The sequence below is a fragment of the Cydia pomonella genome, chromosome 8 (genome assembly GCF_033807575.1).
Source record: "Cydia pomonella isolate Wapato2018A chromosome 8, ilCydPomo1, whole genome shotgun sequence".
Taxonomy (NCBI): Eukaryota; Metazoa; Arthropoda; class Insecta; order Lepidoptera; family Tortricidae; genus Cydia; species Cydia pomonella.
The window spans coordinates 23,129,436-23,201,524 of record NC_084710.1 but is presented as its reverse complement, the minus strand read 5'-3'; the positions used below and the strand labels follow the sequence as shown (position 1 = coordinate 23,201,524).

The 72,089-nt window shown below is 37.5% G+C and overlaps 6 protein-coding genes across 6 annotated transcripts; 1 reads left to right on the top strand and 5 right to left on the bottom strand.

The window, feature by feature from the left end:
• Positions 1 to 17,879: 17,879 nt before the first annotated feature.
• LOC133520285 (cuticle protein CP14.6-like) lies at positions 17,880 to 22,754 on the bottom strand. Its single transcript, XM_061854655.1, has 3 exons — positions 22,145 to 22,754; positions 18,943 to 19,073; positions 17,880 to 18,118 (listed from the first exon to the last, which is right to left on the bottom strand). Exons 1-3 carry the CDS (start codon positions 22,151 to 22,153, stop codon positions 17,932 to 17,934), a joined length of 327 nt encoding a protein of 108 aa, XP_061710639.1. The 5' UTR covers positions 22,154 to 22,754; the 3' UTR covers positions 17,880 to 17,931.
• A 4,068-nt stretch (positions 22,755 to 26,822) lies between these two features.
• On the top strand, positions 26,823 to 30,345 carry LOC133520874 (flexible cuticle protein 12-like). The gene is made up of 3 exons (XM_061855568.1): positions 26,823 to 26,901; positions 27,891 to 28,012; positions 30,093 to 30,345. The coding sequence occupies exons 1-3, from the start codon at positions 26,893 to 26,895 to the stop codon at positions 30,283 to 30,285; spliced, it is 324 nt and encodes a 107-aa protein (XP_061711552.1). The 5' UTR covers positions 26,823 to 26,892; the 3' UTR covers positions 30,286 to 30,345.
• A 3,349-nt stretch (positions 30,346 to 33,694) lies between these two features.
• LOC133520873 (flexible cuticle protein 12-like) lies at positions 33,695 to 35,762 on the bottom strand. The gene is made up of 3 exons (XM_061855567.1): positions 35,688 to 35,762; positions 34,419 to 34,540; positions 33,695 to 33,948 (listed from the first exon to the last, which is right to left on the bottom strand). Exons 1-3 carry the CDS (start codon positions 35,694 to 35,696, stop codon positions 33,756 to 33,758), a joined length of 324 nt encoding a protein of 107 aa, XP_061711551.1. The 5' UTR covers positions 35,697 to 35,762; the 3' UTR covers positions 33,695 to 33,755.
• Positions 35,763 to 39,583: 3,821 nt separating this feature from the next.
• Positions 39,584 to 41,817, bottom strand: LOC133520872 (cuticle protein CP14.6-like). The gene is made up of 3 exons (XM_061855566.1): positions 41,737 to 41,817; positions 40,854 to 40,975; positions 39,584 to 39,840 (listed from the first exon to the last, which is right to left on the bottom strand). The coding sequence occupies exons 1-3, from the start codon at positions 41,743 to 41,745 to the stop codon at positions 39,648 to 39,650; spliced, it is 324 nt and encodes a 107-aa protein (XP_061711550.1). The 5' UTR covers positions 41,746 to 41,817; the 3' UTR covers positions 39,584 to 39,647.
• Positions 41,818 to 44,506: 2,689 nt separating this feature from the next.
• Positions 44,507 to 46,756, bottom strand: LOC133520871 (flexible cuticle protein 12-like). Its single transcript, XM_061855565.1, has 3 exons — positions 46,576 to 46,756; positions 45,873 to 45,994; positions 44,507 to 44,763 (listed from the first exon to the last, which is right to left on the bottom strand). The coding sequence occupies exons 1-3, from the start codon at positions 46,582 to 46,584 to the stop codon at positions 44,571 to 44,573; spliced, it is 324 nt and encodes a 107-aa protein (XP_061711549.1). The 5' UTR covers positions 46,585 to 46,756; the 3' UTR covers positions 44,507 to 44,570.
• An 11,095-nt stretch (positions 46,757 to 57,851) lies between these two features.
• On the bottom strand, positions 57,852 to 60,326 carry LOC133520870 (flexible cuticle protein 12-like). The gene is made up of 3 exons (XM_061855564.1): positions 60,235 to 60,326; positions 59,180 to 59,301; positions 57,852 to 58,127 (listed from the first exon to the last, which is right to left on the bottom strand). Exons 1-3 carry the CDS (start codon positions 60,241 to 60,243, stop codon positions 57,935 to 57,937), a joined length of 324 nt encoding a protein of 107 aa, XP_061711548.1. The 5' UTR covers positions 60,244 to 60,326; the 3' UTR covers positions 57,852 to 57,934.
• Positions 60,327 to 72,089: the final 11,763 nt, after the last annotated feature.

The following is a 72,089-nucleotide window of genomic DNA, read 5'->3' as shown; positions in this document are numbered from 1 at the left end:
GTTTTCCTTTTTTAGGGTTCCGTAGTCAACTAGTAACCCTTATAGTTTCGCCATGTCCGTCTGTCTGTCTGTCTGTCTGTCTGTCCGAGGCTTTGCTCCGTGGTCGTTAGTGCTAGAAAGCTGAAATTTGGCATGGATATATAAATCAATAAAGCCGACAAAGTCGTACAATAAAATCTAAAAATTTAATTTTTTTTAGGGTACCTCCCCTACACGTAAAGTGGGGGTGAATTTTTTTTTTCGCTTCAACCCTAGAGTGTGGGGTCTTTAACAAACATTTTTTGATAAAGTGAATATATTCGGAGATAATCGCTCCGAAAGAAAAAAAAATGTGCCCCCCCCCCCCTCTAACTTTTGAACCATAGGTCTAAAAAATATGAAAAAAATCGTAGAAGCAGACCTTAAGAAAGACATTAAATGAAAACTATAGCGGACATGATCAGTTTAGCTGTTTTTTAGTTATCGCAAAAAGTTTTCCCTTCATAGTAAAAAGACTTACTTTAATTAGGTACTGATTATGCAAATTTGCCTATTTGTTTAACTCGGGTGAAAGGTACCGTTTCATCCCTTGGTTAACAATTTACTATACTTAAAGCTCCAGTTTAGCTTATTGTGGCGGAAGAGTAACTTTGGAACCCTACACTGAGCGTGGCCCGACATGCTCTTGGCCGGTTTTTTCTTATTGCTGTCATGTGAGTTTATCATGAGTATTTTGTGTTATTCTCTCTAGCTCGGATAGTTTGCATGCATTCTTATAGCAAACAAACTACCGTAAAACTACACAACTATAGTCCAATACTGCAACTATGGTCCACAAGTTCGAAAGGAAATTAAGTATCTATACCAATGTTCCTTGTGGTTTACTCCTAGTTTTACCTTCCATTTATAAACATACTTTGCCTTAGAACTACAAAAATATAGTGAAATACACACCTGAATGAGAAAAATTGAGTTTATTTGTGGACCATAGCTGGGAGCTTTGGACTATAGTTGGGGGGTTTTACGGTACCCGAAAAAATTATAAACGAAATGGAAGACAACGTGTTCAAAATGGAACTAAAAAATTTGCTCCTCAAAAAATGTTATTATTCCATAGACGAGTACCTGAATGATGAATCTTTGCCCAAATAAAATTATGTATAATAATAATAAATTATATTAAATATGTTTTTAATATTAAATAATGATAATTTGAATTTAATATAAATAATACTAATTTATTAATGTTTCTGTGGGAGAGTATTTACAAGATAAATAAATATAAATAAATTAATGGCAACTATTAAATTAAAATAATAATAAAATATCAAATTTTATCTTTTAATTTTATGCCTTGAACATAAGTATTTTATTTTATGTACTTATGTGCATGCACCTCCTAGTTTTAGTGTAGTTTAAGATATACTTGCTGTGCCCTAACAGGGTTCATGTGTGAACTTGCCCTAATGTAATACCTGTTATGTACCACATGATTAATATGCAATAAATAAATAAATAAATTAAATAAATAGTTGGCTGTATGTTGATACACCTGTACTAATATAGTGACCGAAACTGCATAAATTGCAGCAAACGCGCACGAGTGGTGGTCGACACCGCATTATCGTAAATCAGCAGGTTTCGAGCATTACTTACCTCACCTGGGTGATACATGGTCACTAACTTTTCAGTGCCAGTTCAAAAAATTATGTCAATGCATATAGTTGAAATTTGTAGCATATGTTTGTGTATGTGTATTTATTTATTTTAAACTTTATGGCGCATCAATAAAGATAAATGGCGGTCTTAATGCCTCATGACATTCTCTACCAGTTAACCATAGGACCAAGCAAAAAATGTCAAGGTGGGTGCAGTGAAAAGCATTTAAAAACAATCAAGTGAAACAGAATACTTTGTTTTATCTAGATATTACGTAATATATATTAGGAAGTTCCTGTAACTATTAACTTGAATTTTTAATTAGGAACGATTTCATTGGTTACGAGCATCGCTAGACCGGCGGATGATGATGATTTTACTGCATTCTTAAATGGGAAAAATAGCTTTGCAATCCTAGCGAAATAACGGTATTTTTATATTAAATCCCATTGCGGGAGAAAACGTTCTCCACTAACTAAATCTTAACAAATCACTTTGATTTTGATGTCAATCGCTTCATCATAATATATTCTAGATTTATATATTTTGCTTTACAAAAAAAATCTTCTTATACAAATTTTAAAATAAAAGAAAAACATATAAACCTACTTTTACATTATGTCAATATCATACTGGCAAGCGGCCTGATGGTCTAACTTTAGTCCCGTGGGAGAGAGGACGGTGCTTGGTCTGGGACGCTACGTGCGTCAGCACCTTCGCCGCCTCTCATATCAGTCGCACGGCACGCGCGGCCGGAGCGGCGCCCGAGTACCAGGCGGCGGTAAAGCGCCAAAAGTATGCTCCATTGGGCTCGGGGTATATTTTCGTCCCTTTTGCGGTGGGAACGGCTGGCTGTTAGGGTGCTGACGCGAAAAAAGTTGTGCGGGAGATATGCCGTCGACTTAGGCAAAAGGGAGAGGACTGCCGCTCCGAATCGTTTCTGGTGCAGAGGCTGTCCATAGCCATCCAGCGGGGTAATACCATTAGGCATTATTCATAGGTGAGCATTATGGGCACTTTTGCACCGGAAGCGACAAGGAGCGGGTATGACTTAGTTACTTAATGTAAGTAATTGTGTAATTATTTGTAAGACTTAATGGTAATAAGCCATACAATACAACTAATATCATACTAAAAAATCATGGAGAATGGAATATATTTCGAAGTGGAAAAACGTTTTATCATTTTAAACTTCCCTCTTAACGCGAACGAACTGTAGCAGCCCGCGTAGCCAACATGCCACTCGTTAACGCTTCGTAGCGTAGCGTAGTCATCTCTCTCCATCACTCTTCCATATTAGTGCGACAGTAGGGATTGCAAACCGGATTGATTTTCAATCCGGCCGGATCCGGCCGGATTTTGGCCATAATCCGGCCGGATCCGGCCGGACCGAATCCGGTTTGGTATAGGGATATTAAAGTTAATTAAATTACTTATTTTTCTAATTTTTTGCGTAATACGTATTCCTAAATCTATAATTTGAAGTTAATCAATAACTTCTTAACAATGAAATAGAACTTGGTAGTAAAAAGTGTCATAATATCAATATCACTTTAAAAACAAAATTTGAAATTGGTAATTTATCATATTTAACCATTCACAAGTGCTCAAATTTTCGTTTACAATTATATATTTGATTAGTTTCCAAAGCCTGATGATAGGATGTGGGTGGAGCTCCTTGAAAGGACAAGTTTTCGTAACTGTTCTTTGATTGAATTCTTTGTATTGACATCCATTCTAGCATAGAGAAATAAGAAGTACATAGAGTGCTCAGTCTATACATCAGTTTTGGTACCAAAACGCTTATTATATTCGTAGTCGACATCTACCTAATATTATAACCAGAGTAACCGGAACTATATTTTCAACTCCTACGCTTACTCTGGTTATAATATTAGATGAAAATCGTTGAGCATTAGACTTTTTGTTTGTCGTGATATTGTCGAGTAGCAGTACTGAGAGTTCCGCTACTTGACGCTAAATGTAGACTACGAAAATAATAGTATTTTTGGTAACAAAACCGTTGTATGGAGTGAGCACTCTTGGTCTTCTTAATTCTCTTTGATTCTAGTAACAAAAGAAGATATTTTACTTTTAACCAATTATGATATTAAATGCGCTCTAGTATAAATGCGCGAGTATTATCTTGTTCTAATTTTTTGTCCGAGAAAGTAGTAGACTGTATGACTTAAAAAAATTGTCCTTTTTTTTAATTTATAGAAAAGTATATTGGTCAAATTATAGGGAACAAAACACGATACGACGATCACATGCGAAAAATAATAGAATATAGGATTGAAAACCATCGCGGAAAGGGACTCCCTAAGAAAAGTTACATAGATCAAATAAAGCATTGGCTAGACGTAAAGTAGCATGTATCAGGAGATGAAGGAAATTGCATAAGATTGGATGAAATTATAAAGACAATAAATTCTCTCTTAAATTTGAATAGAAAAGAATCTATATTTTATCATATATATACATATATCGGAGAAAACTAAAAATTATCAATATTATCATATATTCATTCACACATATTGATGAGCCCAACTGTAGTCGATTGAGTACCGCAGACTTAATCCTGCTCATTTGTTTACTTTTAATCTCCTATCCCAACATTATGACACAACATTCACCTTTTCTTTAGCATAAATTACAATCAATCAATCAAAACTTTATTGATAAAATATAGTTATTTTACATGTCAATTCATTGCCTCAACAACTACAAATGCCTTCCATGGCATTTCCATTCTTAAATTTTTCCTTCTATTACAGTATTTATGTAATCGTCATATCGTGCCACCAACAAGAAATCCTCTTCTGTTCCCAGTCATCGTCATAATAAATATATTTTTATCTTACTAAATTTAAACTTTTTCATTAATTTTTTGTTGTGTTCAACTTCATACCTCGCATCCAGCGCCTTTTCCTCATCTGAAACGCACAGCGCGTGCTGTATTTAGGCGTTTCTTTATTTTACCGGATCCGGTCCGGATCCGGTGATTTTTACCGGATCCGGTAGCTCCTGAAAAGTGCCGGATCCGGCCGGATTACCGGATCCGCCGGACCGGATTGCAATCCCTATGCGACAGTGACAGTTTCGTTTCGTTCGCTACAGAGCTTTAACGATTGTCATGTTGGCTACACGGGCAGGTATTTTGTCGTTGTACAACTATCATACCATCCGTCACTTATAACAACTAATTGGGCGCGTAGCTGCACTGCAATTGTCAAGCGGGCCGTAAAACGTACATTACCGGCCGCTATACATTACCGGCTACATTGAAAGCCCTATTCTGGAAGTAGAATTGTTCTTACGAACTTTGGTACTGTGAAACTATTATATCTATCTTATTATCTATAGTCCCACAGTAACATATATATACATAGGAAACATCCGTAACGCGGGAACAATTCTTTTCTTATACCACGTTGGTAGCAAGCAAGCATATGGCTCGCCTGATGGTAAGCAGTCACCGTAGCTTCGACGCCTGCAACACCAGAGATAACACATGCGCGTTGCCGACCCCTTAAAAACCTGTACACTCCTTTTTCGAAGAACCCCATACTTTACTAGCCCCTCGGGAAAACCTCCAGGGAGCTCAATCCACAGTCGAAGCGTCCGCGGGAGGAAAATAGGAAATTCCTCTTAAACTGCACAGTGCGCGACCATTTAGGTTCTAGTTCAACGGCGAGCGGTTATAGAAAGCGGCCGTAGGCATCATGTTTTTTTTTTATACTACGTCGGTGACAAACAAGCATACGGCCCGCCTGATGGTAAGCAGTCTCCGCAGCCTATGTACGCCTGCGCCGTACTCCAGAGAAGTTACATGCGTGTTGCCGACCCTAACCCCGCCCCCCCTCGTTGATGTTAAATATCCATGATAAATACAAATAAATGCCCTTACCAGGATTTGAACCAGAGACCTCCTGCATCGTGACGGACTGACGGTTATCTCAGTTACAACGTGTGACGTGTGATCACGTTCAGAATAACGCTGCCTCCGGATGGAACATGCGTCACGCAGGTAGTTGACGCACGGGGGACGCATGGGCGATGCCTGCTGAAATACGGTAATGATCGTGGCCGATGACCGTGGACATTTTGCTAGAATATCCTGGCTTGCTGGTAAATAGTTTTCTATATAGAACTTGATCTAATACTTCTACAATTTCATCATCGTTATTTACGAAAATGGAAGTTCATCGCGTATAATTAAGTTTTAAAATTACTTCCAACGTTTCTAAGATACACGATTCAACGTCCCGTTTCGTGAATTATGTGTAAGAATCGTTAAAGTTAAGAATGTCATCATCAACATACGACCCACTGGGTCCATGCCGCATACACCAGAGTTAGGAATATTATACGAGTAACATAAACGACAGAACGATAGGCTAAGTTATAATGTTTAATTTATTTTAATGTTTTGTAATTCGTAGATAATATTTTTGTAAGATTAGGACGTCGTTTTGTGCGACTGGATACTGTACACTTTCACTACAAAACTACACCAATGTATTCTAGAATTAAGTATTCTCGCAAATAAAAAATCTATATCTTTACAAACGGCATTTACTGATTTATACATCCTGTGGCTCTGGGAGATGATTTATATATAATTTTTTCTATTTTATGAGTAAATATAGATTATGCAACTGTTTTAAAGTATTATGAATACATCTAATAAATACCATACTTAGTAAACTTTGAAAGGAACTGTAAAATCATGCCTCTTAAAGAGTAATCTTAAACAAATTCAAAGAATTCTTAAAAAAAAAATTCTTAAAAAAAAGTAATCTTAAAAAAAAAACATGCATGTAAAAAAAACTGTAACAAAAAAAATGTTTGTAACCACGGTAACCACGATACAGGCTTTACCTAGTGTGGAGACCATCGTTAATCTTAGGCTTTAACATTAAGATTTTAAACCTTTACTGTAAAAGGAATATCCTGTGGCTGCAGCGTTAAATGGAAATAATTTTTTTTTTTTTTTTAATTATTAAACAAAATGAACTAAAACTTCTTACATTTTCACGTAGCGTAAGAAATAAAGCTTAAATACGGCTTCGGCACTAGGGCAGTCCATTCGCAAAACATTATAACCAGATAATAAGATCTTTAGCTTTGTAGAAAGATTACGTCCTCAGAGATCAAAGTAAACTAGTCTTAGACGAAGTTGGTTGTGAATGAAGAGGCAGTAAACGCGAAGTAACGTCGGTGTGAAGCAAACGGCCAAGGTGGACAAACTCTGCGAGGAAGCGATAACGGCTAGGGATGGGGTGTGTCCGTATTGATACCAATAAAATGATGGTATTGGTATCAATGTTGTATAACTTACAATCACTAATTTCTTGCTTATTTCGCTTAAAGTTTATATATCATTCGCTTTGCTCTTTTGACGAAGTATAACATTTTGATCGCTTGTTATAAAAAAATAATTAGTTCAATCACATGGCATGGCAAACAGTGAGATTTAATCAATTACCTACTAATTAATGTATAGTAAACATTTAACATTTATTTCTACACGCTGATACGAAACTCGTATAGGTACTATAGGTTATCTTACCACTTTAAAACCCTAAAACCCCCTTTAATATTATGGTAAGTTATGTTAATGCGAATGAAAAACCCAAGCTTAAACATTTTGTGTTGACAGGGGCACTGACTAGCGCCGCTCAACAGTTCATTGAAAATGTCTTTATGTTCATTCAAAGTGTCTGAAACTACACAACCTTATTCCTCCGTCCCCATTTCACCATCGGACTACCAGACAATCGGCACTCCGGCATCGCTTCATGGTAGGTTTGTGGAATCACAAATACACACGAAGCGTTTTGCTTCAACATTCCTTATGAGTGGAATACCCATTCCCAAGGAGTGGAATACCCTGCCCGAGTCTGTGTTTCCGCATGAGTACAATCTGGGTCTCGTCAAAGCTAGGATAAATAGGTATCTCATAGTTAAGCGTGCTCTACCGTAGACCGCATCATCACTTACCATCAGGTGAGATCGTGGTCAAACGCCTGCCTATTATTATTATTATTTAAACTTTATTGCACATAAAAAGGAGTACAACAGGCGGATTTAATGCCAATAGGCATTATCTACCAGTCAACCATAAGGCAAAACAGAAAAACTTCAAGGTGGGTGCAGTGAGAATGAAATAAAAAAAAAACGTAACTTTTAAGCGAAATAAATTTTCTAAATAAATACTATCCACCATATAAAAAAAAAAAATAATAAAACATTTTTACGCGCAAATGGTGCTACTTTACCGCCCTAATGCGGTAACTAGCACTATACGTGCATATATCGAAAATTTGAAGGGTCATATGTACCGTAAAATTTTGTACAATACACGTGCGAAAATGACATTCGCAACTCGTGTCGATTTAAAATACTCCCTCTGATCGTGTTTTAATTTATCCCCACTGGTTGCGAAATTCCTAATTTTCGCACTTTTTTTTATATACTACGTCGGTGGCAAACAAGCATACGGCCCGCCTGATGGTAAACAGTATCCGTAGCCTATGTACGCCTGCAACTCAAGAGGAGTTACATGCTCGTTGCCGACCCTAACCCCCTCCCGCCCATCGTTGAGCTCTACTTAACAAGTAGTAATGTCCTATTAATATACAAGTAGTAATAGGACATTACTACTTGTACAGTAATGTCCTATTAGAACTCGTCATGTTGCATTTTGGAGGGAATCAGTTCAAGTTTCAGTGACTTTTAAGTCCTTATGCAATAAGAGCACACGATTAGGTAATCGCACTCAATTGTAATCTAGTCTATTCATTGATATCCCTGGGGCCTATTTCTCGAATGGTATTAGACTAATATTATTAGTCTACGAACTGTCAAGTCGTATGTATTACCATGGCAATACACTAATAATATTAGACTAATACCTACGGAAGGTGGAGATAAGGAACGAAATCTCCATGTACCAAAGTGTCATCAAAAAACTTTAAATAGGTGGCGCTACAATACCTAGAGTACTTGAACAAAAAAATCAAATCATAGACAGCGCATTCACTCCGTCAATAACGCCTAGGTTCTTAGCTACTCTAGCGCTACTCTGGAGAGATTTGGAACTATTATTTATAGCTGAGAGCTGGATACTTTTGCAACAGTTCTACCATAAGAGATGCCACTCCTCTTAATTCCACACTCCATACTAATACCGTTCGAGAAATGGGCTCCTGGTATCAATATTGGTATAAGCATCGCACTCGCCCGTCACTACCGATAAGAAAGGAAGCGAGCCAAGTGAATTTCTTTCACCTGATAGCTCAGTTATTAGCCAATTCCCGGCATTCGATGCCCGGCCCGTGCCTAATAGACCCCTAATAAAAGGGTCCTCTCTATTTTTTCTCCTTTATTTGTTCGAGGTAAAAATTTTCTTATTCAATTTCACTTTGTACCTGTTTTTATTCGACTTTTATTTTCGTCTTAACGTGTTTATCTATTGGAAGGAAGTTCGTCTATCGCTTTTCGATTACTTTGTTCTAATTCTAACTTTTTTGGGTATTAATAGGTTGTATTTGTTTGCAATGGATAGTTGTTGACTAGGTAAGATATATCAAAGATTAGACGTATAAACTCTAAGATAAAAGTACTTCGAATTGGATAGCTAATGCAGAAGGAATTTTAACCGTAACACCGTTACTAAATCAGATGGCACAAAACTAAACATATGACGCTGTATCTATCAAACTCGGGGGGTTTTTAATGTTTCCTATAAAGTTTGAAGTCATAATGTATTGTTAGTCCGCATTTTCTTTAGCCATAATTTGGTTTTTCACAGAAACGCGTAACTTTTCAGGATTGCCATAAAACAAACCTAACCTAATCTATCTATAGGATAACCTAAAAAAGTCCGAAAAGTTAACAGTTTCAGAGTTATGACTAATGATAATATGACTATCATTACATTATGACTTTCAATAATTATGCCAAACAAAGGGATCCGAACACGGGGGCACAAAGGAATATTTGATAATTTGAATATGGATAACCAAGCTGAGTACTTAGCTAATGGAACTAAATAAATGGAATCACGCATATACCTACAGCTAATAATAAACTTTGGATAAGATTGTTTTATTTATTACGAGTAAGTATATACCTACTCGAAATATGACTTCAATACGTGAGTTAGACTGTCTAGAAAGTGTACCTGCCTGAATCGGTCATTATTGGGGCTCCTCTACACGATGGCCCACCGTACGCCAGTCTAAGGGACACAGCTATGCAGTGGAAATGAGATAACAATATCACTTGCTCCCTCTAACGCATAAATGCGTCCCTTGGACTGGCCTACGCTGGAAAATTGGAAAATAAGTTTAATGAATAAATAGGTGGTGATACATTACTTCTATTAATAGCCGGAATATAGACTAGAAATAATATCTCAGCAAAATGCCACAAAGTATGGACATCACTAATCTTGAGATTATCTCATGCAGCAAATTTACACTCTTCACAAGACCACTTCAACACTCAAAAGCTACCTGCCCTAAAAACTTGAAACATTAAGCCCCACTCCAGTTTAAGGGTGGAATCACCCCTCAATCAAAGAAAACGTATTTTTGATTGTCCCCCACACTTTTTACGAGAACTCTAATGACAGGAGAATTGAAACTTAACGCGTTGCAAAAAACTTCGAGGGATCTAATGGAGGAAAAATATAGGTGTTAATGACAGTTTAGAAGGTAGGAGGTTGTCATTATCATCAGTGGTGTAGGTTTGTATCAAAAAAGCCTATGAAAAGTTCTTCTTATTTGTAATTTGTCACTCAATTACGTTACTGACTACTTGATTGCCGCAAATGGGAAAGTCGATGTTGGTGCCCAGATGTTAGACATTTGCAGTAGCAACACAGGCAGAAACTTCACGCTGCTCCTAAAGCAGTGTTTTACTCTGAGCTAGCCACAGGTAAACGCAAGGCTGGTGGGCAGTACCTGCGCTACAAGGATGTCTTAAAACGCCACCTTCGGCCACCGGCATATCATGCGAGTCGTGGGAGGAGCTTGCATCTCGGAGATCGGACTGGCGAACTGCTGTCAATACGGGTCTTGATTACTTCGAACACACCCGACTTGAAGATCTTGACGCCAAACGCCAGCTCCGAAAAACTCGGCCCAAGCCCTCCTACCATTACACATACAACGCATCTGGGCAGCTTTACTGTGTTTCGTGTTGCCGGACTTTCAAAACCAAATTTCGATTTGCAAGCCACGTTCGTTCGTCGTTTCGAGTCAAACCGGGGATCTGGCAGACCTCGTCGGCGATGGCGGGATAACTTAGACTCCTTTTTGAGGGACTGGCCGGTCGTAGCTCAAAACCGGGATGAGTGGAAGAAGAGGGGGGAGGCCTTTGCCCAGCAGTGGGACACAATAGGCTCTTTATAATATATAAGCCACGTTCGCGCCCATGCACGTAATAGTTAACTACCTTTTTTTATTTGTCAGGATGGCGCCGTCGACGGATACGTCTGGGAGGACATCATCATCAATCCAAACTTTACCTTAATTGTGTCAACATGATTCGTGACGTCACAGTGAAAACTCTTAGTTCATTCGTAAATGTAGACGTTCATTCCTTAGGGTACTTTTTCAAATCAACATACATATACATATATTTCCCCAAAATACTCAGGAGTCGTCCAAAAGATTCGATTCATTCCAAAAGTTTTGACTTTCCCCTAGACATGATGCCATAAGTAAAAAATACTAATGCTTACTGATGTTTATGGCACGAAAATTACGATATTATCTCAAAAATCTAAACCAAAATTCAACTACAAGGTGTAAACATTAGGCTCGACATGGTTATTTTGACAAATACTTTTTGTTCTGCGCCATCTGGCGGCGATGGGCGTTAATATTACAGGTGTCGGTGATCTATTGCCTAAACGTGCGTGCGTGCGAGTTACTGGCGAATAGCGGAGTCCAAAGCGGAGCGTAAAGCGGGAAAGTAAGCAAAGAGAGCGATAGCGGAGGGGTCGGAAAATCTGTGGATTCTATAATCTTAATTTCTTTCTCCTAATGTAACTTTCGGCCCCTATTCGAACAATGCTTATATGATGGCACACTGATATGATACCGATCGGTCAAAAGTGACCTTTTTGGTTGAAGAAATTGAAATGTGTTTGGTGTATGCTTTCTGTGAGTAAGTACAGGATGATGATTTGTATCGATTAAGTACCACAAAAGCTTATTCATCAATAATTTTACTATCCCCCTCAATTTATTCTATGAACGTTCGTAATAGATTCTGTAAACAATGTCAACTAAGCAAATTATATTCGTAGTGATAAAATCTACGTTACAAACTCCCAATAAGGCCTAGTTTCCCTTCTGCCAAGGTCAGATGGAGTCGTTTTCATAAAAACTAATGCATATACCTACGCCAATTCTTGGGATTAGTTGCTTTCCAGTTGTCCGTTTGGCAAGCGGACCCCACGCTCCCACGAGCAGTGGCCTAAAAACGCGAGGAAGAAGATTTGACAGATAACATTTCGGGAGCCCGATCCTGATTTTAATCTCTTGTTTTGAGTTATGATGGAGCTTTCAAAAATTATATTTCTAGACCAAAGATATTACTCTGTACAGCTGACAAAAGAAATTCACCGCCGCCGTCGGCTACGCCGAGCAATCATCAGAAATGCTGCAGTGTTTCATTGCGTTGTTTCATTGTAACGTAATTAGTTAAGTTAGGATATTAATTTCTCCACTACCTAAAGGTTGTTTGGAAGAGATCACTCCTTAGCGACAAAGCCGTCTGTCGTTTACCCCTCTCTTTTGTATTATGTGTGTTTCTTTGTAAAATTGTTATGAGGTTGTGCAATAAAGAGGATTTGTATTGTATTTTTTATACTACGTCGGTGGCAAACAAGCATACAGCCCGCCTGACGGTAAGCAACCTTCTTAGCCTATAGACGCCTGCAACTCCAAAGGTGTTACATACGCGTTGCCGATCCTAACACTCGCACCCTCGTTGAGCTCTGGCAACCTTACTCACCTGCAGGAACATAACACTATGAGTAGGGTCTAGTGTTATTTGGCTGCAGTTTCCTGTAAGGTGGAGGTACTTCCCTGGTTTGGCTCTGTTCTAGATCTGGAATGACATCCACTATGCAGTCCCTACCACACAAAGCAAGATGATATTTACAGTGCCCATACATCTTTTTCGTACGTAGTTTAAGGACATACCTAGGTCCGGTGGGGGTTTATGGTTGAAGCTCCTCGTTATAGAGCAAAATTAAGAGCATTATTCGAATTAAATATATTATGACCCATTTAAATAGATGCCTCACTGAAGTTCTTTTATTATAAAAACACGTAATGTGTCAGTCAATGCCTTGCACCACACACCACACACGTGTTAGAAAGAACAAGCGAAAGATTTGTAAAACAACTCGAACGCGTTATGTCCTGTTATTGCACGGCGAGTGATATATGACTTCCAATATCGTAGTGACGATGCAGGTACCTACATGTATTTTTAATGTGGACTGTAAAGGGGTATCGATATTAATGTTTCACGTGAGTGATTTCCTTGAGTTTAAAAAAAATTGCCAAAAGATAATTAGAGAATGGAAAAATAAAGTTTTGACAACGGTAGCCTTTACTTAGCTTGCTCTACATCTTAGCAATAGATATATAAATTAATGTATTATGCTACTGCTATTTCTATTGCTAACTATATATACAAATAATCAAAATTATACATTGTAAACTAGCAATCTAAATACTAGTCTATTATAATATGATTTTAATGTAATTAATATATCGAAGCGTGGAATGTAATCTATTGGAAATAAATGGCTTAATTATTATTATTATTATACGTCTTAGCATTTTAACAGTTTTGAACGCGGATCCCTTTATTTGGCATAATTATTGAAAGTAATAATGTAATGACAGTTATATTATCATTAGTCATAACTCTGAAACCGTTAACCGAATTTCCTTTGGTTATCCTATAGATAGGTTAGGTTAGGTTTGTTTTATGGCAATCTTGAAAAGTTACGCGTTTCTGAGAAAAACCAAATTATGGCTAACGAAAATGTGGACAAACAATACATTATGACTTAAAACTTTCTGGTAAACAATAGAGATTTGGACGATTTACGATTAGTTTCACCAGACTTAAATCGACCAGGATATGGACCGTGATTACTGCTTGAACGTGACCAGTGGTAACGTTGAAAGCGAACTCAGCCGACGTGCTTGAAAGAGGGTAGACCGAGCGCGGTCTACACATTTTTGACTCCCACCCCGCTATCTTCAGTTACCTGTGAACAATTGCATCGAAATATCGGAAGCTCGAAATCAATACAAAAGGTAATTACGATCCAAGTCCCGGTCGATTTACGACTAGTGATCTTAGCATTTCTTTTCTTTTAGATGTTTTCATCCTTTCAACAAGTAGCTTATACATAATATATCTACTACTAATATTTCCTGTTACACGCAGAAATCTAGCCATTTCCACGTGGATTATAAAGCAGTGCATTACCTTAGAGAGCGTCAAAGCGTCTTTGTCCGGAGATATAATCTCTACGTTGGTTGGTACCGGACTGATAGTGAGGATGCTCTACTTTCTTCTTCAACTAGCCATTTTTGGGTCATTCTACAAAAATCTCATTCCCCTGGCCATACCCATTCGCAAATTTCCAGGAGATGCCGCTTTATTAGCATCTCATTTTTGGTGATTGTATTAGTAAAAGCCGTGCCAGGTTCCATCTACAACCAAAACTGTTAAGCGGAATCTCCTGGGAATTTGCGAATAGTTATAGCCAGGGAAATGAGATTGCTGTAGAATGACCTTGCACCACGCAGTTGCATCTTAAAAGACGCAATTAAAGTTACAATCTCGTTTTAAAACGACATTTTAACATGACATAAAATTTGAAATGAACATTCAAGTAACATAATCTATGCTTGGTAATAAGTTATGTGTTTGTGACTATGTGTTATGTATTTAGTGGCTGTGTATTTAGTGATGTTTTAATTATTTGGAATGTTTAATTTGAATTCTGTACAACTGTACTTTTCATTCATAGATGTATTCGTGGTGGGTTCCCGAGGGCTGGAATCTCTCTCTCGCTCCCCGATTTTGACATGCCAGTTTTGTATCAGACATACCAAATTGCATACGGCGCAGCAAAACAAAAATTTTACTTCATTAAAAATGATTGCTAAAATATAATAAGCGATCGTGTCCTGGCACTTTATTTAAATCTGTTATTTTTTTGCAATTTAACCCACTTGAGATCTTATTACAGAGTTTAAAAGTCCGTCTTAGATAATTTCTCGCGCGAGGCCCCGTGCGGTTGCCCCGTTCGATACCCCCAAAGGCCGCCCCGGTGCATTATGTTAAGGCCTAAATTGAATAATAAAGAAATTGAATTGAATAGTTTTTGTTGGTAGAATACAAGTATACAAAAAGATTATAATAAATCAGTAGTTTTAACAACATGCAACATACAAAACTTCTATTCACTCTATTTTTTTTTCTAACGTCCCGTCGGATAATATCAAAAAGGCGAAATTTCCACATTGAAAATTTTGAAAACTCATATTTTCGTATGGGGCTCGAAACTTTCCATTTCCATTTCCATACTTTCAAGATCATTTTCAAGTTTTGTGACACTTTCCGCAACTTGCACATTCTTGCATCCCAATTCCCAAGTAGAGCCACTTCATTCCCCTACCACGTTGTTCCGAGTACTAGTTACCGCGATGGAACTCCTTTTCGGTCTCCCAGAGTTCCCTTTGATTAACTTTGATCTCGCCGACACCGCTAATGGATTGTGCACTACCTGTTTTTTATCTGCACTCTTTGTCACAGCCTTTGTGATAAGGTGCTTTGGGGCAATTTCAAGAAATATATAAGTGGTAGAGATAGGTTCTAGTGTAGTTTCGTTTTGCATGCAACGTGAATGACGTTTATTAAATTAGATGCTACTATGGTATTTTATGCAACCGTTGTATAAGAAGGGTGAAAAAGGTCAGTGGCGCGGGTTACAAAGTGAGCCGCAGGCGTAGGTGAACATTGTAAAAGAATACGCCACGAATCTACTATTCTACGATTACTGAGTTATAAATAAAATCCAAAGTTAATGTTATAAGCGGGGGATAGAAATCATCGAACACAACAGAAAGAAAATATACACTTGATGTGAGGTTTTTCCTTTACTGCGGACTAATTCTAGGCGATTTTAATCACTATTCTAAAGGTACCGTTCGGATGTCAACTGCAGCTGCATTACTGTAACAGATGCGGCGTCGTTGTTGCCGCCTTTATACTCGTATCTGTCAACTTCCTTGATATAATTGACGGAATGAATGTCGAAAACGCGGCAGTTATGCGGTGGCGAATGTTCCTCATTTTATCAAGGAATTTGACAGATAGCTACAGCGGCGGTAAGGACGAAGACGCAACAGCACCTAATGCAACTTCATCCAATCGTCCATTTAATACTTAGTATCTCAAATGTATCGGAAGTACTTGGTACCTACCTACAATAAAAGAAAAATAAGACCATTTTAAGAACGCAACGAAAAAAGCGCGGGAGAAAATCTTCTTCCTCCTGCCCTTATGTGGGGTCACGTTATGTGGGGTCGGCACAACATGTTCTTCTCTTCCATTCTCCTCTATCGTTCGTCACCTCAGCACTCACTCCTTTCTGACATCAACTCATTATAAGCTGACTTTTTGTCTCAAAATTGGAAAACTTTCCAGTACGTATATTTTTCTTGAAGTAATTTTAGGTACCTAATTTAAAACTTCATCATTTATCCATACAAAATAAGGTACCGTTAGGCTAATGGGAAGAATGTCCTATATTAAAAAAAAAAAAAAAATATTGCTTCTAAATAACCCCAACTCACCTTACTTACGTGTTTGCCCGTTCCCATTGTGTTGGTTTTTGATGTCGCTAATGCAAGGTTTCCTTTGACCCTATCACCTGGTAAAGTAATTGATTAGAGAGCCGAGCGAGAAATAGTACCTACGAATGTATTGTACAAACGGGTGTCCCCACCTTTTGTATCTGCCAGGTGATGTTGTATCTGATTAATATTATAAATAAATAAATAAATAAATAAATAAATTCATTAATAAATTAATAAATTAATATTATGTACTATATTTATTTAACAAAAATGTTCACGCGCTTACTTGACGTGAACTGTTTCTTGACTCTTGTAGATATATGCAAAATTGTCATCAGGATCCGAAAAGTAACTTAATATGAACGTGATATGTATGTAGATATATGCAAACTAATAAAATGTTTATTTGGGCACAAACGGTACAACAATTCTTACAAATAGTAATATTAATTAATACACTATAAAACTTAAAACCAAAATCTAAAAATAAATAATACTAAACTTAAAATAAAATAGTAAAAAATATCCCCCTGCGGCATGGTGCCGTAGATACTGGCAGCATTTCCTCGCTGTATTGCAAGACTAATTCTTTGAGCGAGGAAGCTGCCAGCTCTGCGGTCGCCGGTGACCTCAGAGGATTAGGGATTAATTATTTACGAAAGGCTTATGCCAGGAATATCAGAAATTAAGCAAAATTGAACTCTATCACTTTATATAGTTCATAATCAGGTGGGAAATATATTCCCTCTGCCTTATGAAGGCTTAAAATGGAAGGAGACGACCGCTTCTCCATACAATCGCTGTCCCCAGTTTGTTTACTTAAAGTGTTTTGGGAAGATTGTCGTGTGCTTTTTAGATTCTAATTTGAAAATAAGTATTTTTTTGCTGTTTACTCTTTTTATTAACCTAATGCTAATGGTATTGGTATTACTGGTTCCATGAAATATAACGAAACAGGGCTCCCAAGATTTTTAAAGTAATTTCTTTCGTAAGCCATACATTAGAAAAAGCTTTGTTTTATGAGTTTTTAATTTAGTATGCATTAACTCGCATCCTTGTAATACTTAATATTTAGAAGAAAAAATAACACCATCCTCCTCACTCCTCTGGAGTTGCAGGCGTACATAGGCTACGGAGACTGCTTACCATCAGGTGGGCCGTACGGCCCACAACACAACAATCTTGATCCCAGTTACTTTTCTACATTTTGAAGTTTTCCTAGTACTTATTCCAATCCGAAGAATCATAACTAGTCATTCTCACTATATGGATGGGACAAGTATACACTTGTTTGCCACCGACATAGTATGAAAAAAAAAAACATTTAAAAGAAAGTCGTTTATTCCATATCCAAACCGTTTAGCCATGCAGTATTTTATTGAGGAAGATGGGCGCCCTGCGGGTGGTAGCCGTTCTCGTCGGCGGTCCAGGTCACAGAGTAGGTGACGCCATCGGGCGCCGTGTAGGCGTACTGTCCGCTCCTCACGAAGGCTTCGTTGTCCTTGCCCTGGTTGTTGAGGATGCCGCTCTCTGCTTCCTTGATGCCGTTTGAGGTTTCAACGCTGGAAAGAAATTATTATTTTAATGATACGGTAGGTGGAGGCGCCTTCCTTAATATTAAATTCGGGGTGCGATTATGCTCTGTGTTCTGCGACCTGTCTTGTGTTCAATGCCTCATTTTATTAAGGATATTGACAGTCGCAGTGCCCTTTCAAAGCCACAGTAGTAATACCGAAACAGTAAGTAATGCAGCTGCAAGGAACCCACCATCAATTACAATGGCAATACTAGCAAGGTTTTGTGGATCAGACACTGGTAAAAAGGAGTTTTCGGATTTTAACATGATTATACCAAAAATAAAGAACTTAAAAATGGCGGTCATTTTTTTACGTACTTTGACTATGAATACATATTAAGTTACTTTTCGGATCCTCAGATGACAATTTTCGTCAAAATTAGAGCAAATTTTCCATCGGACGTGCCGTTTTCGAGCTACAAGCAATACATTGAAAATGAGCAGAAATTTATGCACATCCAAGGGATGAAGTGACGAGAATGAAGGTAATTAAACGATTTCTAGCTTGCTGGGAATTAGTTCTACGAAAAAAATCTAATTTGGCCTACTAACACATCGGTTTTGCACTGGATTTATCGGAGAATTACTTCTCGTATAGAGAAGTAGTATAGGTAAAATCTAAGAAAAAACCGTACTTCCGAGAAGCAGCCAGCAAACTCGAGATCGCTGTACGGCATGCATTATTATTCCCGTATCCCAACTTAAAAAGTTGACATTTAATCATTTTATCTGAAAATACGTCTCGTTCGGTTATCAAACTTGGTGCACGTTTTCATCTTAGACTTTTATTAATTTTAATTCTATACTCACTTCACATTGTACGCGTAAACATCGACATTATTGTCGTATCTGAGGGTCTCAGCCTGCTTCTCGTCGCCACTGTAAGCTTGGCGCTGGGGAGCGGCGAGGGCCACCGCGGCGCAGAGAGCGAAGACGAGGAACTGGAACAATCGTATACAACTCAGCGACTATAGTCAACAAACTGGGATAACTATTAGAAGTGTGGCTATAAAGACCCCACGGAAATTGTGCCATGAGCGACTCAAATGTACTGCGCGCAAGTTATTGTATTTACTTTTCTTTCGTACAAAATCACCCCCTTAAGAGTTGATTTTCTAAAAATATTTTTAAATATAAACTTGAATTGTATTTAAACGATGTTAAGAATTTCAGCTTTATCTTTCCAGTAGTTAGGATCTTTTGAGCGTCGGTTCAAGAGCCCACCCTCCCTGCATAGAAATTTATTTGCAGGGGGGGGAGGGAGGAGTCACTTAACTCTGCAGCTTACTGATTGTAAAATTGTCCGATCATATAATTTTATTTTTTGTGCATAAGGCAACTATTTGTATAAATTGGTAAAACAATTATTTAAATTATACAAAAATGATGTATAACATGCCCTAGTTGCTAAGATCTGGCAGAAATATAGCACATATTGGACCTGGGGAGCCGACTCTTTCCCCATCCATATTTTGGAGCTAGCCACGGAAGGATCTCGTGGCGACTGGGCTAGATCAGCTTACAGGAAAAAGTGCGTACTCACTGTACTTACCTAACTAAGTGTACTTACCCCACTACTACTACTTACCCAACTATTTACAATATACGCGCGGACGTAAACTTTAAGCACATTATTAACAAATTAAACTAATCTAATAATCATAATTACGTACTATGATCTTGTACAGAATACCAAGCTCACAATTTAATTTTCTTATACCTTACTACCCTTCCATTAAGATTGAATTTAGTATGAACTGTGTCCACATATCAGTCGACCTTTTGACCTATAGGAACGCATACCAGTCTAACCAGTGACCTTATGAATAATTTACTATCATGATCTATTTGGCATTTCGCTGCTAATTATAATGTGCAAAATTTGTGGATGATTAATGATAATTATATACTGGAATAAAATAGGTCTAGTCAGTAAAAAAATCTGAAGACAGTACATCATATGTTGTGTGCCTCTAAATTTAATCAATGGTTTATTTTTCTTGTATATTTTTACTGAGGTGTGCTAATAAAGAGTATTCTATCTATCTATCTATCATATTATAATTATAGGTACTGTTGTGCCAAAAGACAAGTCATGTCTAGGAGGGATTCAGATTAAAAAAAAAATAGTAAAAATGGATATGACATGAAGATCACGCATATTGTACCGACATTGTTTAGCGCGAACTCCTGCGGACATCGGGTTTCAAATTCAATAAGTTTTTTTATTGAATTTATAAACTGTACTTACTTATTTAAAAGAGGGAGTTATAGCGTTTTTTACCTATACACTGTGGGTCCATATATAACCCGACACATTTTAAAGGTGTATTCTTGACCGCATTTAGAGAATAAAATGTCATACAAAGTTTTCGGAAATCGGTCTTGTTTTAGAGATAATGTCAATTCTTGTGAACATGTGTTTCTCTAACTACTCAATGAAAAACACGTTTTAGGCTGCAACGCTGCCACTATGTGAGTTAGACATACCTACTGCCAAACATTAAAGTTTTAAAGAAAACTCGCAAAGTGTATCTGTAAATATAAAAAAAAAATACGAAAAAACCTTGCTGAATTTGACCAATAGTTATATAAAATTTGTTGCTCTTTTTTACCTCAGGAATGTGTGGTTAAAATTTGTCGGGTTATATGGGCCCACCACTATTCAAGCTAGCATCCTTACTTAAGGTGCGATTCGGATGGCAACTGGAGCAGTGACAGTGATCTGTTGCGATGTTACAACTGCAGCTGTGACGAAAACGTGTAGCGTTTGTTGGAACATTACTGCCGCAATTGAAAAGTCCAATGCATCAGTCATTTTCCCATCACTCATCATCATCATCCCAACCCACTCACTTCCGCTTTGAAATTTTTCCGTGCATTAGTTTCTAACTTGTGTTAAATATTAATACTTGCTAAATCACTGTCTGACACTGCCTTTACTGTTCAAAGCTATCTTCTTGCCCTGGGCTCCACGGAAGACCAGCGCTGTAGCATAAATATGTTAGAGCATATGCTGAGTGGTGTCCAATTGTAGTCTCTATTACAGCATCATCACTGTAACTATTGCATTTTAGTATAGGTTACAAGTAGTTATAGGTAACTGTTTAGTGTATTAGATCTTCTTTCTTACTTTTTTTTTGTTTTCTAATGTGGTGCTGTTTGTAGATGGTTTTGCAATAAACGTTTTTCTATTCTTCTACTCTATTCTATTTTCTCAAGAAAATTCAACGCCGCGGCTCTGCCGTAACAGCAGTTATGCAGTTGTCATCCAAATGTCACCTTAACACGCATGTTGAATATCCTAGCAATTTGAATCGTAATTTCTTAACCATTAGAAACCTAACTGAATATTTAGTCATCTATTTGCATTTTTTGACAATATTTTTTTCAGCTCAATCCTCCTAAGTCTCAGAGTCATTTTTGTAGTTTTGAATTTAGAACCCCCTTTTATTATATCCTTTGTTTTCTGATACAGTCGGCATCAATAGTAGCGGATGAAACAGCGCGTCAAAAGTATCCGACATCCCGGATAACTTTTCTGAACATATATAAATTCCTAAAATTTACATTCAAGTATGTCTTTTACAGTTTTGAGTTTTCTACATATTAAGACATTACTTTTTGTTAAACTGTTACAGAATGGTAGTTACTAATACTTTTGACGCGTTGTTTGGTCCGCTACGATGTTGACTGTACCTACCTTGTACATTTTGCTGCTTTTGTCACTCTCTCATCGTTTGAATGGAAGAGATCTCTCAAAGGGATAAGTTCGCCTTTCTACTGCTTACCAAATTACATGTTACTTTTAATATGTGTTTTTGTACAATAAAGACTACTAATACTACTTTTTTCATTATGCCTAATTCAAAATTTTATTTCATTTTATTATTTTCAAAGGACATCGGGATTAAGAAAGTCACAACTTAGGTATAAATCCACGATTTTAGACCATCTAAACATGCGAAAGGTTAATCCACTCATGACCTATGAAGCAATAAAATGTACTCACGGATTTCATTTTGCGAGGTGGATCTGTGTAGTGATCAGCGGACACTGTGATGGGTCCTTTAACGCCGAATCTTATATACTAAGTCGGCCTAACATTTACATACTATTTTTTAAATGTTAGATGATAATTAGGTCGATTGTTGATAGATTCTTTTGCATTATAATATAGTGCATTTCATTAATTTGAGTGATTGTACACTTTTCTTTGTGTTTGTCATTCATTCACCGTTACTTATGTTTTACTCATTTCCTTAAAGGTTAACTGGAAGAGATCCCATACAGGGATAAGTTCGCCTTTGTTGTATTTAATTTACTCTGTAACTGTGTTTTTCGTGTTTTTATTTCTATGTACAATAAAGTATATACATACATACATAATATAGGTTTCTCAGAAAAGTGAGGATTAAAGGAAAAAATGATTGCTAGAAATTTTAGTTTGATTAATTAAACTGAACGAGCGCGAGCAAAGAAAGGGAATAATTTGGAGAAGTCTGAGATTAATTACTGTGTAAGTCTAGATTCTAAGTCACGTTTGGTATCATCTCGTCGACCGCTCTAACCTCGTGGATAGTGACTCTGCCTATGAAGCCGATGGTCGCGGGTTCGAATCCGGATAGGGGCATTTATTTGTGTGATGAATACAGAAATTTGTTCCTGAGTCATTGGTTGTTTCTATTTATATATGTATTTATCTATATATGTACGACCAGTTTGGCCTAGTGGGTAGTGACCCTGCCTACGAAGCAGATGGTCCCGGGTTCAAATCCTGGTAAGGGCATTTATTCGTGTGATGAGCATGGATATTTGTTCCTGAGTCATGGATGTTTTCTATGTATTTAAGTATTTTATACATACATACTTATATATTATATATATCGTTGTCTAAGTACCCTCAATACAAGCCTTACTGAGCTTACTGTGGGACTTAGTCAATTTGTGTAATAATGTCCTATAATATTTATTTATTTACTCATGTTATGCTTTACAACCATTTACGACGTTTTGCATATCTGATCGCTTCAGTTATAAATAGCCATATGATAACAGTTTTCACATGCAATGCAAATAATTAAAACATAAAAATAATATGTAACATCATTTACAACAATAACCATTATTGTGGCGTTGCACACAACGCTCTTTTAGGCTTATCAGTCTTTATCCTAGCCTCTAGTATAAGGAAAATAAATCTTTGGCAGAAATGAAATTTTTGGTACAGTCTGCATCAAAAGTAGCGCATGAAACAACGCGCCAAAAGTATCTGATATTCCGTATAACTTTTCCAAATGTTGATAATTCCCTAAAATTCGCATTCAGAAATATATATTTTACAGTCTTAGTTGTTCTATATTAAAGACATTACTCTTTGTTAAGCTGTTACAGAATGGAACCTAAATAAATACCTACCTATTCAAATTTTATAAGCCAAAATAATGATAAGTGTTTAACACTTTTTTACTCAAGTTGTGTATGTGGATGAGATTGCCTATTGTTTACCTCTACTTCTGATGCTGTTTTCTTTCTGTATTTTTTTTATTGAGGTGTGCAATAAAGAGTATTTGTATTGTATTGTATTGTGTGCCTGCGCAGTAGCAGCTAAAGTGGATATAACTTAAGTGCCGCGGGCTATAACAGCAGCGGTATCATGGTCGCATTTTTATCACCTGTCATGCCATGCGTCACTTTCGCACTTATATACTTGTTAGAACGTGACAGACATAGTGAGAAGTGATAAAGAGCCGACCATATTAGCCCTACTAGACCAGTTAAATAAAAGCTTGTAAAAACTGTTTCAAGTCCACTCAGATTTGTTGAACCTGTCCCAATTGTAATTTATTGATCATTTGGCTTTATTCATGATGTCACCTTTCAACAAATCTTTAGATATTTATGTCAGGACTATAAATAATAGCCGACCTTGTTAACATTTTACGACCTATAAAATAATTGATAGAACCTATCAGCATATTTTTATTTAAATCTATAAGTCTGGCAACTCATTAAGAAACTATAAAATGGATTAAATGTCATATGAATATGCTCGTCCCTGTCCCAGCACATGTCATTTTTAAGCTTAAAGGTGATCGAAGGTTCGGATGTCAACCGTAGCTGCATTACTGTTGCAGCGTCGATGTTGCCGCCGCTGTATCCGTCAATTTCCTAGATAAAATGATTGACATTCACCGCTACATTGTTTACCATACATTATGGAGGATACAGGTAAGGAGAACAATCTATGTGTATAAAGTGTCCATCAAAAAACCTTGAATAGGTGCCGCCACAATACACCGCGAACGAATTTTGATTAAAAATTCTAATCACTGACAGCGCACTTCACTTCATCAATAACGTCTAAGTTAATGTTATGTCCTTGTGCTACCCTAGCGCCAACGATGTTGAACTATTGTTTACACCTACCAGCTGGATACTTTAGCAAAAATTCTCCCATAAGAGACTGTTTTCCTTACCTCTACCCTCCATAACATACATATCATCAATAGGTAAATTTATATCTAAATAAATATAAACCTATTATAAAAACCACCTGTTGAATGACCGATTTTGAGCGCACTTTAATCTGTGGGTTTTTAACCCCATCTGAATGTGATTTGTGATTCCCGCCGCACAGCGGTCAGGCAAACGTTTCGCCTCAAATGAACCAGCATAACAGTGAATACGATTACAGATAATTGTTGCAAATCTTGAGGTCAGTTATGCTGGTTATATTAATTCGAGAGTGAGAGTACGATGAGAGGACAGAATACTGACCGACCTTGACATTCACCAACACATTAGCGATGTAGTTTGTAATCTGCGCGCATCACTTTAACTTATGCGGTTTTAATTATAAGGTCTAGCTACAGTCCTCAGCAAAAGCAGCTAAGCAGACCAGGAGTTCAAAATCAGGTACAGACGATTCTTTTACTTTAAAAAATGCACAGGTTAAGAATTTATCTTTATATTGTTTATTGTTTATTTAATTAAGTTTACAATTGTACCTTAACAGCTAAAGCCACAGCGGCAAAAATTGGGAGACGTATTATTTATTTGGCGGCCTCCATAGCCTAGTTGGTAGTGACCCTGCCTACGAAGCGTTCTGGGTGCGTGTGGTTTCGTACAAAATCAAAAAATATACGATACGGTATTCGTGACTATAACAGTGTAAAAGTAACTAGTGTATTTCAGATTGATTTGTGGGGTTACCTAGTCTTAATTTAAGGAAGGTTACTTACGTCAGGATATTTTTTTGCAACGCTGGCCTCTTTTATCCAATTCTTTCATGTGAAAAACTTGAACACATTTTTATGACCTATAAAATCTGACAGAGTTATAATAAGACTGTGACCTATCCATAAAAGTTTATTATAAACAAGTTTACCCAATTTTTCTGTAGCCGCTTTAAAATGTGTGCGCATCCTTAATCAGCATAACCAGTTGCCAGTTGTCGCATGGGCGAGGCTCTAAATGTCAGTTATGTAACTGGAACGCTGAACTCCAAGTACCTATAGATATCATATGGATGTCCACGGCGTCACCAGATGTTAGCGTTTATCATTTTAGGATGTAACAATCTTTTTATGAAATTATGGGCTGATCACATCATGCAATCTAAGCATACTTACTTACAAAATGAGTCTTGGCCTCCAACACAAGAGCACGCCACTTTGCTCGGTCCAGAGCGAACTCGCGCCAGCCTCCACTCTATCCGCCCAACGATATTTAGGATGACCAACAGGACGGCGTCCAGTTGGTCGACCTAAGTAAGGCCCCTTGACTGCCCGATCGTCACCCATCCTTTCGAGGTGGCTAAGCCAGCGGAGACGATATGCTATGGTCTCACCTATTATATTCGGCTCGGCTATTAGTTCTTCTATTTCGGCATTCTTTCGAATCCTCCAACTGCCATCGTCTGTTTCGACAGGTCCCAGAATCTTCCTTAACACCTTACGTTCTGCATGAAGTGATTAATTCTAAAATGTAATTTCATGTATTTGATCAAATGATATGATCACGATATCTAATGATATCCATGGGTTACGTTAAGACTCGGTTGTCGGATGAGCAATATTATAACTAACCTGGAAACAGGTCTTTTCCAATAAACAAAAAAGACTGAATCGAATTAAAAGTTCTAGTTTTGTTGAAAACGGTATACTTTCCTGCTCCTTCATCGTACTATCCAATCATGATCTGAGGGCCTACCGCGAACCACGTTCGATGTGTTGCCTCCCTGTCACACTTACGTACGAATTTACAAGTGCGACAGAGAGGCAACACGTCGAACGTGGTTCGCGGTAGGCCCTCTGATGATGACATCCTAGGGAAATTAACACATTCCCTGCCAAGAACACACTAGGTAATTAGAGATATTCATTTTGTATTGGAATTGGGGCGCTTGGTACTGACAGTGTTAAGGCAATTAAAAATAGTATTGCTAGAATATTGGTTTGACTATTTTTAGTAATAAATCTTACATTTGCTAGAAACCACTATCGTGTGAGTAATCTGGATAACTGTCCACTTTCAACATGAAACTATGCAGTATTTCTACTCTGAATACTCTGATAAATTTAAGGTTATGCTTATCATAGTTTTTTAATATATAAACTTGTTTTAATATATAAACTTCATAGATTAATGATGTCCTTGGAATGCCCTAGCCAATATAAAAGGTGTGTCCAGCCAAAAAATGCATTAGTCGCTCGCACGCACTTCTCAAATCTAGACCTACTATTCCAACCCACAAAAATGAAATCGGTTAGTAATTTTTTTGCTTCAAGTGTTTAGATTGTTTTTTGTGACGTAAAATCTTCAAGTTTTTTTAATATTTTACTGTATTATCTAGTCTACTTTGCAATGACGCCTTAAATTTGTGTGGTTGTTTTGGTGTGGTCCAAATATATTTTGTGGATATATTTTGCAGATGTAGTTGAGTGTCATTTTTGGTTTTCCGGTTCAAATTAGTGTACTAAGCAATAATTGCAAATTCATAGTTTTCGCTCTACCTTGAGGTTTTCGAGTAGGTTAATTAAAGTAACTTGTATTTACAGTGAAACACAATAACTACACTCATATCTAATATCTGAAAGAGTGAAATGAAGGTTACGGACGTGTCATCGAGTTATCGTATAAATATTACTTTCTACGATTTAGGACGAGTTGAACCAATCAAGGTTGTCGAAATGATCAACGCCACTCAGCAGTGATCTATGAAATTTCCCACACAATCATTAGCTAACGTTTAACGTTGACAGACGGGTTGGTGCAAACGACTTCTATAGTTAGTTTTTTAGACATATTTTTATATAAATAATATGCCTGAATCAAAAATGTTTTTTTTTTCGAATTACCGCCAGTTTAAAGATGATTTACGCTATTAGAAAGCTCCATACCCGAGCCGAGGCGTCCGACACTCACAGTTTTCTATATATTATAGAAACCCGTCATAGAAAACGAACCCCTACTCATAGTGTTGTGTTCCTGCCCGTGAGTAAGGTTGCCAGAACTCAACGAGGGTGCGGAGTGTTAGGGTCGGCAACGCACATGTGACACCATTAGAGTTGGAGGCGTCTATAGGCTACAGGGACTGCTTACCATGAGGCGGACTCATCAGGCCCATTTGCCACCGACGTAGTATTTGAAAAAGTGTCGGCTAGGCCTCGGGCCGTTCTAGCGTGAGTCACCCTTTACTCATCCTTATTCTGGATATCAGTAAAAAAGTATTTTAATACTTGTTTTTCTTACAGTTCATCGTATTCGCCCTGATCGTCGCGGCCGTGGCCGCCGCCCCGCAACGCGGCCCGGACGCTGACGCTCAAGTCCTGCGCAGCGAGCTGAACAACATCGGCGTTGATGGCTACCAATATGTGTAAGTGCAATTACAAAACATATATTATTTGTTTTTCCTACTCCTCTACTGTTCTCTGTTATTTATGCATTCATTAACACGAATATAAGAACATACATAAAAGGTTTCAAGAAAAGTCTATATTGTCTATTCCTCATAAAAGCTCTTGTGCTTTTAATCGCTATAACGTTACTGCGATTAATGGCTACCAACCTAACAAAACCAAAACGAATACAGTTTTAAACTAAGTGCATTGCTGCCAACTTACAAAATATTCATTTGGTTGCATAGTAAAAATAATTACTTCATAAGTCAGAAACACGCATGTGACACCCGTAATATAGCAACACCCATAGACTACGAAGACCGCTTAGCGTTGCTTGTTAGTCTCCGTAGGCTACGGTGGCCAAAATTGAGAAAAAACTGTCCAAAAATTATATTTAGCAAGTAGCAAGTACCAGGGCCTCATGAGTTACGAGGAGGTGTCGCTGACCCGCCGGCCGCGGCCCGGGGCGGGCTGGGCGCGTAAGCGCGTAACAAGGTATGCTCGCGCGTCTTGGCTATATACTTTTGCTGTAATTTGTTTACCTAAATTAAGATTTATTTTTGTTGACTCGTAGGAAAAATATTGTATGCAACGTTGTATAAGTAGGTCAAAAAATGCTCGTGGCGTATTCCTTTACAATGTGAGCCGGAGCCGAAGGCGTAGCTCACGCCACTCGCCTTTTTTGACCCTTCTTATACAACTGTTGCATAAAATACTATAAAGGAGCAAGCTTGTTCTTTACCCCTTATACTGAGACGTTTAATACTGAGACACTAGCAGGAAGAGACCAAAAAGGGGAATCTTGAGCGAGGGTTTCAAGACATGAGAGGTAAACAAACTTTTGCTGGCGAGTGAAATAACATTTTTCACCACACAAACGGGAGGGAAAAAAAGCGGCCAAGTGCGAGTCGGACTCGCCCATAAAGGGTTCCGTACCATTTAATGACGTATTATATAAAAACTACTTACTAGATCTCGTTCAAACCAATTTTCGGTGGAAGTTTGCATGGTAATGTATATCATATATTTTTTTAGTTTGATCATTCTGTCATTTAAGAAGTTACTGGGGGGGGGGGGCAACATTTTACCACTTTAGAAGTGTGTCTCGCGCAAACTATTCAGTTTAGAAAAAAATTATATTAGAATCCTCAATATCATTTTTGAAGACCTATCCATAGATACGCCACACGTATGGGTTTGATGAAAAATATTTTTTTTTAATTTTATGACGTATTAAAAACACTACTTACTAGATCTCGTTCAAACCAATTTTTGGTGGAAGTTTGCATGTTTTTTTTAGTTTTGAGTGTCTCTCGCGCAAACTATTAGAAACCTCAATATCATTTTTGAAGACCTATCCATAGGTTTGATGAAAAAAATAAATTTTGTTTCAGTTCTCATATATGGGAGAACCCCCAAAATTTATTGTTTTTTTTTTCTATTTTTGTGTGAAAATCTTAATGCGGTTCATAGAATACATCTACTTACCAAGTTTGAACAGTATAGTTCTTATAGTTTCGGAAAAAAGTGGCTGTGACATAAACGGACAGGCAGACGGACATGACGAATCCATATGGGTTCCGTTTTTGGCCATTTGACTACGGAACCCTAATCAACTGTAAAAAATACAAATCTCACTCGGATTAATTAAATATGTACTTATCCTTACAATATCATCACGTAAGTCCATCCTACAAGCCTTACCTCGTTACGTTTAGCAATTCAAAATTAGACCCAAGTTACGTTGCTCTCTATAGGATAAAATAGAATTTAGTACACTCATTTATAGAAAGTCCTTTCCAAACGGGTTTGGTGAAACTACCTTTTGATCATAATCATATCCCCTAGCCGTTTTGGCCATAGCAACTGGCAACAATGTGTGGCTATTTTCATTATACAACCCCTAAGAAAATTAAAAGGATTTGAACATTCTTATAAAGATAGGTACAGTTAGAAAAGAAGCCATTGAAGTCCATTTGATTTATGAAGTCCACAGAAAAGACGCTCATACGAGAAAGTTGTTGGCCCTTTTCAAACAAAATTCCTTATTCACAGCGTGGAGACCTCCAACGGCATCAAGCAAGAGGAGCAAGGTCAGCTGCAGAACGTCGGCACCGAGAACGAGGCCATCCAAGTCCGCGGACAGTTCTCCTACGTGGGGCAAGATGGCGTCACCTACACCGTCACATACGTCGCCGACGAGAACGGCTTCCAGCCCCAGGGCGCCCACATCCCGCAAGCTGCTTAAACTGGATCCCATGTAAAACTTGGCTGTTAATAAAGTTTTTGTTTTTATGTTTTAATTTTACGTTGCTGTTTTATTGTTATATGATCGCAGGCGTGTTATGGTTAGTTTTATCCACGTGATAAAATTTAACTTATTAATTGAACGGACTGTCATAATTGCGCTGTTATGTAGACAAGAACCACCATTATAACGCTACTGAGGCCGCAGCTTTGGTAACAATCATTTATCGCCCAACCACAATCGAACATAAATAACTATTAAATTAAAAAGAAAACATTTACCGGGGTCAAATAGTCTCTTTCCACGACAGGACAAAGAGGTCGCAAGACGAACCGGAAGTGTCTGGAAGAGAATCTATGAAGAGCAAATGAAGGGAGATTTCCCTATATCTTTGAAAAGAAATCTCATGGACATGTGCATTCTTAACATCCTGACCTACGGAGCACAGACTTAGTCCTGGAAATCAGAAATCTACCCTTAAGGTTTGTCAGCGCGAGATAAAAAATTTTTTTCAATGCAATTATGGTTAAACGCATTTCAGCATAAAAATACCAATACGCCGAGAAATTTAACTTAAGCTAACAAAATATTTCATATCAACAAAGACATAACACAAAAGTAGGTACAAGATACAAAATACATCTAATGAAACCTGCTATAATTAAAAACCTCATGGCATCTAGTTTCTTTGCTCCCCTGCCTGCAGAAGATTAGCATAGGTTTAATTTAATTATTGATTTAAATAAGAAACAGATTACTTCTTTCTTTTCTCATAGCATGTTTTGGCGTTTGTAAAGTCTTTAATTTTGTGCTAACCTGTAATATGACTACCTTTGTATCCTGTCTGTGGAAACCGGTAATTGGCTTCTCTGATACATATTTATGTTAACCTAGTTTTAGTTTACTTAAGCTGTTGGTTTTCCGAATAAAATAAAATAAAAATAAAATAAAAAAATACATGGAAAAACAGAAATAACACATCATATACCTAACATAGTAACCTAAGTTGACCGATCGCATCAAAAACACTGTAAATTGGTACCTAGGTATTAAGACAAAAAACTGTGTTTCTATGCTATTTCAAGCAGATAAACATTGAAATAAAATACAAGCACTTACATAGAAAAAAACATTGTTATAATGTTAACAATGTAAATAAGACTATTATAAAAATGCATATTTCTTAATAAGAAAATTAAAAACATACTTCAATATCAGGAAAGATAATGCAAAAATGGAATAGCGAAAAACAGGAATGGTGTGGCGAGTCCGTGGTGAGCAGATTCCTCATTATCGTTTTTAAATTGTATATCCTTGAGATTCAATTGACATTCAACTATTTTAGACAAGCAAGTTTGTTATATTTGGTAAATTATAATTTATAATCATGACTTAATGACTGCACTGGTGCTACCTATTAGATTTGAATGAACAAACTTGGTCATTTAAAAGAACTTAAATATAATGGTAATAATAGCATATTGTAAGTTACCCTTGTTAATCAACAAGGACGCACCTTAAGGGTAATCACCCATTTTTAATAGGACTTAAATCACACTTGGTTACTTCTAACCACCGACTTCAATAATATAGATAAGTTGTGCACTTTCTTTTCAGCATGAACTATGCAAATTGGTATTCTGATTAACTTAATCTTATGACAAAGGAGAATGTTTCAAAATACAAAACTCATAGTTTGTCCAAGGGTGTGTCTAAATCGAACAAATTCGAATTTGCTTCAGATTGCGCGCCCATTCAGCATAACTCATGCAAGGCTCGCATAAGGGTGCCTTTCGACCAGAGATGTGCTTCATACATTTGAAACGTAGCTGTAGCTGCGTTTCAAATGTATGAAAACATAGCATAGCACAGCATAGCACATCTCTGGTCGAAAGGCACTCTAAAGCTCGTTATTAGGAGGGGACTAACGCAAAATTGCAGTTTTTATATTACATTTTTCCATATATTAAAGCCAAAGTTTAGAAAATTATTACTCGGAAAGTAAACTATATTTGAGGGAGCAGAGTCTAAGAAAAACCGTACAAAGTTAAAGTTGACTTGATAGAAAAAAAATACGAATATACATTTCTGATTATTATTTATTTTCAATTGTATACCGTTACGAGTATCTTGCATATCATAGAAATATAATTTTAGTACAAGTAATACAGTAAACTAATTTAGAAGTGTGCAGTGAATAGAGAATCTTGAAACGCGTTTAACCACAATTTTGTAGTCAACAGCCGGTAGCCCACGTACTGCTTGTGAAGTCCAGCTATCGCTTTACAAGAGCCAATAAAATCACCGTACACTGTCTTGTACTAACCGTATAATTTTAGTCGTATTTAAAGCTCCTAATACCTTGATACTGGCCAAATAGTCCCGCTGGACTAAAGCTAGAATTTTAAAAGAATTAATGAGGTAAAACGTCACGCTATCGCCAAATCTTCTGTCACAAGTTTCGCATGGCACGCCATATCTTTTATTTTTTCCTAAATTCCTGGCTTTACGCCCTCGTAACACAAATATAGCACTTGCAGCGAATTCGCTGGGTTTGGGCGTACCTTAAGGATAATCAATATCATATATTTATTCTAACGTTTTCATAATCGTGTTGACTCTTAAGATATCCTGTTTCAATCATTTAAATATAGTAGGTAGCACATCCAAGGCAGTCATTAGGTCATGACTAAACTATAATTTACCTAAAAATGACAAATTTTAATATCAAACAATTTTATTAGAAATAGCTCAAAGTGAAACCCTGTTTTGTTTTTGTGCTATTCTGTTTGTTATTTATACCTTTTATCATCCATTTTTAGTAACTCGTATATTTTAAGATATTTTGTCATATAAATTTATTAATATTTAAAATGGCAAAAAATCGAATCTTTGAAATGAATAATGCTTTAATTATTATCTCAATTGTTGATATTATTACTTCAATCTTCTTTAATATTTAAACGCTTGTTAATTTTTTGTCTAAAGCTGCATTCAATATACTCATTAATGGTCCATCTACACCGCGGCTAACTTTTGTGTAGCATAAGCGGTAACATAAGCTAACCTGCCTAGTAAATCCGCAACTTTCGCGAAAAAAAAATCCGGTTATATTTTTAAGTTTAGGCGTTTATCCTAATTGCGCTCTCAACTGTTCTATTTTTTTATAACACTAACAAAATATTTTGTTACAAGTTACACAACAATTGGGATTTACAGACTACAAATATACCACCGGCCAACAGATCGGTTTGTAACAACAAAATGGGTTTTATTGGTCAAAAATTATTTCTTTACTACTTAAGTTCAATAACTTCAGCGTGTTGCTGTTTTCAGTGTGCTGCTGGTTCCGGAGCCCAGTGCCAGTTCCTATTTATTTATCTACATTTCGCATAATAAAACAACAACGTGAAACTAAAACTTAAAAACAAAAAACTTTATTAACAGCCAAGTTTTACATGGGATCCAGTTTAAGCAGCTTGCGGGATGTGGGCGCCCTGGGGCTGGAAGCCGTTCTCGTCGGCGACGTAGGTGACGGTGTAGGTGACGCCATCTTGCCCCACGTAGGAGAACTGTCCGCGGACTTGGATGGCCTCGTTCTCGGTGCCGACGTTCTGCAGCTGCCCTTGCTCCTCTTGCTTGATGCCGTTGGAGGTCTCCACGCTGTGAATGGGGAGTTTTGTTGAAAATGGTCATACACTTTTTCATTGTGAGCGATATATATCTTTCTTGCGGATGTTATATATTAAATGGACATAGCATGTTCAAACTCTCTATTCCTTAAAAGCTGACGATGACGCTCAATCTGCACATGGCAAACATTACTTTTGTCTAGCTTGAAAAGGCTCCAGATATTCGTATGTATGGCTTTAGTACTTACTAGTGTATTAAATGTTTTTTATACTTTAAAAAGCAAAGCTTTGTTAAATTAAAATTTTCCGTTTTCTGATAGGACGGACGTTAAAGTGATTATTTTGAATGATAAATATTTTATAGGACACATTTCGATAATATTAGTAATCCAGTAACCCTTTTCCATCTCCTTTCTACATCTTGCAGTTCAGGTCTCAATTAACACGAGGAATAAACTTTAGACCTCTAACAAAACTTATAGTATTTCTAATTGTACTTACGCATATTGGTAGCCATCAACTCCGATGTTGTTCAGCTCGCTGCGCAAGACCTGAGCGTCAGCGTCCGGTCCGCGTTGTGGGGCGGCGGCCACGGCCGCGACGATCAGGGTGAATACGATGAACTGCAAAAAAAAATCATATAATATAAATAACTAGTAATTTTTAGTTTAACATACGCGATTGACTCGCACGACGTGTTTCGGAGAGCCTAGGTTTTAATTTTCAAGCACTTAATAGTGTTAAGCATGGAATCACGTTGAATAGACAGTTTGAATACCATTATTCAACTTCACTTAAATCGACCGGGATATAAACCGTGATTACCTTTTATATTGTTTTTATTGAGCTCCCGATATTTCGACGCAGTTACGTGCATCTTGTTCACGGGTAACAAGATTAATATAAAACATTATAAAAGGTAATCATGGTTTATATCCCGCTCGATCTAAGTGTAGTGAAACTAGCCTAACATTCAAAACTGTTATTATTCAACTATACTGATATCATTTTGAAAGAGCAAACTGTAAGAATTAAAATAAAATGTATGCAAGCATATTTTATATTTATATCTCGCGTCACACCTTAAAAGCAATTAGTACTTTAGCACACTCGAATAAATTCGAAGCCCGACATACTAATATCTGTTAGATGACACCCTGCCGTCACCTCTGGTACGTGCACTTCTAGTGCAGGAAATGGCACTAAACTTAACTACCATATTTATAATAAAGAGACCACAGGAATTATTAGGATCAAATGCCTAAAGAAAATCTTATTTTAGGCAACGTTGCCAAGCAGACTAGAAAATATAGTTAAATCATTAAATAAACTAAGATAAATTAAACCTTTCGATTGTATGTTGGTTATTAAAATCGCCAGTTCAAATCCCATTCATGCTATATGTAATACCTACAGTAAAAAATAATTTATAATAAAAATGAGTAATGATTGAAAAATGTAAGACTAATTTTGTCATACATATAAGTCTGCAAGCGATGCTAAAAAATTATACATTAAAGAAAAAAATTTAAAATTCAACGCTAGGAACGGAAAAATTCGCACTCCTCTGGTACGCTTCCATAGCTCAGTTGGTTAAGAGCGATGGGACCCGTGTTCCAAACTTCCAAGAGGTCGCTAGTTTGTCGAAAGCGATGATTTTTTTCCATTTTTCCTTTACTATAAAAATTAGGATCCTTATCCAACACGGACAATAAGTTAAAGTTGGTCACAAAAAAACAATCCAAACACTTGACACAAAAATTCACTAACCGACTTCATTTTGCGGACTGGAGTAGTCAGGTCTAGAGTTGAGAAGAGACTAATGCAATTTTCGGTAAGACACGCCTTTTATATAGCCAGCGCATCACAAGGATATCAAGTTCTGTCAGAATTAGAAATTATTCTACTAGTGCTTTTTAGATATTTAAATCAGTGTTTAAAAAAATGCTGGCCTTGCTACACTTGATAAGGAAAAATTTGGCAAATTTATTTTATATTTGAAAACCCAAATAAAAGTATAATTTTTGAAGCGGCATAGTTAAGAGGATAATAGATGACTGCTTCTCTATATTTGTATATATCCGTAGTTAACGTTTTCCTTTCTAGACATATTGGTGAATTACGGCATATTAAGAAAAAATAATACTTAGTATGAATAAAATTTTGTATAATATACGGTCCAGTTGTAAAATAATTGTTCGTCTAAGGCAGTGTCTTACCTGAGCCAATAACTCGCGAACGCGAAGCGGCTCGGCGCGGCGCGGCGCGGGTGAATTCAAACCTTTGATACCTATGGAAGTGTCCTACGTGGGCGATCCCCGAATGCCGTTGGGCCGCCGCGCCGCGTCGCATTCGCGAGTCATCGTCCACGTAAGCCGCGCTGTAAGGCAGGGGTCACCAAATGGCGAACCGCGGTCCGGATGTGGATCGCTGACCTATTTTATTTTTTAGGTTATTTAAAACTCAAGTAGAAATGGACCGCGATGGTCATTTTATTTAAAGAACCGGATCCCTGAAGAAACTAATTGGTGAACCCTGGTCTAGGGTATACGACCTAAATATCTCCGATAGAGCTATAACATCCCTAATAACTAATTACAAAAAAAACGATAAAAAACGAGGCATATAAAAAGTATTTCGTAATAAATAAAATCGTTTAAAATCCAATCCGCATTTTACGAAAATAGTACGTTATCAATAATTTAAAAATTCAAAAGGCGCTATAACAAACAAGTATTCGTAGACGAAAAGATATTTAAAATACACGAATGATTAAAGCGATCAAAATTAGATAAAACTTGTCAGCTAACCGGTTTATAGTTTTACTCTAAATATCTAAAAACTTAAGTGACATGCCAACATCCCGCCTATAATATATTATCTGTTAGAAGACATAATATGAGAGAATACAGGTGGTATGTGCAAATCAAGGCTTAGGCTTTGAATTTTTTTGAGAAATAATTACCTACTCTCGAGCTCGGACAATTAAACATCGATCACGAGTGTTAACCACCAAGAAGTGAACAGTGTAAGTATGAGCTTAGTGATAGTAAATATCATCTACGTATAACAATCTTCTTCTTTGTCTAGCCTTTTCCCATGTCATTTGGGGTCGGCTCTCCTCATCTTTCTTCGCCAGGCGTATCTGTTCTGGGTCGTCGAGACATTTATTAAGGGGTCTACCTCTGCCCGAGCTTTTGGAGCCAACGTTGATGCTCAGGACCTGTATAGTCCTCTACCTATAAGAATACTGCATAAAATTACTAAGGGCCTCTGTTTCACAAAGTCTGAGTAAAGTATTGGATAGCTAATTAACAAATAAACTGCCACATAAAACTACCTTAAGTTGTAAAGGTATCTATGTAGCAGTTAAGCATAATTGAAAATTGTGACCTTAATATGCATAAGGACCCTTTTTGATGGAAAGCCACATATAACAACTCAATAATGCCTTAATAACTTGGCGCGTAATTTTTAAGATATTATAAATAAATGTCTATGACTGTATAACTAATAAAATTTACTAACTACCTACCTACGGAGTTTTAGGGCTATTTCGAAATTTCAGCGGCATATGGTTTCATACAAAACTCCTATTTCGTTCACACGACGTCGCAAAACCGAGAACTGATTTTGTTGTGCTGTTGACTTTTTCGGTCGCGTGACCGAAATTACGCGACTCAACTCAAAAAATGACGCTCGTCTGGTCCAACATCTCTCTCTCTCTCTCTTCCTTATTTCTTTAAGTTCAGATTTTTCTACTTCACTCGTGCGATTTCTAAGAAAACGATTTTTCAACTGACTAAGCCCCTTTAAGCATTGATTTATATTATTTTATATTATACTAGATGTTGCCCGCGACTTCGTACGCGTGGATTTGTATGCTGGTGGTTATGTAAGGTAAGGTAAGTAAGAGCAAAAGGTAGCAGTAGGGACGGTTAATCACTTGCTATAATAATTATACAACGCATGAGATTTGTCTGACATAACCTAAGAAGTTTCAAGCCCTTAAGTGAAAAAACTTCTTCTTGATATAGTCCCTAATCCCTCTCAATCCCTTAAGGTTTTCAAGTCCACTAGTCTAATCGAATGCAAACTTTAAACCCTTTTTCACATTAGGGGATTAATACAAACTTTCAATGAACGCCACTTTAACTCCCTTGGGGAATTATTTTCTAAAAACGCTGAAATCACTTTTCTTGTTTCCTATTATTGCGACTTAAGACATTTCAAGATCACTATTTACAAAAAAAAATTCACTAACTTAGGGAATGAATTTTCAAAACAGGTTATATGTATCAATTTTCGTCTATTTGAGTATAGAGGTAATGCCCGTTTATTAGGTTTCAAGTTCCTAGATTAAAAGAAAACTCGTACCACATATAAATTTCTATCACCTTTTTAACCCCCTTAGGGGTTGAGTTATCAAGAACGTTAAAATAACTTTTTTAATCTTACATTATGTTTTTCTATGAAGTTTTAAAGCATTTGTAAAGCGTTTAGGAAAATAATTTTTAAAAACGCTGAAAAAGTTTTTGTTTTATTCTAATAATATGCCCATATCTAAAGTTTCAAGTTCTGCGCTCAAAATAAAATGTTTGACTTCCATACATATTTTCGACCCTTTTTTCACTACCTTGGGGAATGAATTTTCAAAAACGCTGAAATTAGTTTTCTTTAATTTTAATAAAATACCTTTTTACAAAGTTTCAAATTCCTAGCTCAAAATAAAACTTGAACCCAATACAAACCTTCATCCCCTTCTTAACCTCCCTTAGGATTTGAATTTTCAAAAACGTTGAAATAACTTTTATTTGTAATTGGCTATTATGCCTTTATAAGAAGTTTCAAAACATTGGTAATGGATTCAAACTTTCAACCACTTTTTAACCCTTTTAGGGGATGAATTTTCAAAAACGCTGATATTAGTTTTCTTCTATTTAAATGAAATACCTTTTTACAAAGTATTAAGTTCCTAGCTTAAAATAAATCTTGAACCCCATACAAGCTTTCATCCCCTTTTTAAGCCCCTTAGGGGTTGAATTTTTCAAAATCATCTTCTGTGGTTTAATACAAACATTTCGATTCTAAAATTAGCTAAATCGGATCAACAGTTCTCGAGTTTATGCGTGACTAACAAACGCATTTCATTTTTATTTATTTAGAAGAATATTATTCAGAAGAAAGGGGAAAAGGATCACCAGATCGTAAGCAATTACTATCGCCCATGGACACCTGCAACACCAGAGGGTTTGTAAGTGCGTTGTCAGCCTTTAAGATGGGAATACGCTTTTTTCTTGAACGTTTGAAGGTCTTATGGTCCGAAATTCATTTTACAGTTTAGCTGCGCGAAGCAAGAAGTTTCTGGAGGAACACGAAGTTAAGGACTGCCATCTATCTATCTACGTTTACGAAAAGTGAAATGCACTGAGTCGTGTTATTTGGTATCTCGCTCGCACGTCACAATCGTGTCAATCGTGCAAATAGTGACATCAAAATTTTTACGCATTATAAAATCAGCAAGTGTTTTTCACTGGTTTTGTCATAGATAGATAGAATATACACAAATAGTAAAGACAGAGCTAGACAACAGGCGGTCTTGTTGTTATGGTCGTTTTCTCAAATTATTAAAATAAATAAAAAACTATTAATAATCAAATTACAAATTAAAACAAATGAACTAAAACTTTATTTATAACAGGACTAGACTAGTTCAGATAATTGGGTAATTTAACGGGCTGCTGGAAGATGGGCGCCCTGGGGCTGGAAGCCGTTCTCGTCAGCGATGTAGGTGACGGTATAGACGACGCCGTCGGCGCCGGTGTAGGCGTAGGAGCCGCGGACGGAGATGGCTTCGTTGTCGGTGCCGATGTTGTTCAGCTGCGCTTGCTCTTCTGACTTGATGCCGTTGGAAGTCTCATAACTGTCGAAAAATACAGTAAAATTAATAATTTGAACCAAAAAAATCATGTGACACTCAAATAACACACACACTTGTCACGCACTCGATCAGTGAAGAAGCAGTTGGTGCTTTATTAGAAAATCCTCAAAAATGTATCAAAACGTCTCGATCGTTTATTCGACATAATAGATATTTGAGTAACTTGTTCAAAATAATTTTAATAAATTAAGAATTTGGCCAGCAGTGAGCTTTGCACTTTATCATGGGTTCTCTGCGATTTAAGAAAAAATAGCCAAAATTATTAATCATAGCTCTAATAGGTACTTTTTAAACTACCTGATTTTAAAGTTCTCTTCCTGAATTGATTTTTAGTCATTTCTTTGAACTAATAAACCAATATAATTTAATATAATTATCAACTGAAACTCTAGGTCCATGGGGTCCCAGCGCGCACAAGTTTTTTGGAGAAATCGCGAAACGTCTGGTTGATCGAAGAGCTGGCGGCTTCCTCGCACAACGTACAGTATTGCGATACAATGAGGAAATGCCGCCAGCATCCTTGGTACAATGCCTCAAGGGCCTATTTTAGATATAAGCTAGTTATAGTAATCATCTGTATAAATTATCAACTAACATAAAAATATTTAATACGTCAATGTTAAGAGAAAATATAAAAACACATTCTGATAAAAAAAATTTAACTAGAAATAAACCCAAAAATTAAATTAATTATAACAAACTAACTGTATATCAAAAGCCCTATGTCCCGTTCCGACTGTCACCTGATCCAAACGTGCCAAAAATGCTACTAGCGGCATTGCCGCGTTGCACAGCTAGCGACTAATAATAATACGTACGAGTAACTAACTAATAATCTGTTAAAACTATCCTTTTGGATAAAAAGCAGTGTACGCAGTAGAAAATATAATAGCTCAAATAAACTTCAGGCAATTTCATATGGCATATGTATCCTTTAGAACGACTATACAGAATTACAAATAGAAAAATATTTGAATAAATCAATGGGTACTTACGAGTAATTGTAGCCATCAACGCCGATGTTGTTAGCGTCGTAGCGGAGGACCTGAGCGTCAGCGTCAGGGCTGCGTTGTGGGGCGGCGGCGACGGCCGCGACGATCAGAGCGAAAACGATGAACTGTAACCAATAATAATGTTAAACATGCGCTAAATAAAGTTGGTAGGAGGAATACGAATATGTTAAGAAGGCAGCTACTAATTTTTTAAGCTTGTTACCAATGTTACCAATCGCTCAGACCGGCTATCATGAGTTGGTTTCTCGCGTGCGAGTCCATACTTACTTGACATCGCCCTCGATGTACGGAGCCGCGCGCGAGAGCGCAACTCATGCTAGCAGGTCAAATGATGACCACGGCCACTTTGTCAAGAGTGAAACGATAAAAAATAAAAAAGAACAGTTTATGGTGCCGAAAACAAGAGCAGTGTAATTCCAAGCACTTGTCTCTTGACCCGGGTGTTCATTTTACCCCACCAAACTTTATACGTATTTTTATGTGAACTTATGGACTAGAAATAATGGAGATTTTTTGACAAGTGGAAAATAATTCACGCACTAAAATCAACCCAATATCAAACTTAAGGAAGGTCACACAACAGATCTAAGTCTATCAGACAAAATAATTATATCTAAAACACTATACTGACGCGTAAATTATGAACATACGATAGAATATCTTTTATTGTTAAAATTATATCACCAATTTAAATTATAGCAACCTGTCTCTATTTCTCTACACCATACACCACGTAATAGAAAAAGTTACCTATATTTAATTATTCTAATTGATAGAATTACACGATTCACTCGCAATTAAATTAAAAAATATATACATTTCTAAAGTCACTGTAAATTAAAAAAAAAAAAGAAATTTCACTAACCGATTTCATTTTTGCTAATTGATGTGTAGGTGGTCCTAACTCGGGAAGTGCTAACCAACGACTGATGCCATCTGTCGACAGGAAGCGACTTTTATATGCATTTGCGCACCGCAAGGATTCGTGAGGTGACCTTGGAAATATATCTATGTATGAGGAAAGGTTGCAAAAATTATTTGTCACATTTTGAATATGAACCATAAAATTATAAATTAAATAAAGTGTTTTAAATATTTTTTGGTGTGATGTTGCACACGTTTTCTTTAACTTTGGTTTTCAATTTAATTTAATGGCACATACAACAAAGTTGTTTAATATATATATGTATATTAAATAACAAGCTTTTGGGGATATCACCGGAAACACTGGGCCCTTAAAATGGGAACTTAAGTTACACTTTTCACTTGAAATTTAATGGTAATGATTATTTCCCCATGACACCCGACATCAACACCCAACACACACATATATATTATCTAATCATACTACGATATACCGGACATACACAGCTAACCGACTCCTTCGAAACGCGTTTATCTGTAGCTTTTGCCATAGAGAAATATAAGTAAAGAAAAAGTGGTAACTCCATACATCAGTTTTCTTACCAAAACGCTAGTTATTTCATAGTCGACATCTAGCGTCAAGAAGCGGAATTTATCAGTACTGCTAGTTAACAATATCTCTCGCGATGAACGAAAAATCGAATGCTTAACAATTTACAGCTAATATTATAACTGGATAACCCGAAACTCTACTTTCAACTTCTTCTGCTTATAATATTAGTTGTAAATTGTTTTGGCGATATATTTTTCGTCAGACGCGACACTTGTGACATCTGGTGTCAAGTAGTGGTGGTACTGATAAATTCACTACTTGATGTTAGATGTTGACTATAAAATAACTCGCGTTTTGGTAAGAAAACTAATGAATGAAATTACCACTATTTCTTTACTTATATCTCTATGCTTTTACTAAAAAAGCAAAACTTTATTACTATACTTGTAACACTTCAGGGTGTTGTAATTTGGAGTTTTAGCGGAGAGTAGGAAGATTTTATCGACTGTTGGGTTAATGTTTATTTGATCTTTAATAAGTTTAAAAATTAGTTGTTTTGTTTGTACATGTCCATACGATTGTCGGGACTCTGTATGTGAGGCGTCCTAACTTTAAATATCACATACTGATTCCTGCTTCAGGGGAATCGTGGCCTGACACCTTGCGACCCTGAGGTACTTCCAAACTTAGTCGTGTTTTTTTTTAATTTTATTTAAGTATAATCTAACTTTAATAGGGCCTACTGTCCGACTCATTACAGTGGCGCCCCACGTTGGGCCCCCCATTGTTTGGTGATTTATCCCCTAACGTTTCCTTGTCTAATTGTTTCAGCCGCTTCGAAATCTAGCATAATTTAGAAGTCAAAAGGCGCAATATGGCGTCCACCTATTTCTAAAATTCCTGTGCCATCAAACAACCGACATGGTAAGTTTTTAAATGTATCTTTTGCTTCGGTTGGGAGAGAAAATAAGATTTTTTGTATGTCAGTTTCTATTATTAACTAGTTCGATTTTATTTTCAGCACCGATCTACGTAAATATTGAACCGTTTAATGTCAGCGGGAACCACGTGGCGGGTCTGCCGTGAACAAAGAAACCCAAGATTAATCCCTTGGTAAGTTTCCTTTGATTCAATCTTTCTATTGTAGGGAAGTGATATTTAAATAAAATTGGGTTTTATGTATAAACGAGATTCTAATATGAACATTTTCCTTGTCCGTAGGGTTTTTTTTTTTGGGTTCCTTCTTTTCGATACTACAAGTATCACTGCCAGCTTCATTGGCGAGTTCTGGAAACACGCTTCCGAGCCGGTCTGCGGAGCTGTGCGCCGGTTCATGCTGAATTTTAGTCAACTCATGGTGATATAATTATTGATTTTTTTATTACGGACTGCAAAAACATTTTCTTTCTCTAGGAACTGATCCTGTTTGTAACGATTTAAAAGGGGTATAATAACTTCTTTTTCCTATAACAAAATACCCAGTATACTGAATAATACATATATTACCTAAATAATTTTAAGATTCAAAGTCGTTTACAGTAATTCTGTGCATTATCTTTCCTCTTGGAAAAACCCTTTTGATGGGTATGTAGGGATATTAACCGGATACAGAGACGAGGCAAAACTAAATTTAATGGAAAAATTAGACCAAAATGACTGTCAACTACATCATTGTACATAAAACAACACGAGCGATTGCCGTGCTCTATCACTCTTTACTATATGCACGAAGCGCATATAGCGACTCAAGCGATTTCAGAAGTGCTATCTCTGCCATTCTTTACTATGATATGCGCGATGCGCATATAGAGCCGCCAGCAATTGCAGTTGTGCAATTCCTATCACTCTTTACTATATGCGCAAAGCAAATATAGCGACACAAGCGTTTGCAGTAATGCTATTTCTACCACTCTTAACAATAAAAATAAAAAAATCAAAACAAACAAACTTAAACTTTATTTATAACAGGACTAGACTGGTTCGGGTCATTGGATAATTTAAGGACCTTGGGGAAGATGGGCGCCCTGAGGTTGGAAACCGATCTCGTCAGCGATGTAGTAGACGGTGTAGACGACGCCGTTGGCACCGGTGCAGACGTAGCAGCCGCGGACGAAGATGGCCTCGTTGTCGGTGCTGATATTGTTCAGCTGCGCTTGCTCTTCTGACTAACTTAACTTAACTCGAGTAACTGCCAAGGACAACAATAAAAATACAAAAATGAAAACAAACGAACTTATACTTTATTTATAACTGGACTAGACGGGTTCAAGTCATTGGATAACTTAAGGGGCTACTGGAAGATGGGCGCCCTGGGGCTGGAAGCCGTTCTCATCAGCGATGTAGGTGACGGTGTAGACGACGCCATCGGGGCCGGTGTAGGCGTAGGAGCCGCGGACGGAGATGGCCTCGTTGTCGGTGCCGATGTTGTTCAGCTGCGCTTGCTCTTCTGACCTGATGCCGTTGGAAGTCTCATAACTGTCGAAAAATACAGAAAATTAAGAATTTTAAGCAAATTTTACACACACGTCACGCGCTCGATCAGTGAAGAAGGTGCAGTTGGGCTTATTAGAAAATCCTCAGAAATGTATCGAATAGCCCGGAACCCGTTTAACAGTTATTTGTACAACAAGAGAGAAAGTTGGTTTTTCTTGCGAGTGTTGATTTTGAGTTCCGAGTAAGCGAAAGACTCATTAATTGAATCACGAGCGAAGCGAGTGATTCTAAGTTATAGCCTTGAGCGTAGCGAGGGACTCAAAAACACGAGATGTAAAATAACTTTGCTCTCGTATGACACATACAACTTTTCACCTCAGTAGTGATAACATATTAAAGGTTAAAAAATTCAACATCAAGTAATGTTAACCACATTTATTTACATTTATGAATAAAAGGCATCATCATTGTGACGAAAGTTTCAAGAAATATTCCTGTATTCATGGCCTTCACTAAATTAAAAAGCTACTTTGTCTCACTCATTGAAGTGATGAAAGTAGGCTGCTAAAGTGAAAAATTATTTTTATACATTAAGAATTTGGAAAGCAGTGAGACTCCAGGCACAGCCAGTGGATGTCATTTCAAATCTAGAGCAGAGCCCAACTGGGGAAGTACCCCCACCTTACAGAAAACAGCAGCCAAATAACACTAGACCCTACTCATAGTGTTGTGTTCCTGCCGGTGAGTAAGGTTGCCAGAGCTCAACGAGGGGGGGCGGGTTTAGGGTCGGCAACGCGCATGTAACATGTAGTATGTATGGAGTTGTATAGGCTACGGAGACTGCTTACCATCAGGCGGGCCGTATGCTTGTCCGCCACCGACGTAGTATAAAAAAAAAAAACTCAACTATTAAAAGTTGGATAGCTAACTTTGCACTGCATCGTGTGTTCTCTGCGATTTTCTAAAAATTACCCATAATATCTCTTTAAACTAACAATCTATTAACACTATCCGTTTTGCTTATAAAAGTTATAAAGCAGTGTATGCAGTAGAAAATAAAATATCACCAATAAACTTCTGGGAATTTTATTTCGCATAGGTATTCTTAGTTTCTCCAGATAGAAACACATTTTAAGAAAATGGGTACTTACGAGTATTTGTAGCCATCAACGCCGATGTTTTCAGCGTCGTAGCGGAGGACCTGAGCGTCAGCGTCAGGGCTGCGTTGTGGGGCGGCGGCGACGGCCGCGACGATCAGGGCAAATACGATGAACTGTAATCAAATTATCAACAATGTTAAACATGCGGTAAACAGTAAGGCAGCTACCAATTGCTTAAGCTTAGAACACGGCCACTCTATCAAGGGTCGTGATTCAAGCCTAAAACGACAAAGAATAAAGAAGAGCACAGTTTATGTTGCCTAAGACAAGACCAGTATGATAATTCCAAGCACTTGTTTCTTGACCTGGAGGTTCATTTTACCCCACCAAACTTTATAGGTATTTTTATGTGGACTCATAGACTTCGATTAGTGGAAAATAATTCAGGCACTAAAATCAACCCAATATCAAACTAAAGGAAGGTCACAAGACAGATCTATGTCTAACAGACAAAAACAATATATCGAGAACACTATAATGACGCGTGAATTCTGAACATACAAGACTGACTTGGCGGATTTCATGCAATATATTTCGTTGTTAATATTATATCACCAATCCGACCTGCCTCTATTTCTCTTCACCACACATGCTAATTCATATAATTACACGATTTATTCGACCAACGATTTACACACATTTCTATTATAAAATGTAGACTGTAAACTAAAAAGAAAAAACTAATTTCACTGACCGATTTCATTATTGCTTATTGATGTTTGGGTGGTCCTAACTCGGGAAGTAATAGCCAACGACTGATGCCATCTGTCGGCAGGACGCGACTTTTATATGCGTTTGCGCACCGCAAGGACGCGTGAGATGACATTGGTTATATATCTATGTAGGAAAGATTGCAATAATATTTGTCACATTTTGAATATTATAAATTGAATGAAGGTTTTTAAATATTTTTAGGTGTGAGACGTACACTTTTATTTTCAATTTAATTTAAAGGCACTAATTTAAAATATATATGTATATTAAATAACAAACTATTGGGGATATTACGAGCACTAAAATGGGAACTTTAGTTACACTTTTCACTTGAAATTCAATGGTAATTATTATTTCCCCATGGTACCCTACATTAATTATTAATTATTAATACCCACCATACACTTTTACATCTAATAATTAGGCATCGCTCGGTAAGATTATAATGAGTTATGCAGTCGATATTAAAATTAAGACATACTTATACTCATTCAGTAATTTTAGCATATTATGACCTGCAATATTTTTTTGTAATATCACGTTTCACTTGAAATTTTATGGTTATTATTATTTCTCCATGGTGCCAAACACACACACACATGCACATGCTCATGCATGCATGTGTGGTGCACGTGGTGGTGGTGGTGGTGGTGGGTTTAGGGTCGGCAACGTGCATGTAACTCTTCTGGAGTTGCAGGCGTACATAGGCTTCGGAGACTGCTTACCATCAGGCGGGCCGTATGCTTGTTTGCCACCGACGTAGTATTAAAAAAAACATACGAAACATACTTTAAACTAAATAAATTAAACTAAAACAGCCACCTATGTAAAGTCCCCCAGGTCTTTCCCCTATTCCCCAGTGTAAAAGGTGCCCATAAGTCTGACTACATTCCCACGCTAAATGGCAATACCTTAGACTAGGTCAACCATAGGCCCAAATAGGTTATGGGCATCGCGACTCCACGGCCTTGGGTACATAGTACCTAGATCAAAAATGTTGCATCTTTGTCGTTTTTTTTTTCAATACAACCCAAACCTTATAAAAATCTAGTAAATCTCATTCTAATCGTCACTGTCACCTGCCCTGACCGACCTTGGCATTCAAGTTTTAGTGACGTAACTGCGCGGGAGTATTCGGAGTATCACTTTTACATTGCTAACATTTTCGTATACTTATTAAATCAGGAACTATTATAAAAGACGAGAGACTAAATAAGTTTTCCAAATGGTAAAAAAAATAGTTTTACATCTAACTGAAAAGACTGAATCTTAGATAAGTTTTTGTGTTATTTTGTTATTAATAGTACCTAGTGGTAGCTAATAGTACCGCCGACAATATCCATGCTTTACCTTAAGGTTGAATGGTAGAGAATGCCTTTTGGCATTAAGTTCGCCTTTTATACGATAAGTTTTTTTTGTACAATAAAGCTTAACCAAAAAATAAATAAAAGACTTCAATATAATAATAAATAAATCAATGTTATAGGAAATTATTACACAAATTGACAAGTCCCACAGTAAGCTCAATAAGGGCTGTGTTGTCGGTACTTAGACAACTTTAATGTAGAATAATAATAGGAAATACCATCTGAGCCCGTTCTCAGATTTGAGAATCTGAGGTAAATATCTCCATCGCGCTGACGAGGCCAGTTCCTTATATTAGTGCGATAAGGACAACTGCAGCTTAGGCGATAAATCCTGCGTAAAAATCTCAGAAATTGAGATTTAGTTCTCGACATTTTCCTCCTCTAAAACTAGACCTTTAGTAACTACATTATGGGAAAAAAAACCTGCAATTACGCGCGATTATTATTTTTGTAAAATATTATATATTTAATCTACAAACGATGTAAATACTCTCACACAGGTAAAAAAATTATATAACATTTCGGGGAGTGTGCGATGGGATTACATAATCTTATCCCCCCATCTCCGTTCTGCCACCGTGGGACTAGACGCGGAATTGCGTTTCACCCTTACGTCGTTACTTTACCACTGATTCGCACTAAACGCTACGCATCCAGCTTTCTCATGCAAACGGCTAAGGAGTGGAATTCACTTCCTGCAAATCTATTCCCAGTCCACTATAACTTGGACCTTTTTAAATCGAGAGTGAATAGACATCTTTTAAGTAAGCATGTTCCATCCTAGACTGCATCGGCACTTTCCATCAGGTGAGATTGTGGTCAAATGCTTACCTTTTCGTAATAAAAAAAAAATGTATTAGTTAAATACATTATGCATTATATTTTTCCCCTGAAAAGGCATTCATTGAAAATTAATATCATACTATGTCTGAGCGATCTAACAACGGTAACGTAACGTTCTGAACACGTTTTGTCCAATTGACCTCTCCGAATAATTCCGTTCACTTTATGCTCTGTCCACACAAGGGTGATGGGTCAAAGTGAAGAGTGAAGATTTAATTTTTTAGAGATGACAGAGCTGACATGACACGTGACTATTATAACGTATGTTTTGACCGGTTATATTTAAGTTTTGACCGGCGTTTGTCATCTTGGCAATAGGGGGCTAGTTTAGACGTGCGAATATTAACGACTATTTTTGAATTTGAATTCTCATGGCAAATGTTCTCGAAACTTTATTTACCGTGGGCTAGGTCATCACACGTCATAAGGAGCAAAAAATGTTGTATGAGTTTCGGTTTCATTCGAAAAAAAAAACATTACAACGAATAAGTAATTTATTTTTATTTTTGAAACGAAACCAAGTTACATAGTGGCAGCGACAAATCCAAAAAGGCATTTTTCAATAAGTTATTACAGCAACAAATTTTCAAAAATGTCGTATCTCTAACACAAGATCGATTTCAAGAAACATTGTATGAAATTATTTTATTTACGTACTCTCTACATGCGGTCAAGAATACACCTTTAAAATCTGTTGGGTTCATAGCCCCACGGTGTATAGTTACGTTCATTTGGGCTAATTTTAATTTTAATTTGATTATTTAGAATATTATTAACTGTTTTGTTGAGTTATTTTTTCTGTAGGCATGAAACATGCGACAAACAGAATTATGTTTTAATTTCGTTGACTTTGAAATTTTTAGTTTCCCCGCCGAAGTGATGTGATTAATTTCTTAATTTTAAACCTGTTAAACTCGGAACGTTATATGGCTTTACATGTTAAATTTTATGAAAAATAAATAGTTCATTTAACAGGTACTATAGAAATTCAAAATGAGCACTGACAAAAAATATAGGAATACCTTTTTAATATTCGGCGAATATTAGTATATGTTGCATCACCACCTTCAATATTTCTAAACCTCGACACAACTTAAAATTACTTCAGATGTGTCAGTCAGTGTGGTAGACTATGAAATATGCATTATTAACCAACATTCAAGTTCATACATATTATGAAACATTTTTCAGGTATTGTAATCCTTAGTTTTAGCGATCAACGAGGTATGCCAGAAATGAGTACATGACGCAAGTTTTTAAGATTTCTGATAAAGCTTAGTGCCACCCCACACTAACTCCAGCGTCTTTTGAGCGTCGGCGTCTAGTCAGCGCTATGGAAAATGGCGTCGCTGCGCAGTTGCGCTGACGTTGCGTCGAGCAGCAGCCATAGAGTTGACTAGACGCCGACGCTCGGGAGACGCTAGTGTGTGGTAGCTCTAAGACGCCGATATTTGGCATGATAATGTTTGATAAATTAGCTTTAAATTCAGAAGTATTATAATTTCTGTCATGTCCGCAATAAAGTAGACTTTTTTTTAAATGCCCAAAATAATTGGTGTATTCATTAATTTATTAATATAGTCTCAATGTCATATAATTAGAATATGAAGAAGAAACCATTCACTGCCCACGGAATTCGTTAAAACAGGTTTTGTTTGGTAGCAATAAAATACTACTTTAGATTCGATATCTCTACTAAAATGCCTACGCTCTTTGACTTTTGACTTAATTTAAATTGTTGTACGTATCTTATTTTGTTTATACCGAGAAGGATAAACGTGTAAAAATATATTGGAGTCCGTCTAAGTTAACTTTGCATGGATTTAAAAAAATTTACAGTACATAATTATGGTGCTACTTCACCGCACTAGTGCGATTATTAGCACATTACGTAACTGTGTGTCTGTGTCCAAAGTTTAAAGGGCCATATGTACTGTAAAACGTTGTACGATGCATGTGCGAATAGGTAATTCGCAACTCGTGTCGATTAAAAACACCCCCTTCGGTCGTGTTTTAATTTATCGCCACTCCTTTCGAATTTCCTATTTTTCGCACTTGTATCGTAATGTACTATTATGTAATAGGCAGGAAATGAGCCGACGAGCCGCCTGATGGGAAACAGTCATCGCCGCCCATGGCCCACATAAACAACATAGGTGGAGCCACTTATGCGTTGCCAACCTTTGAGAACCCTAAATACCTGCTTCTTGAAGAACCCCATGTCATAGCGCAAGGGAAACACCTCAGAAGGTAGCTCATTCCACAACTTGCACGTTCAGATTTATGTCAGAAACGCTCTTTGTATCGTTAAAAAGCCATGCAGAGTTTTTGTTCCGATTCTATGAAGCATTTAGGTCGTCCGCTAGCTGACGCGGGTGCATGGAGCGGGCGCATGCCCGCGGGTGCCATTGTAGGTAAAATCCGTCGTACGCATCCGCATCATACTATTTATCGTTAACCCGCTCACCCGCTTCAGCTTGCGGACGCTCTTAAAAGAGTGCGAGGTCGTCATACGTACAGTCAACCAATTTGATTCCTAGGCCACTATAGAACCATGTCATAATGACTTCTACGACAGTGCTTATTGAGTGATGCGTGTCAAGTATCTAGTAGTTAAAGCGACAAGGTTCTATAGTGGCCTAGGATTCTAATTGGTTGACTGTACAGTAGCAACTATAACATTTTATATTACAACAGATCATATTTACCTATAATCTATATCATCTCTAGTGCTCATTTAGAGCTTGCTACATTTAACGCATAGTCTGACATAATATCATGTCATATGGCATCTTTGGGGTAGTACTGCTGTCGTCCACGCCATTTTTTACTGCAGAAGCCATACGTTCAATTTATAAAATGAGTGCTAGCGATTCGCTAAGAAATAAGTTCAAGAAAATTAATATAAATTATTGACTGTATACTCCCTGACATTTTTTTTTTATAATAGGACATTATTATACAAATTGACTAAGTCCCACAGTAAGCTCAATAAGAATTGTGTTGAGGGTACTTAGACAACGATATATATAATATATAAATATTTATAAATACTTAAATACAAAGAAAACACCCATGACTCAGGAACAATTAACCATGCTCATCACACGAATAAATGCCCTTACCAGGATTTGAACCCGGGACCATCAGCTTCGTAGGCAGGGTCACTACCCACTAGGCCAAACCGGTCGTCAATGATTAGTTATTTATATGTCCATAAACATATAGATAAGTTCAAAAGAAATTGTGACGTACATAACATAAATACCAGAAACGAGGACAAACTAGCAGTGCCAACCACACGGCTGCAAAAGATCAAAAAGTCTTTTAAGGGCAACTGTGTACGGTTTTACAATAAACTGCTAAGTAGTGTAACTGAACTTCCACTGAATAGATTCAAGAAACATATTAAGAGTAGATTAATGTAATGTTCAGCCGAGGTATGGTTGGACCGGACCGATACAGTGTTATGTTTACGATGCTTGATATATAAATAATCTTTACTTAATTTAGTCGTTATCTTTTATCTATTTTTCAATTTGTTCACTCTATATTATTTTATGTCTTTTTCCTTCTTGTCTGTTACATTTCGTGATTTTTCTCACTTGATGGTCTCATCGGAAGATCAGCGCTGGAAGCCACCAGCTACATGCTGAGATGAGGCCATTTCGTGGCACTTTATACTTTCTATGTTTTTTTTATATCATGTAATTTAATGTGTCTTGTTTGTGTTGACAAATAAAAATTATTCTATTCTATTCTATTCTATTCTATTCAATTCTATTCAATTCTATTCAATTCTATAAAATTCTATTCAATTCTATTCAATTCTATTCAATTCTATTCAATTCTATTCAATTCCATTCAATTCCATTCAATTCCATTCAATTCCATTCAATTCCATTCAATTCAATTCCATTCCATTCCATTCCATTCCATTCCATTCCATTCCATTCCATTCCATTCCATTCCATTCCATTCCATTCCATTCCATTCCATTCCATTCCATTCCATTCCATTCCATTCCATTCCATTCCATTCCATTCCATTCCATTCCATTCCATTCCATTCCATTCCATTCCATTCCATTCCATTCCATTCCATTCCATTCCATTCCATTCCATTCCATTCCATTCCATTCCATTCCATTCCATTCCATTCCATTCCATTCCATTCCATTCCATTCCATTCTATTCTATTCTATTCTATTCTATTAATTTTTACAGCTTATCTTAGTACTAAGGATTATATTACAGACAAAAATGCCGGGGACTGAGTTGACTTATGCACTTCTACTATTTATATTATTTTATTTTTTCTGCAGACTCTTATGCCTTTTTTGTATATTTAACATTGTATTTTTAAATACTGTTATTTTCTACCAATCTTATTGTTTTTATTTTAATTAATTATTGTTATAATTACTTATATTTCGTATGACTTGTCAAAAATGCTGGTATAATAATACCTACAAACTTGAATAAATTATTTTTGAAGTTTGAAGTTAGTCTGATTCGTTACTTTTCATGACTACAACATGCCTTAAACGTAGATATAGTTAACTGAAATAGTGGTGGCACTCTCATACAATACTAGTACTGGAGCTTATTAATACAGGTATATGGTGGTACTTCAGATTATCTGTGCTTCTCCATTTCACAGAAATAGTCTTGAAGCTCGTTTCATAATCTTCTTCTTTTCATCCTGTTACACTCTGCTGGGGTTAAGGCTCGAATCATATTCTTCCACTGACTCCTGGGCAGCTTGGGAAACCTCTTCCCACCCCATAGCCAACCAGCTCTTGCTCTACAGAACGGCGTCTAGTAAATTTAGGGCTACCATGTTTCCGTTTGCCGGGCAATATTCCTTATCTAATATAGTTGAATAACACAAATACATATAAAAGAACATTCAAATTAGCAACAAACTGCATTTTTTTTAGTTTGGGACGCTACATGCGTTGATACCCTGGCACCGTCCCATGTCCCGAGCACCAAAGTTACCGCTGGCGCTGCGGCATCCTCGGCCGAAAGCCTCAAGCGCCGCAAATATGCAACACTAGGAAGCAGCTACATATGTATGCGGCTTTTGGCGTTGAAGCAGCTACATGTATGCGGCTTTTGGCGTTGAAGCAGCTACATGTATGCGGCTTTTGGCGTTGAAGCAGCTACATGTATGCGGCTTTTGGCGTTGAAACCTTGGGGCCATGGGGGCCAAGTGCGCGTCGGCTTTTTAAAGATTTGTCGGTGCGCCTAAGAGAGGCCTGGGGCGACCAGAGGGCTGGCCACTTTTTCGCACAGCGTATAATTAGTATAGCCATACAACGGGAAAATACGGCCAGCCTTCTAGGCACCTTGCCCATTGACGGCGATTTGGGCCAAATATTTTATCTTTAGTTTAAGTTGTTAGTAACATAAAAGTTCATGTTTTTGCAATTTCTAATTTGCATATCCCAACTATATTGACTGTGAGAAATGAACTTTCAATCTGTCAATTCCATAAAACACTAACAATCGGTAACTTATGGTCAACTCATCCCTATTTATTCAAAATTGATTCCTAAACCTTGCATCATATGATTGAAAATGAATGCTCAAAGGCGAGAGTTAGTACATTATTCTTCCGAGCGGGGTCATAAGATGCGCGTGCGTTGCTTATTTAAAATTGAGTCTTATCCCACACGCATAAAATTGAAATTTAATCGATAAAAGACGTGAGTTACTACATTTTTACGCAGATTGGATCGTTAAAAGATGCGCATGGCTTACGTAACAAGGTGAATGTCATTGGGTTAGCTCGGTAAAGGTTAACTTATAATTATAACGAAGATGGATTCGATCGAATGCTTGTGGATGCTATTCGGTAGCAAATGTCGGGCGATGTTCTAATGGTATTTCTATACAAATTGTAATCCGTATTTCTAATTTCCAATGCCCCAGTTCATCAACTAAATAAATATTTTTATACACTACTTATTTCGACCTAAAATGAGTTTGAAAAATAATAAATCATTTTTAGGCGCTAATAATAATAATAATTCAGCCTATATACGTCCCACTGCTGGGCACAGGCTCGCATGCGCGAGAGGGCTCGAGCTATAGTCCCCACGCTAGCCCAATGCGGATCGAGAACTTCACATACACCTTTGAATTTCTTCGCAGATGTATGCAGGTTTCCTCACGATGTTTTCCTTCACCGAAAAGCTAGTGGTAAATATCAAATGATATTTCGTACAAAAGTTCCGAAAAACTCATTGGTACGAGCCAGGATTTGAACCCGCGACCTCCGGATTGAAAGTCGGACGTCATATCCAATCTGCCACCACCGCTTTAAGCGCTATTTAAACTAAAATTCATGTTTGAAATTCCCAATGGAAGTAGATGATTTTTATCCAAGCTTTAGTTTCAAACTGGGGTTATTAAAAGGAATAAAAGCAATAAGTAAATTGAAAAACAGTCTTCGTTGACTGGGCTAAAATAATTGTAAATTCGCTCTAGGACCTCTAGGTAGATAAGTATGAAACTGTGGTGCCGTCGGAAATGTTGCAAAATAGTGGAATATCCATATGGTAAATATATCAAATATCAAATATTTATTCAGCAAATAGGCCACAGGGGCACTTTTACATGTCCATTTTTACAAACAATAAAAATTACAAAAAACAATTACAAATATGGAATCGATGAAATAATAAATACTTTATTAGAGATACAGTCTCTAAATGTCAAATTACACAAAAAAATAACTATGATAAAAAAATAAAACCAACAATTTTTTACAGGATCAGAGGAAACTTTCATTTTGAAAATAGAAAATTTCGATTCCCATACATAAATATGAGAATGTTTCCAAAATTTTATCTCTGACACTTAGAGACTTATACATCTCTAAAGAATTTTAGTATTTAATAGTACAGGAAAAAATAATGTACACGTGTTTTTTATATATGTGTCCCGTATACGTGTACACCCGTCTTTATGTGTAACTTCAGCGATAAGATATTATAAAACTTCGAAATCTTCGAATGTCGATTTTTTTAGGAAAAAATGAGTTTTAGCCGATTTAACAAAACACGTGCTCATTATTTTTTGCTGCTTTCAAACATATACTCAAACCAGCCATTAACTAGCAAGTTGCTTGAGCATCACTTTCTATAGGAGTTAGAAGATTTAGTAACTTTTTAGTACTTTGGAGGACAATTTCTCCCAATAGGTTGAGTTTGGGCAGCTAAAAAAAAATACGTGTCCGTTATTTTAGACTACTCTATAACATATATCAAAATGAATCAAATCGGAGTCGGACAGTTGGGTACCCTTCCTTGTTAGGAAAAGAAAGATACCTCAGGTATTTTATAAAAACACATCGTAATAATAATAATGACACAGTTGCAAAGAGTATTTTAATTTAATGAAACGTTTCACATTACATTTTGTATTTTTGAAATTTTATAAAGATTTTTTTATATTTCTTTAATTTTGAACTTGCCTTTCGACTCTCGTAAAGACCCGCATACTCAGTTTTCGGTCACGTCTCGAGGCGAAACAACGACTCCATAGAGCGTCTGGTGGTGCAGGGAAGAGCAAACGGAAAAAGACCGCGCAAAAGGCCACCAATGCGATGTACTGACCAAATCAAATCTGCCATGAAGGGACCCCTGAACGCATTTGCCAGAATGGCCCCCAACCGCGAAAAATGCCGAGAAATCGTACGGCAAGCAACATCTGCGCCTGATGTCAGCAGTTGACCACGACGCTCTGCAAATAGTACAACGACAAAGAAGAAGAAGAAGAAGAGAATCTTGAACTTTAATGACTGTCAATAGAGTTGAATAAATAAATAAATAATAATAAATAAATATTATACGACATTATTACACAAATTGACTAAGTCCCACAGTAAGCTCAATAAGGGTTGTGTTGAGGGTACTTAGACAACGATATATATAATATATAAATATTTATAAATACTTAAATACATAGAAAACACCCATGACTCAGGAACAAATATCCATGCTCATCACACGAATAAATGCCCTTACCAGGATTTGAACCCGGGACCATCAGCTTCGTAGGCAGGGTCACTACCCACTAGGCCAATACGGTCGTCATAGAGTTACATTTTATAATTGTCATGCATGTCATGGCTTCATACTTACTAGAGGCTTAATAAACTTGTACGTAGTTCTACAACACGAATAAATTATCGCTAACCCATTTTGATGTCAATTTAATGAATATTAAACACGAAAACATCCCATTAAACTAATCCGACCATGACTGAACTTAACTTTGTAAGATAACGATTTTGTTTGTCTAAAATAGTCAAATGTCAAATTCAAATTTCAAGGATGAAATTATAAATGATAATGTAACATCTGCCCACCGCACGAAGGTTAATGCATATTTACATCTTTATGAGTATGAAGTTAGCCTGATTTTACAAATCTGGAATCTTGTTTTGGCTTTTATTGGTCATCAATTTTAAAAATTACATCATCGTCTTTAAGGTGTGTTGCCTTTTCAGTTCTGTCATTTTCAGAAATGAATACATCTTCAAAATGATTGGTGGTTTTAATATAATTGCTATGGTTGTGTTGGTAATATTAAAAAAAATTTATAAAAGTCAAGTATGGCGCGATTGCTTATATTTTTGCAATTATCTAGCCTATTTGCGATGATTTAACATTGTAATTATGTGCACTCTATAGGTATGATGTAAATTTATAAATACGCTTTTGCGATCCTCATTAATTTTTAATAAGTTTAGTTTGTTAATAAGATCATATCGATCGATGATGCTCTTAAGATCCAGTATTTTTAAAGAAACTTCATTTTAATTTGAAAAAAAAAACTATAGCAACCTTTTTGTTTTTCAGAAAATTTAATTTTGAAACTAAATAAATCAACTATACGTTATTGTATCGGCTACAGCACAATTGGCAGGTAAATTCCTGCTTTTTTTAGATAATACAGGATAAAAAAAGGAAGACGGCGCTCTCACGTGCTTTCAACCGACTGCGCACATAAAAAACAATAAAACAACAACATAAAATTAAAACAAAAACTAAAACTTTATTAACAACCGGGCTCTTATCACAGCATTGCTACAGAAGGGTGGGGATTGACTAGTTTAAGGAGCTTGGGGAAGATGAGCGCCCTGGGGTTGGAAGCCGTTCTCGTCAGCGATGTAGGTGACGGTGTAGACGACGCCATCGGGGCCGGTGTAAGAGAAGGATCCGCGGACGGAGATAGCCTCGTTTTCGGTGCCAGCGTTTTGGAGCTGGCCTTGCTCCTGTTGCGAAATGCCGTTGGAGGTCTCAACTCTGTGGAGGAAGTTACACATTAGAAGAGGTATTACAGGATAAGAATAGTCAGGAGGTACTCTGCGTTTTAGGGCGTTTTTTAATGTTTACGACGATGCTTATACTCGTAGTTCACTTTTTAATCATAATAATATGAAACATTGTGGTTTCTGCGGTTTAAATGAACAAAATTCTTCCCACACACACACTAAAACATTAATAAGTATGGTTTGTTTATTTATGAAAATCAAAAAGGTTATAATTGTTATAATTCTGTGAGTGTGATCCGTTTAAATGGCTTTATCTGTATGACACTACTTTTCTGTAAGTCTGTCGACGATTAAAAAAATTTGTTAAGTAGTGCTTATATTCTAATAAGTCAGTTAATCATAATTATGGTCAATCTTAGCGAAATGTTCTCGCATCTTATCATGACATTTGGATGGCAACTGTTACACCGCACAGTTACTTCTACAGCGACAATGTCATTGTCAATTACCTTGACAAATGTGTTAATTATGTTACCGCATTACTCACGCAATAAGAACGTTCAATCCGTCACTCTTTTTATCAATAAGATTGACAGTAACATCGCTCGCGTTATCGCTGCAGCAGTAACGTGGATCCGGGTACGTCCTCAAACTACGTTCAAAAGAGAGGTATGGGCATTATGAATGTCATCTCGCTTTGCGTGGTAGGACACAGCACAGCGGATGTCATTCCAGATCTAGAGCAGAGCCCAACTGGGGAAGTACCTCCTTCTTACAGAAAACCGCAGCCAAATAACACTAAACCCTACTCATAGTGTTGTGTTCCTGCCGGTGAGTAAGGTTGCCAGTTTTTAACGAGGGAGCGAAGTGTTAGGGTCGGCAAGGCCCATGTAACTCCTCCGGAGTTACAGGCGTACATAGGTTACGGGGACTGCTTACCGCAGCGGCCGTATGCGTGTTTGCCACCGTCGTAGTATAAAAAAGTGGCATTATTAATGTTGCATTCGTCACCCGAATGTTGCCTTTAGCGTTTATCCCGCTTGCGTCCCCAGTCGGTCATATTGCGTACAATGGGTGACTTACGCGTATTGGTAGCCATCGAGCCCGATGTTTTCAGCGTCGTAGCGGAGGACCTGAGCGTCAGCGTCAGGGCTGCGTTGTGGGGCGGCGGCGACGGCCGCGACGATCAGGGCGAATACGATGAACTGTAACAAATTTATTTTTAATTTGTGGACTGTGCAGTCGTCTAAAAAATATATAGTTTAGAATCAAAAACTATAAGAGATCGGAATAGTTTTTTTTTACATGCCTTTTTGTTAAATTAAGCAGACTCATTTATTTTAAACGAATGTCTATGGTAGTTTTTTTCTGAATTTATTATATTTTTATTTTTTTGCTTCGAATATATGTACTTGTTCGAATGTAATGAATGTACAATGCAAATACAAATTAACATTGTTTGCAGTTTGATTATTATCATCTAAATCTCAAGTTCTTTTATATGAAATAAAAAAATATGCAAAATATGAATCACGTAAATTTAAATGACCGGTCAAAATGTAAAGCAAGGAATCAAGACTGAGATACACTTAGTGCTAGGTATTGGTTTTTTTTATTATGCTAGAAAAAGACCAGTAAAGTTAAATGTGGCATAATATTTTTTACAGTACATATGGGGCTACTTTATAGCACTAGTGCGAGAAGTAGCATATTACGTTACTGTGTCGAACATTTAAAGGGCCATATGTACTGTAAAACGTTGTACGATACATGTGCGAATAGGTAATTCGCAACTCGTGTCGATTTAAAACACTCCCTTCGGTCGTGTTTTAATTTATCGCCACTCGTTTCGAATTTCCTATTTTTCGCACTTGTATCGTAATGTACTATTAAAGATTAAATTGATCCATAAACATGGAACGAATACTCGTACAAATAAGTTCAAATATTTATAAGCGTAAAAACTTTAACTATGAACTGTTTAAAAGCTAAAAAAGTCGATTTAATGTTTGCAGTATATATAACAAAAGCAATTTTTAAAATATATATCCATCATAATAAAATATTTTTGTTGATTAAAAAATAATAATCGATCACAAAAGACACGTGTCAATCCGAACACACGCGAAACCACTAACCGATTTCATTTTGGCGAGTTTTTTGGTGGTCCCGGCTTGAGAGCTAGTGAGCGACTGGTGCCATCTCTTGGCGGGATGCGCTATTTATATGCGCGAGCGCATCGCAAGGACGCGAGTTGACATTTGAACTTAGAACTTCGGCGGTTTAAAGGTTCTGTGACATGTCCGGTTGTGGACGTGGAAAATACCTTTGGTTTAGATTTATTTATATGTGATAATCGGTCGCTGTTCTCGAGGGCTTAATAAATCTTTTATTCGTGTCAAAATGTCCCGCAAACTAAGGGCATTTTTTTCGAGCATACATTATCAAACGATTTGACTATATCTATATAAATAAATAAATAAATATTATAGGACATTATTACACAAATTGAATAAGTCCCACAGTAAGCTCAATAAGGCTTGTGTTGAGGGTACTTAGACAACGATATATATAATATATAAATATTTATAAATACTTAAATACATAGAAAACAACTAGCCGTGTTCATCACATAAATAAATGTCAGGCCATTAGTATTAGGTTTTAGCCTTTAGTATCTATGTGTGTCCTATAAAGGCTTAAGGCTTAACTCGTCAGGGCGCAATGAAGGGTTCCGTACCGTTATCTATAAAAACGGTCACCCATCCAAGTACTGACCCCACCCGACGTTGCTTAACTTCGGTGATTGGATGAGAACCTCGAGATTGGAAAGAAATATTTATTTTATTCTGTTTTTAGTATTTGTTGTTATAGCGGCAACAGAAATACATCATCTGTAGAAATTTCAACTTGCTGACTATCACGGTTTATGAGATACAGCCTGGTGACAGACGAACGGACGGACGGACAGCGGAGTCTCAGTAATAGGAACCCGTTTGACCCTTTGGGTACGGAACCCTAAAAAATTTGAACCGTCAAATCCCAGTTGAAATGGACATCAGTACAGATTTTGAGTTTCCAAGACGTCCCGCTTGGCGCGCTATTTCTAAATCCCATACAAAACAAGTCTACTCCATCGATTAAATTTACACCAGGGGTTCAGAAACTGGTCTTTACATCTTCGAACATTTTAAGATTTCATGTCAAGTTTAAATAGTAACAAAGTTATTAGAATATGTCATCTTGTTGCAATATATAAGTTAGTTCCATGAATTTTAATTAGGGCCTCAGGCATTTTATGAATTCGTTAAAATTATTGTTTAACATATTAGTTTTACATTTTGTTAATGAACAGTGATGAATTAAAGGTTACTCTTGACAAGCTTTAATTTGATTTTGCAATAATTTTCTCACATTTTATGAGAGTAATTTTTAAATACGAGTAAACTTGAGTAATTACTGCGTTTTTCGATTTGCGTCTGAAAAAGACCGATCGATTTAGTATTTAAACAGCAGACCTACAGACATCTGGGTGCTTAGCTAACATGCCAATCTCGCTCCGTAGCATAGCCTATATACATCTCTCTCTATCACTTTTTAGGGTTCCGTAGTCAACTAGGAACCCTTATAGTTTTGCCATGTCCGTCTGTCTGTCTGTCTGTCTGTCCGCGGCTTTGCTACGTGGTCGTTAGTGCTAGAAAGATGAAATTTGGCATGGACATATAAATCAATGAAGCCGACAAAGTCGTACAATAAAATATAATATTTTTTTTTAGGGTACTAAAATAAACCACCCCCACTTTACGTGTAGGACGTAAAGTGGGGGTGGATTTTTTTTTGCTTCAACCCTACAGTGTGGGGTATCGTTGGAAAGGTCTTTTAAAACTAATTGGGGTCTTTAACAAACATTTTTTGATAAAGTGAATATATTCGGAGATAATCGCTCCGAAAGAAAAAAAAATGTGTCCCCCCCTCTAACGTTTGAACCATAGGTCCAAAAAATATGAAAAAAATCGTGGAAGTAGAGCTTCAGAAAGACATTAAATGAAAACTAGCGGACATGATCAGTTTAACTGTTTTTGAGTTATCGCAAAAAGTTTTCCCTTCATAGTAAAAAGACTTACTTTAATTAGGTACTGATTATGCAAATTTGCCTATTTGTTTAACTCGGGTGAAAGGTACCGTTTCATCTCTTGGTTAACAATTTACTATACTTTAAGCTCCAGTTTAGCTTATTGTGACGGAAGAGTAACAACGGAACCCTACACTGAGCGTGGCCCGACATGTTCTTGGCGGTTTTTTAAGTATAGAAATACTTGTGTTAAGGAACACCGCTCTTCCTTACTGATTACCTAGAAGCTAAAAGCAAAACTATGATGGCTATAAAGTATAAACTAAACAATTAATAGGTACGGTCAACCAATTTGATTCCTAGGCCACTATAGAACCATGTCATAATGACTTCTACGACAGTGCTTATTGAGTGATGCATGTCATGAATAGAGTAGTTAAAGCGACAAGGTTCTATAGTGACCTAGGATTCAAATTGGTTGACTGTACGAGTAAGTAATAGGTATATAAATATATCTGGGTTTGTTTATTTCAATATTACTGGTATTGCCTCTATGACTGCCTATTTAGTAACTTTCGTAACGCAGTTGAACCTGACACTTTGTTGTGACTCCAAAATGATTCATTCGGCGTCATACGCGTCACGATTGCGTCACAATTGCGTCACACGGGAGTGGGTGTCTGGCCCACTTGGGGTCCGACCCTTGCGAAAGGGACATCAACTTCGTGTCAAGGTTCGCAACCTATACATTTTTGGAATAATCGTACTAAAAATATAAAAAAGATACACTATTTTATGTCAATAAATCAAGCCTTGTTATAAGTTGAAAATAAATTAAATTTATTTATTACAAATATTTGTATCTCTTCGCTATGCTTTCAGCGGCAGCATTCAAGCTTAAATAATTTGATCTTGATTTGACACTCTTAACCTTAGGTAATAATACTAATAATTAATCTAATCTTTTGTTCCGGCCCGATTCGAAAAATGAGATACGACAACGATAAGTTCTAGTTTAGATAAGTTCTCATTAAGAATATTCAGATATCGTTTGTATGTATGATTGACAGAAGCAGCTCGATTCGAGCAACCAATGTCACTTTTTTCGAATTTTTAATTATTATAAGAGTTAGGAGCATTTATAAATTTGTATGAAAACTGTTCGCTCCTGCATATTTTACATGAATCAAAAAATCTAAAAAAGTTAAACGTGGGGGCATAGCTATTGTGTAAAAATATTTTCCATAATGTCAATACCCAGAAAGGAAAATGGGGGCTCTTGAGATGTCTATTCTAGTATACAAATCTCCGTGCAACATTTTTACCAGCCGCCTGAGAAATATATACATAAAGTGTACCTTACTTGTTCTATCATGTAAACAAATACTTCTCAAAGAAGAAGAAGAATTGGCCACCACATCTATAGCAGATGATTGTTGCAGCGTCGGGTAAAATCAGGTGTTGCGGGGAGGTTGATTGCAACGTCTGCGATGACTGAAGAGTCCAATACCAGAGCGGCATCTTCTGCCACAGCAATCACAAACATGACGAGAGTCCAAGGGAGGAGGTCTAGCAGCGCGGAGTCTTTTCTGCCTAAGGTTCTCTAACCAGTCCTTGTCATGCTTGTCTACACCCGCTTTGAGAACTCGACGCCACTCTGGCCTCATTTCAGCCTGAGATTCCCAATTGTGAGGATGAATATCGACACAATTACTCAAAGACATTACTCGTATTGTTGAAACCTCACGTTTGCTTACTTAGGGACCGTGCGCGTTGGAGGGTCTGCCATCTTGTGACCTGAATCGGAACCATAAACATGTACATTTACACGTCACCTGTTTTCTCATGCATAGTAGGTTCTGTCATCTTGTGGGCTACATCGGAACAATAAACATCACATTTACGCCTCGCGCCAAAATCTGCCGGCTCCTGTGCTGCCTCCTACAGTTCATGCACGCTCCCTATATACTTGTACTTATAGAATATATTACGTATGCATGATCATGAATGCAATACGCACATTCACACAATCTGATCCCTATCACAGTGATGAACTGAAGGATGTGCAACCTTTAAGTAACCTATAAAGCTGCTCATAACACCACAAGTGAACTATCAGGTCTAACTTTGACACATGTAAAGGCATGGCATTTCGAGATGGCACGTATCATAGGATACATCTATATTAAAGATTTGTTGATTGTATTAGACACTAGTGTTTATCTTAAGTAGATCTTATTGGGATCACAGCGGAATCGAAATAAACGTCAATTTTGACATAAATAAATAAATATAATAATATATTATATAAATATTATGGGACATTATTACACAAATTGACTAAGTCCCACAGTAAGCTCAATAAGGCTTGTGTTGAGGGTACTTAGACAACGATATATATAATACATAAATATTTATAAATACTTAAATACATAGAAAACACCCATGACTCAGGAACAAATATCCATGCTCATCACACGAATAAATGCCCTTACCAGGATTTAAACCCGGGACCATCAGCTTCGTAGGCAGGGTCACTACCCACTAGGCCAAACCGGTCGTGTCGGACATGTCGTTTAGTTATCGATCTTTTACAGATCTTTCCAGGATCTTAAACGTGTCTTAGTCATTCTTCGAATCGGGCCGTATATATATTAAAAAACTCTACTTAACAGTATGTCATAAAATGTAAAAAATGATTATACCCATAAATATTAGTTAACGAAAACAATGAGAACCTTTATCGCGAGGAATTTCATCTCATTATCGCATGCCCTTGCGCAACGCATTCTTGGCAAGGCTGCGCGCGCATACTCAGACACGCCAATTCGAACGTACACTGACATCAAAATATTTGAATCATGTTATTTGGTTATTGTGCATCTCGCCCGCACCCAAACATGTAAAGACAAGTATGAGCGAAATTCACGATAACTGAATGACATTATTCGAATACACTTAACGCAAACGCGTACGTCACGTCGCGCTATCGAATAACTTTACACTAGGGGTTCTGAAGCCCTACCGCGAACCACGTTCGACGTGTTGCCTCTCTGTCGCACTTGTAAATTCGTACATAAGTGTGACAGGGAGGCAACACGTCGAAAGTGGTTCACGGTAGGCCTTCTGATCTCAGTGTACGTTTGAATCGAGAGCCGCAATCAAACTTTTTAAATATATTCTTGATTTAATATTGATTTCGAAGTATACTTACATAAGTATACGTTAGGGAGGATTTCTTTGAAGAACAAAAAACGTATGTACGTAAATTTTCCATTACTTCGGGCCCGCAGAACACACACACACACAAACAAAAATGTTCAATACAGCCGATCGTAAAAAAAGATGCTTTAGGAATATTTACTATCCCATATAAAATGTAAAAAAAATCCAATTTTTTTTTCGCGATTTCGGGGTTGGTCCCATACTAAAAAGTTGCTCAGTATGACGTATATATTCACCCCGTAAATTATTGCAGGTAATTAAATAAACATTCTGTATAGGACGGTTTCAGATTAGCGTTTTATACGAGCGTATAAGCTCGTTTTTAGAAACGCGCGTAGGCGCATATACACTCACGGGTTATTCGTACTTTTCTATTTTTATTTTTTTTATACTACGTCGGTGGCAAACAAGCATACGGCCCGCCTGATGGTAAGCAGTCTCCGTAGTCTATGTACGCCTGCAACTCCAGAGGAGTTACATGCGCGTTGCCGGCCCTAAACCCGCCCCCCCCCCCTCGTTGAGCTCTGGCAACCTTACTCACCGGCAGGAACACAACACTATGAGTAGGGTCTAACACTAGACCCTACTCATAGTGTTGTGTTCCTGTTTTTTTTTTTTTTGGCTGCTGTTTTCTGTAAGGTGGAGGTACTTCCCTAGAGCTTTGGGCTCTGCTCTAGATCTGGAATGACATCCACTGGCTGTGCCCTACCACACAAAGCGAGATGACATTCACAATGCCCATACCTCTCTTTTGGACGTAGTTTAAGGACGTACCCGGGTCCAAGAGTTTTCTATTCTCCGTATTTAATCAATATGCGTAATAAATAGCAAAAGATTGACATTCTTGTGTCCCAATATGTACACTTGACCCATATTCAACACGATATAATAAATAACCGGCCAAGATCATGTCGGGCCATGCTCAGAGTAGGGTTCCGTAGTTACTCTTCCGTCACAATAAGCTAAACTGGAGCTTAAAGTATGGTAGATTGTTAACCAAGGGATGAACTGTGGGTGTACGTCTTTTTACTATGAAGGGGAAACTTTTTGCGATAACTCAAAAACAGCTAAACTGATCATATCCGCTATAGTTTTTATTTAATGTCTTTCTTAAGCTCTACTTCCAAGATTTTTTTCATATTTTTTGGACCTATGGTTCAAAAGTTAGAGGGGGGGGACACATTTTTTTTTCATTCGGAGCAATTATCTCCGAATATATTCACTTTATCAAGAAATGTTTGTTGAAGACCTATTAGTTTTGAAAGACCTTTCCAACGATATCCCACACTGTAGGGTTGAAGCAAAAAAAAAATGTTCACCCCCACTTTACGTGTAGGAGAGGTACTCTAAAAAAAAATTTTAGATTTTATTGTACGACTTTGTCGGCTTTATTGATTTATATATCCATGCCTTTCAGCTTTCTAGCACTAACGACCACGGAGCAAAGCCTCGGACAGACAGACAGACAGACGGACATGGCGAAACTATAAGGGTTCCTAGTTGACTACGGAACCCTAAAAACACTCGTTCATCTGATTGTTATCGCTGTTAATCACAGTAGCTTCATATTCAGATATTTTATGAGATGAATAAAGAAAATAATTAAAGATCAATCGACTGAAAAGGCCAAGAGACCAATAAACATCGGTTGTGACTTGTTGCTTTGTTGCACCTGCATTATTTTATGAAGATAGGTTAGTGATGGTTGCACTATTATCGTCTGTCGTATCATGCGTCACTCGCACTTACATACTTGTTGAAGTGACGGCGACGATGGCAGACGATAGAAGCGCGATCATCTTAAGCACCTTTGTTCATGATTATTGCATGACATTAGCATATCGAATGAAACAGAATTACTTATATATTTACTTTACACATCGACACACAATGCATCATTATGGCCTTTTATGATTTCCTTTTATTTTTGGACCCGGTTACGTCCATAAACTACGTCCAAAAGAGAGGTATGGGCATTGTGAATGTCATCTCGCTTTATATGGTAGGGCACAGCCAGTGGATGTCATTCCAGATCTAGAGCAGAGCCCAACTGGAGAAGTACCTCCACCTTACAGAAAACAGCAGCCAAATAACACTAGACCCTACTCATAGTGTTGTGTTCCTGCCGGTGAGTAAGGTTGTCAGAGCTCAACGAGGGGGGGCGGGTTTAGGGTCGGCAACGCGCATGTAACTCGGGAGTTGCAGGCGTACATAGGCTACGGAGACTGCTTACCATCAGGCGGGCCGTATGCTTGTTTGCCACCGACGTAGTATTAAAAAAAAAAGTACTCCACAGGCATTCTTGAGTGCTAGTTGATAAAATGTTACGTATAGCACTTATCTGAGGTGATTAGTAACTATAGTAGCCCAGTAAAGATACGAATGTATAAAACACGTTTTCTGTCACTCGCACTGAGCATAAGAGTGAGCGAGATGAATGTGCGAGCCCGAATGCCTCATAAGAACAAACAGTTCACTTACATGAGATTACAACAAATAAACATTAAGTAACATAAATAAATAAATAAATATTATAGGACATTATTACACAAATTGACTAAGTCCCACAGTAAACTCAATAAGGCTTGTGTTGAGGGTACTTAGACAACGATATATATCGAGCACTCGCACATGCACATCACACGGCGCAGTTTTACCACCACAAATAAAATGAACTTTTTATCCGCAATTGATTCTGTTGATTGGAGTGACGTTATAAAAAATACTGAATATGACTGTAACGCATTGACCGACGCTCTCCTTAAAATTATACTAGGTAAATTTGAGACTTGTTTTCCGTTTAAAAAACAACCTAATGTGTGTCCCATGAACAACTGGGTTGACGAAGAAGTTTTAAATTTAAAACACCTGGTTTACGACATGTCCCATCTAAAACGTGCCTTCCCGACTGACTCAGGTGTTGACAAATTTGCTAAAGAGTTGACCTTGAAATATGACCTCTTATTAAAAATAAGCGAACCCAGTTTTATTCCGCCCAGATTCGTAACGACCCCAACAAGTCAAAACGAATGTGGAAGGTCGTAAATGCAGAGTTAGGACGTAAGACCCGTGATCGTCTCGACTATACCGACCGCATAAGAAACCCAGATGGTAAACGTTTCTCGTCAAAACAGGACTTAGTTAACGCACTTAACTTAGAGTTCATAGCTGCGGCAAGCAGGTGCGGTGCCCCCGTCGCCAACCGGCCGCTCGCTGGCGCTGCGCTTTCAGCTGACGCGGAAGGTAGTGACGTGTCAATGTGGTTGCCGCGTTTCACCCCCACTGAGATTGTTAATATACTCAGATACCATATCGCACCAAAAACTAGCACCGACTACTACGGCTTGTCCGCAAAGTTACTTAAATTAATAGCAATACCTATAGCCCCTGCGATCTCATGCATCTGCAACGCTAGCGTTCGAAAAGGAACCTACCCCTCTGCCCTCAAAAAGGTAAAAATTAGTCCTCTGTACAAGGGTAAAGGAAACCGATCTGAGACTAAATCGTACCGGCCGATCTCCCTTGTACCAGCAGTTAGTAAAATATTAGAGGTAGGGTTAAACAAGAGGTTGCTGAATTTTGTACTGGAGAAAAATGTTTTATCAGATCGTCAATATGCATACCGGGCGGGACGCGCGACCACTGACCTGGTTCGAGAAGTGGTGTGGCGCGTGCTGAGCGCGCGCGAGGCGGGCCTGCGCGTGGCGCTGCTGTGCTGCGACCTCTCGCGCGCGTTCGACACTGCCGACCATACCCTCATCGCCGACAAGCTCCAGTTCCACGGGATTCGGGGTCCAGTCCTCTCCTTGCTCTCCTCATTTATGTCTAATAGGATCCAAGTTGTGGTCGGTGAGGCGGGACGTGTCACCTCCGGGGAACTGGAGAATGTCCTGGGGGTACCACAGGGGTCGTGTCTATCGAATACGCTCTTTAGCCTTTTATTGAACGACCTTCCCGCGGCCATCAAAGGTGCCGAAATTTATATGTACGCGGATGACGTGGCTGCGGTAATTGAGGCTACCTCGGACGCGATGCTTGAGATCAAAATTAATAAAGTAGTTCGTAAACTCGAGGAGTGGTTTTCGTTCAACGGCCTCGCATTGAATAGAGACAAGACCTGCTACATGACTTTCGAGTTGAACGGCAAAGCTCAGAAACCTTTCAATGTGAAAGCTGGCGACACGGCATTACATCATGTTCGGTCGACAAAGCTGCTGGGCTTCCTAATAGATAGCTCTCTCACCTGGGACGGGCACATTGACGAGCTAAGTTCGAAACTAGGGCGCGCGTGCTTCGCACTGGTTAGGCTAGCTAGCACAGCGTCATCTAACGTAGTGCGCTCCTGCTACTTCGCGACAGTGCATAGTTTACTCACATACGGTGCCGAGGTGTGGGCCCGTGCGGCCGATTCTCTGCGTGCATTTAGAATGCAAAAGAAAGCAATACGTGCCATTGCTAAAGCACCGATCGACGCTTCATGCAGGAACCTCTTCGAAAGTCTAGGGGTCTTGACATTGCCGGGCGAACACGTGTACCAGGTGGCGATCTTCACTCACTTGAATTTACATTTGTTCAAAAAACGCGGCACGAACAAGAGTCATGCGCTTCGTAGTAACAAATTTAATTACCAACTTGTCACTCCTAAACACAAGCTTTCAAAGTCAGAGCGTTCCCCGTACATTATGGGCCCGTCCGTTTATAACAGACTACCCGCAGCGGTTAGAGATGCAGCATCCACCGATATATTTAAACGTAGACTGCGAAAGTGGCTACTAACTTTATCTTTGTACAGTGTCGAGGAGTTTTTTTAAACTTCCGTACACATAAGTTTCAATGTGCTTACATACTGTGTTAACTTATGTTTAGTGTAATAATCGCATTGAATAATAATCTGTATGAATAATTTGGTTTACTATTGTACCTATTATTATTGTTAAACCTTTTGATTTTGTGACTTGTAACTTTGGCGTTATAAATAAAGATTTGTATTTGTATTTGTATTTGTATATAATATATAAATATTTATAAATACTTAAATACATAGAAAACACCCATGACTCAGGAACAAATATCCATGCTCATCACACGAATACATGCCCTTACCAGGATTTGAACCCGGGACCATCAGCTTCGTAGGCAGGGTCACTACCCACACAAACATATTCCAACACATCTTAATCAATTTTATTTTATACATATATACATATTCGCTTGTATGGAAAACTGAAATTCGGCCGAGCGTGCCGGGGACTCTTAGCCTTTTTCGCACAATTCACGGAAGTATAAATGGCGGACTTTATGTTTTTAGGCATTTTCTATTAGTCCGACATTAGTCAAGACTTTTAAGAATGTTTTAGTTAAGACAAAACATCAAAGCCCGAACTTTGCGTGTAAAGTCCGATATTGCATTACGTAGGCGTTTAAAGATATCAGATAGATTGCGATATCTGTCGAACTTTAAGCTTAGTCCACGTTTTGCAAGAAGACTCTTTGACACCGCCACATCGCACTATGTTTGGTGTAGAGGTCGATTACTACTCCTCAGGTCGCGGGCTAGACGCAAGCGGCGCGCGGGAATACAACACCATTTATAGGTAGGTACGTTGAGCTTACCCAAATGTATGAACGTCTTTAATTTGCTCGCCACGCCGTGGCTAGCTTTAGACGAAGCCAGTAACGCTGGCGCCGGTCCTCAGACAAGCCAATACTGGTGGGAATAGGCAAACGCTCTATTCCTGCCAATGCTGGTCGACATCGCTGGCTTGTCTTGAAAAACTTTTGGACCCGGGTTTGTCCTTAAACTACGACCAAAAGAGAAGAGAGGTATGGGCATTGTGAATGTCATCTCGCTTAGGTGTGGTAGGGCACAGCACAGCGGATGTCATTCCAGATCTAGAGCAGAGCCCAACTGGGAAAGTAGGTAGAGGACCTTAGAGAAAACCGCATCTAAATAACGCTAGACCCTACTCATAGTGTAAAGTTGTGTTCCTGCCGGTAAGTAAGGTTGCCAGAGCTCAACGAATGCGCATATACACCTCTGGAGTAGCAGGCATCCATAGGCTATGGTAACTGCTTACCATAAGGCGGGCCGTATGCTAAAAAAAGCTGTTTACACGAGGCCAATAACGAACTAGCGCTGGCACTCGCAGCCAGCACAGTCATTTTCTATGTTGGCTGATCGGTGATCACGTGGTGCTTTCCATAGAAAAAAAAAGCCGGCCTGGCCGTGAGTCGTCCTTAACGTGAAATGTAATTTGCATCCAATTAAACGAAATGTATGTCTGTAATGTTTCCGAGTAAGATTATGCTCCACCACAATACTGAAACAGTAATACCTCCTGCGCTGTTAATTCAGTCAAAATCCAAATGTTACATTCTTCAAGATACTCGAAACTCGTATTTAAAAATATCCATAATTAGGAAAAACTACGTTAGCAAATTGTCTTAAGCGTTATACAACTTTTTAGTTTTTAACTAAAGCCTCTTGAATCTTATGCAAAAACATATTATTATATTGGTAAAGTTTTGAAATAAACTTGCGAAAACTGCTTATTGAGCCATAATTACACAGTTCGATGATGAAGAACATCGCTGAAATCATACAACTGATTGATTTAAATTATTTAATTACTAGCCATCTTTATTTACACGGCTATATCTGTAGTTTTATAATGTGATCAATGGTTTTTAACTTTC

Coding starts and splice junctions, on each gene's coding strand:
- LOC133520285 (XM_061854655.1), bottom strand. Junction 18,119..18,942: donor GTTTACGCGTACAATGTGAA/GTGAGTATAGAA, acceptor ATTTCTTTCCAG/CGTTGAAACCTCAAACGGCA.
- LOC133520873 (XM_061855567.1), bottom strand. Junction 33,949..34,418: donor GTTGATGGCTACCAATATGC/GTAAGTACAATT, acceptor CCCCATTCACAG/CGTGGAGACCTCCAACGGCA.
- LOC133520871 (XM_061855565.1), bottom strand. Junction 44,764..45,872: donor GTTGATGGCTACAAATACTC/GTAAGTACCCAT, acceptor ATTTTTCGACAG/TTATGAGACTTCCAACGGCA.
- LOC133520874 (XM_061855568.1), top strand. Junction 28,013..30,092: donor GTTGATGGCTACCAATATGT/GTAAGTGCAATT, acceptor CCTTATTCACAG/CGTGGAGACCTCCAACGGCA.
- LOC133520872 (XM_061855566.1), bottom strand. Junction 39,841..40,853: donor GTTGATGGCTACAATTACTC/GTAAGTACCCAT, acceptor ATTTTTCGACAG/TTATGAGACTTCCAACGGCA.
- LOC133520870 (XM_061855564.1), bottom strand. Junction 58,128..59,179: donor CTCGATGGCTACCAATACGC/GTAAGTCACCCA, acceptor CTTCCTCCACAG/AGTTGAGACCTCCAACGGCA.